The sequence below is a fragment of the Pinus tabuliformis genome, chromosome 5_2, assembly GCF_031772625.1.
Source record: "Pinus tabuliformis cultivar Carrire ecotype Pingquan chromosome 5_2, CPIR1, whole genome shotgun sequence".
Taxonomy (NCBI): Eukaryota; Viridiplantae; Streptophyta; class Pinopsida; order Pinales; family Pinaceae; genus Pinus; species Pinus tabuliformis.
Genome location: NC_142306.1, coordinates 885,945,195 through 886,017,283, shown reverse-complemented (window position 1 = coordinate 886,017,283; position 72,089 = coordinate 885,945,195).

The following is a 72,089-nucleotide window of genomic DNA, read 5'->3' as shown; positions in this document are numbered from 1 at the left end:
CCCTCAATCTGTGAAAAGCCTCGGGCAACAAATCTTGCCTTGTACTTCTCCACACTCCCGTCAGCTGCCTGCTTAACTTTGTAGATCCATCTCGAACCCACCACTGATTTCCCTTCCGGTCTAGGAACAATCTCCCATGCACTGTTTCTGACAATAGAATCATACTCTTCCACCATGGCGTCTACCCATGCGGGATCCTCCACAGCTTCCTCGAAAGAGGATGGCTCAGTCACAACACACTTGCTCATAAGAGCCATGTATCCAGTGTACCGATCAGGTGACTGTCTCTGCCTGCGTTGCTCTGTAGGTCGTCCTACAACTTTCTCTGCATCTTGAGCCAGTCGCTCAGCTTCTGTCAAGCGCTTTCGCCCTCTGATGGTTGGCGCTGCATGAGTGGTCTCTTCCACTCCATGAACCTCGTCATGTGGCTGATCCACGTCCTGAAGCTCATCCTTAGGAACTAATAGCTCCTCATCTGCATGCAAGTGTAGCTCCCTCTCAAGCGAACACTTCATGGCTTTCTCCTCCTGAAATTTTATATCCCGTCGCACAACAGTTTTACCACTGTCTGGCAAATACACACGATAGTTGTGGGGCGTATCAGTGTACCCCACAAATATCCCAACCTCTGCAGTCGGCTCCAACTTCTTTCTGGCATCCTTCGTCACATGCATGTAAACGTTAGCACCAAAAATCCTCAAATGAGAAAGATCAGGCTTCTTACCAGAATAAGCCTCCTCGGGTGTACTCATGCCAAGTATCCTATGAGGACAACGGTTCTGCACATAAACTGTTGTATTGCATGCTTCCGCCCACAAGTGAAGGGGTAGGCCCTGATCATGCAACATTGCCCGTGCAGCACCCACAATCGTTCTGTTCTTCCGCTCAGCTACCCCGTTCTGTTGTGGGTTATGGGGAGCTATGAGCTCTCTACGAATCCCTTCTGCCTTGCAGAAATCCTTGAACTCGTCCAAGATGTATTCACCACCATTATCACTCCTAAGAGCCTTCACCTTCTTCCCCGACTCCTTCTCGACCAGTGCTTTGAATTCACAGAACTTTGAATATGTCAAACTGAGAAGCTAAAGCCTCTCCCCCTGCAGATCCAGCAGCTTGCTTGTTCTTCTTCTTCTGCGGACAATTTGTGGCATAGTGTCCATGCTGGTGACAGTGAAAACACTTCACTTTGGACATATCCTGCTTCTTGCCTTTCACACCAGACTGAGAAGCTTTCTTGCTCTTCCCTTTCTTTGCTTTGGCAGCCAAAGCACAATTCTCTTCATCAGATACCTTTGATGAAGATCCATTCTCACCTTTATTGTTATTGAGTTTATCCTTGAGCGCCAGGTCGCTCTTGCTTTGGAATAACATTCACAATCTGTTGAAAGACATTTCAACAACACTGCTACAAATTCGATTTTCCACCAGCTCCAAACTCAACTGCTTCCGATCTAGAATTCGTGAGAACAAAATATTTCTCGTACAGAGATTGACTGTATGGGCTTTTACCGGATATTTCACCTTCCAAAGGAAGGATGAATCCAGAGGCTACCTGGCCCGATTACAGACTCTGCCTGAAGAAATAGAATGTAAACACTTCCTGAATAGTAGATCTGATGATCAATCCTCGCTTGATATCCTGTAAAAATCTCTTCTACAAATCAAGCTGCTCCGATCAACCCTCGCTTGATATCCTGTAAAAATCTCTTCTACAAATCAAGCTGCTCCGATACCATGTAGAAACTTTTTCTACAATTATCTAGCTCTGATACCATGTAGAAATTTTGAATAATTTAACACATATTCAACAGAGATTATCCTGATCATACAATTATAAGCGGAACATGTATAATACATAATCTCCTCTACGTTGATCAAGAATATAGCAGCATCAATAACAATAAAACATCAAGAGCATTCACACATTAACACAGTATGTATCACGGGGAAAGCATCGCGCTAAAAACCCCACACTATCTGTATATTAATGATTGAGTCATGTAACATTACACAGCATAATACTTCTCACAAGTATCTCCACCTCTGTTACACACAATACAGCTCAGATCTGATCTCCAAATCTCTTCCACTGCTTGCCTGCCTCCACTGCTCAATACCTGCTCAAGAACTGATGAGAATAGCTTCCCAAACTCGATTTTCACCTGCAAAAATAGTCACTCACTCTTTGTTGGACGTGAGAAAAGGCTAAAATGCGGGCCAAATACGTGAGAAAACTCATTGGCATACTCAATCCCTTGATTGTGCAAGATCTGGTGCACAACTATAGTCACAACTGATAGCAATCTGATTCTCTACCACCTGTCCCTGTTGAACTGAACATGCACTGACATGCAACTGAGTTAACTGATGTATTCTTTAGTTGTATTATGAGTTAATAATTAGTTTAACAACTCATCATTAGTCTATCTGCAGTTACACTAACTACAACCAGTTTAACTAAGTTAAACTGAACACAACTCCATCAACTGTACCTCCAGTCCACTAAACTCAACTCACTTGAGTTCTAACTGAAGTCATGCATGCAACAACTCAACTGACTCATAAGAAAAACGAATTTCCTTCTGACAGCTGCATGTGCCACTTCCGTAGCTCAAACTGAAGTGCTCCAAGAGAATAAGATTAAGTTTATAGTCCAAATATTATTGTGAGATAATAATATTTGACTTTTCTATTTTTGACAGCCAGTCTAAAAATAGACTTGATCACTCACACTGTGATCACTCACACTTTCATCAAAAATAGAAGTCCATCTATTTTTCCCAACTTGATCAATCATCCATAAACATAGACATGATCCATATGTCTAAAAATAGACATAGTCTAAAAATAGACTTGCGCCAAAAATAGCCTGCGGGCCCACTTAGTGAAGGCGACTCTTTTCACTAAGCTCCATCATCTTGTTGCAATCTCAACAGTATGTGCCTCTCTTATGATGTTGAGTCTTTCTCCCTGTGGAATACAAAGCTTTCCAAGATGGTACAGCAAGTTATCATGCAAATGATAATCCAATTCCTCTACTTGGTTACCTTGACTTAAGCTTTCATAAACATCTTGAAAGTCATTCTCTAATGCATATTGCTCAATATAAATTTCATGCAAAACAGAATTGCGCTTGAGTAAAGTAGTTTCACTAACAATAGGCCTAGAAAGTCTATCAGCAACTTTATTGTAGATACCTTTCTTATACCTGATTACCAAATGGAATTGTTGAAGAAAATTAAGATTTCATCTAAGTAGACTATAACAAAATCATCAAGAAATGGCCTCAACACATCATTCATCACATGCATGAATGTAGCAGGTGAATTACATAAACCAAAAGGAATAACTAGCCATTCAAACAAACCTTATTTTGTTTTGAATGTTGTCTTACAAATGTCTACATCAGCTATTCTAATTTGATGCTAGCCACTCCTTAAGTCCAACTTAGTAAAATACTTTGAATCTTTCCATTAATCAAGTAAATCATCTATTCTAGGCAGTGTGTAACGGTTCTTTACCATAATTTTGTTCAATGCACGGAAGTCTGTTGGCATTATCATGCATGTGTTGTACTTGATGGCAACCCACTTGTAGCAGAACAAGTATATGGAAACTAGATGAATCTACAAGACAAATCAGAGGTGACAAAATGATGGAACAGAGATGAATCTACAAGTCAGAGGTGACAGAATCATGGAAGAGAATAATAGTCAAAGGTTTGATACAGGGAGATTGTTAGTGTGTGTTGTCCTTGATAATTGATGAATGAACTAATTGATAAAAGTATAAACACAATGTGATAGAATGCATGGCAGTTGTGTTTACAGATGTGACAAAAATGCATGGAAGTTCAGAGAAATCAGTTTAGAAGTGATGTATGATGGAAAATCACATTATAACAGGTCAATTCAATGGTAACATGGAAATGGTACAAAAGAACAGGATGTTGGAACAAAGGACTACATATTAGAATCAAGAAGTTGAAGAAAAAGGATGTTTTCAGGTATGTTATGTTGTATAAGTGGGTTCACTGTACAAAAGGAGCGTATACACGGGGGTTCAATGTAAAAAAGAGTGTATACATATACACGAACTTTCACAAGAGGAAAAGTGCGTATGTGATGAAAATTTAAGGAAATTAAGGTGAAAGAATACCAAGGGTCAATACCATGGTATTAGCCCACAATATTGAGTGGAGTAATGATTATTTGATCCCATCTAAGAATACCACAGGTTCTAAGTGTTGTTTTGGTCTGAGGTATTGAGAAAGGCTAAAACTATATAAGGAGGAGAATATCAAAGGACTAAGTGCACAAGTAATGAATATCTTATGAAGTGTTAGATCAAAAGAAATTATGCATGTTATGGGTTTCTGATACTTTGCTTAATTTGGACTAAGTATGCACCTAAGTGTTTGATGATGGATGAGATCTAATGATAGATCAGGATCATACTGACTTATCATTATGTGATCTGATAATGGATAGGCTCGATCTAATTGTTGACACACATTTTATTCTTTAAATGTCATGATCTGGGTATGTCTGAAATCTAGAATAGCAGTGAAGTTGTAAGTTAGTATTTGTAGATCTATACGCTGGTTCACCTTGGTGAAGACGTGTATACACGCTGGTTCAAAGCTTCCAAGTAGCGTATACAATGGAAAATCCTGTTATTCAGAAATGAATGATCTATCTGATCAGTGATGCTGGTTTACTATTGTCTGTCAATGATGTCTTCTTAGATCTGAAAGTAGAATTGAATGGATAAGGAGATTGAGTTTGATTGATTGATTGATTAAGTGAGAAATGTGATATTTGTTGCTATCTATTTAGATATCTATAATTTCACAGTAGATCTTTAGATTATTACTAGTTAATACAGTTTTGATTTAGAGGTTTTTTATGATTCACTAATTTTGGAAGTATACGTAGGTTTTGTTAAATGAAGTAGCATATACACGTAGGTTGGCTTCATTGAAGTAGCGTATAGATTCTGACATATGATTTTTGAGGTTACAGTTGGTTTTCGTTGATGATGCAGTGTTATTGGTTAAGATTAAGGTTTGAATGAATGGTTGATTCAGTTGTGTCAGAGGCTCAATGATTGTTTGATTCAATGTGTCAAAAGTTTCAGTGATTAATTGATTTAGTTATGGTTGATTCAGAGATTGATGGCTAGACTTTAGGTATATCAGATATTGATTATTGGGTTTCAATAATCGATTGATGTAGATTTATTTGTTGGATGTATTGCATTGGTGACTTATTTTGAGATTCAATGTTACTAATGGGTCCAATTTGAAAATTTGATGAAACATGGCCTTGATATTGTGTTTTTGTGTACCAGGAGTATCCAATCTAAAAATTTATGAAACGTGGTCCCTGGAGGAAGAGAGAATGTCGTAGCCTTCTGTAGGCTAGTACCTACGTACTAGTAAACATATCTGCTAGTACAAGAGCTAGGGGGTTGTAGCTACCTTCCAATAGAAGCTGGAGAATGAGAGAAGGTTGTATCCTTCTACAAGGTGGGTGCCTGCGTACTGGTATGATTTTGGACCAGTACAAGACTGTAAATAGATTATTATTTATATTAGAAGAAGACAGAGACAACAACAGTAGGTGGTTTTTCTCCTGCATTGGGTTTCCACCTTAAATATTGGTATTTGTTATAGACATTTTTGTGCCTTACAGCATTGAGCATGAAATGTCCATAATCCAAGGGATCCAAAGTCCCTAAACATGTTGTTCCTACCCCTAGAGGAACAAGGCTAACAAACCACAGCAATTCACAGAAGTTCTCCACCAGAAAATGCTCAAAAACAAGTCAATTCAGGATCAATTCAGAGGCTCCACTAACTGTCTGCGCTGAAATGCAGAAGTTACACTGGCTAGGTGCACTGCAACGTAGGTAGAAGCACTACCAGGGTGCGCTGAGCGGGAAGTGACAAATGGCAAGTTCATTCAACAAGGTGGAGAGACCCTGGAAGCTTCCAGAATCTTCTCCAATGACACTTGCCTCAAGGAATTCCACTAGTGATGAGTAAGAGGCTCTTAGTCTCCAAGTGGAAGCAAGAACTGACAGAGGGAGAGGACACTAGTCAGATCTCAAGCTGACTCATCCTCTCTCCAAACATCTATATATGGATCTCTCCTCCATGAGATCTAGAGGCTGGAATTCTGTTATTGCAAAGAATTGTTGTTGGTTTGAGACTGGAATCATTGGGTGCTTAATGCTTTGAAGGAAGGTGAAGATAGGAATTTCATTTGCTGGGAAGGAGGTGTTGGATTGGAGCCCTCTTGGTTGTATCTCCTCCTGAACCTTGTTATTCATCAATAAAGCTATCTTGGTTTCTCCTATATACTGATGTATCTTTGATGTATGATTGCATTAGTATGTTTAGTTTATTTCTAATCCTGAACTAGTTATGAATATGAATCTATGTCTTTGTGTAGTGTTCTCTTCTTGTGATCTTGCAGGAACCTGTTGAAGCTGGGCGAGTGAGAAGGAAAGTAGCTGGGAACTCTCAAAGAGAAGAGAAACCGGATCGAGGGAAAAACGGAAGACACCAGTTAGTCCATCCATCTCTCTTCATTCTTAATTCATAAAGGAAGAATACTAGAATAGTTGTTTCTGTTTGTTGCTAAGGCACTGTCACACCTTAGGTGGATAGGATCGTCCTGCATAGGCATTTTTCCCCACAACAAATTGGCGACTCCGCTGGGGATCGAACAGATCTCCCCAGTGGAGTCGCCAATTTGTGTCTCTATCATTGTTTGTTTCATAGACTCAACAGCAACAATCGAACTGCATCTGCTATTCTCAGATGCAAAGTAGACAGCTGCTGCTTTGATCCAATCACTGGATTTGTCTATGATCTGAACAATGGACTCACAAATGATTTGATGATCCTTTGTGATAGATCTTAGTCCTCCCTCAAAGCATCCCTTTGATTGTACCTTGCTTGTTGCTTTGATTTGGCCTGAAACTGTAGATTAAATAGCAAACTGTGACCCAGAACCCAGTGAGGAACTCTCGTTTCTCTTTCAGCGCAGACTCTGTGAAGAGGTTCTGCATTTCAACGCAGGTCCCGTGAAGGATACCTGCGCTGAATGTCAAAACCTCTGTGTTAGGGGTGCGTTGATCCAGTTAGGCCTTGTGCAGCTGGGGTTCTCTGCTCTGTTTTGCCTTGTTTTGATCTCTGATTTTTGCAGCCTGTAACCAGCATAGGTACCTGTCTGATAACTCCTTTTCTCTGCTTAAATTCTGCCTCCTTTTGTACAAAAAGACTGTGAGTGTTTTTATGTGTTTGTGGCGTCATTTATAGTTTTCCTTTGCAAGAGTGAAATAGTCATCCTGTAGCCTTTGATTCAGATCTGTTGATTGTGATCTTAGGAGAGAGTTCATTGGTTGTTGACAGATTGATTATACGTTTACTTTTGCTTTTGGTTTGAGTTTGTCTCTTTTGAGTGTCAAAACAAGTATTCATTTCGAAAGTCGTAAAGTGTTGTAATCTCTTCTACCCTTTCTGATTTCGAAAAAGTAAACTTGTTTGTATTTGTCATTTAAAAGCAAATTCAAAGTTGTACAAAAAGCTTTCTTTTTAGGCATCAATATTAAGAGAGCGGAAAACAAACACCTGCATTGTGCATTTGCATTTTGACAATTTGCATGCTTGATTTAGGAAAAGTGCATTAGAGTGTGCTGATTGCTCTTTGAGAAAAGATGGTGTCTTTCTTTTCCCTTTGTAGCTATTATTTTCATTGTTGAAAAAGAGATAAAGCTTTCTTATCATCTTTAGACTGCATTTAGGAATTGTACCATACATCTCGTGGTGAACCTCAAAAGGCAAACTTCTAAAAAGATCAACCTAAAATAAATTGAATGAACTTAACAACACTTTGTAACTTAACGCACAACATAGAGGTCTAGGCTAGAGACGTGTTCCAGCGTTGTAAAGCCTGGTGACTGTCGATCTCGCTGATGGTGGGTGATTCCTCCTGAGGGATGATAGCGCTAGTACATATTGTGCTCCCACGTACCGTCGAGTATATATTGGGAGACCCCTATAGGCATAAAACCTTTATCCTTAGGAAGTCGTGTCGGCCGCCCTACTGATCGCAATGCACTGAACACAGCATTCAGGAAGATTGACCGCCCGTACCTTAAAAAGTATTCTGCGGTTTTGCGAAAAGTTTGGCACACCCTCTACCTAGAACTCCTGAGCAGTTCCTTTTGGCCTTTTTCAGACTCTATAACGGAAAAATTCCATCCGAGCATTTGTCACTTCGGGCTCATTAAAACATCGAAGGAGACTAGAGTCATCTTTAGCTTTTTCTCGACTCTTTAAAATTGAAAAATCAAGTTGTGTCCAAGCGTCGTTAAAATTTATTTTAAACGGAATAATCATCACCATTCCCTCATTGATCTTCGAAGTTAGTCTCTTTTCATCGTAAGTTCTTGTAGAATCGCCAAAAAATCTTTTGGATAGACTAAATATGTCTGAACAACCGTCTACATCCAGGACTGTGTCATCCAACGCAGTAGCGGCAGAGCCTCCTGTTGCTACTCCAATGATGTTCGCTGGTATACCATCTGTCCCGGCAAATTGTCAACAACAAGCTGGAGTCCAATCAGAGACTGTTTCGACGACATGGTTAGTTCCTATTTCTTCAGCCGGATTATCATCTGGTATTTCTTATGTTGAAACTCAACAAATTTATCCAATGTGTCTTCAAAGGCCAATCTACCCTTTAAGTACTGGATTGCCACCATATGGAGGGCAGTATGCCTTTTCATTGTTCCCTCCCGGAGAACAACCATATGGGAGTTTACAACAAAGTTCAGGTCAAACTGGAATTACATCCAGCAGTTGGGTACCAATACTGCCTCAGCAACCAAGGGTTGTATATTCAATGCAACCAGTCCACCCTGTGTCGAATATTCCCACTATACCTGCTATGGTGATACCTGCTATGGTGACTGCGTCGCAAGTACAAGCGCTACATGTTGTATGTCAACCCCAACAGCCTCAGGTTGCAATACAACAGCCTCTTGTCTCAACGACTCAATCACAACCTCAGGTCAGTGCCTCCTTATCTGGAGCGACTCATGATCAAACAAGTATTGTGACTCCTCATCTTGGTCAATCATCCAGTATTGGTCAACAGCAAATGGTTCAACAACCAGAGCGGGTTCAAACTCAACAACCCCCATTCCAGCAGTCATATCAAGGACCTGAGCAACAAGTCTTTGTAAGTAATGGGCAATCGCATTTCCAAAGCAGTTATCAACAACCATATTATAATGGTTATGCCCATCAACCTTGTCAAAGTTGCCAGCATAAAATACATTATGCTGGTATGCAAAGACCCACTGCTCAGGCGATTCCATCTTATCATGGGTATGCTTCGCCTAACCTGAATCAATAGTTGCCCTTTGTAGCAACTCTAGAATTACCAGATCTAAACCGGCTGACGAATGATCCAATTTCTTATGCCCCTTGGTGGCCAGCGATTCCACATAAACTTCTGTCAGATATTCCTAAATTTAATGGAAATCCAGGTGAAGATCCGTCGAATCATGTGATGACATTTCATCTGTGGTGTTCATCAAACACCCTGAATGATGATTCAATAAGACTTCGCCTTTTTTAGAGGACGTTAACTGGTCCGGCGGCAAAATGGTACATCAAATTGCCTAGAGCTTCATTCGACAACTTCAGTACCTTAGCCACGACTTTCTTAACCCATTTTCAATTACCGATAAGGTATGAAATGGGAACGGAACTCCTAACCAACTTCAAACAAACAACGGCCACTCACATATTTGATCATATACATGAGTGGCGACGTCGTCGTAGGATGGTAAAAACGTACGTTCCCGATCAGCTATTAGCTGAATGGTTTATCAAGTCCTTACTTCCTACAATCACGGAAGATGTGGCAAAGGGGGGAGTCATAACGGAAGAGCAAGTCATCGCTCGTGCGCAATATCTGGACTTGGTCTATACTCAGTCTGGCACGCTCTACGACAAAATACCTGACGCCCCTAGACCAGAATTCTCAATTCCTCCTCCTCCTAAATCAAACAATGACTCTCACGCCGGTGATGGCGTGATTGGCACGAAAAACGCGAAATCGACAAAGGCTACGTCCCAGAAAGCCCGTAAGATTTCAGATCAAAATGCAAAATAAGAACTTCTCGCCTCAGAAGTAAATGCCGACAAGGGCAAACAACTGAAACAACTAGGGGGCAAGAAGAGAAAGAAAGGGAGAAAAAAGAAGCACGATAAAGCTTCTACAAACCCTTCTGGGAAAAGGAAACCCCCTGCGGGGTGTCATATATGCGATGAGGATCATCAGACGAGAGATTGTCCACATAACGCTGAAGTTAAGAAACTCTTTAAGAGTTCAAAAACCTCAGCAGTATTAACTGATCCGTTTCCAAACCCGGGAAGAAAACTGGTTTCTAATCAAAATGCTTCTCGATCCCAAGTTCTTATGTTGTCTATCTCAGAGCAGCAAAATGATGCTTTGACAAGGAATAAAGATTACGGGAATCCACAGCTGTCGAATAATAAGGCTAATGAACAACCTGGTAGTTCAACAACAACTTTGACTGAAGTTGTGCCACCCATCATTCCTGAACCAATGATAAAGTCGCCAAAGGGAGTAGTACACAAATCGACATTTAATCCTAGTGCAAAAGTAGCACAGAATTATAATATAGTAGAGGACTTGGCCCAATCGCCATCCGCTATGTCGACACTTGAGGTACCGAAAAATTGCCCCTCCCAGAAGCAAGCTTTATTATCAGCAATAGGTGGGATTGGCCCAATGGATTCCAATCTTGTGGTCTTTGATCATAAAGGATATGACCCTCAATTACCAGCTCAACTAGCTTTCCTTATTCAAGTGAAAGCCCTCAACAAAACTGTTCATCGAACAATTATTGATGAGGGGGCATCCACATGTATTATGTCGATGAGTTGCAGGAAAAATTTAGGCTCACCACCCTTGTCGCAATCTTCAACAATGATAAAAGCATTTGATGGACGATCATATACCCCATATGGTATCCTAAGTAACTTGAAAGTTGAACTAGGGGGCAAAACAATAGAAGTTGACGTTGAAGTAACCGACGGAAACCTCGATTACAACATCCTACTGGGAAGGCCCTAGATATATGCCATGGCCACAGTTGTGTCGACCTACTTCAGGAAGATTGCATTTCCCTTTCAAGGAAGAATTACAATCATAGACCAACAAACATTTCTCCCCAACAGTTCACAAGTTACGGGAAGCATTCCAATGATCCATGGAAGCAATCATCCGCTTCAAAATATTGGAATAGGCCTCCTAAAAGACCCTGCCTTAATGGGTACTTTTGCCCTACCCCCTCCAAGTAATCTGGCAAAAGTGGCCACAGTGGAAACCTACAATATGAAATCTTCTATATCTAATGGATTCGGAAGGTTCCTAAACATTTTGTCAGCATGGATCATCGCCCTAGTAGAAATATTGTAGCAATCAATTTTCTTAGCTTGGGGGGAAAACCCAAATCAACGCTCATCGAGTGTTTGGGTAGATAGGTCTAAGGAATATGGCACCTCTGCAAATCCTTGGTCGCATGTACATTCTACAGACAAAGGGATCATAGGAGAGGCACCATGGGGAGATTACCACCATCGCTCCCATCTCCTGGATTACCATGAGGATTATTCCAGCGACCTTAATCATCCATCAGTTTTTGATTTTCTATCAAATACTGTAAATACAGTGGATTCCAAGGATGGTTCTTATCCTGTGTCGACCTCGTTAAAAAATGAAACAAGGAGTCATGAGGATAGTTCTTTTATTGTGTCAACCTCATTAAAAAATGAAACAATCCCCTTTCCAAATCTCAAAGATAAACCTTCATTCCAACCACCAAGTTGAATGCAATGAAGCTTGGGGGGCATGCACCTTGATTTGCGTTATTATGCTGGGGGCATGCAAACTTATCACGAGCAGTGTTACTGTAGGGTTCAAGCTCGTTAAAAAATAAACCCGCCATGAGCAGTGTTACCGCAGGGTTCAAGCTCGTTAAAAAATAAACCCACATCGAGCAGTTTTAGCACACAGTTCATGCTCGTTAAAAATAAACGCAAGATCCGAGCAGTTTTAGCACATAGTTCATGCTCGTTAAAAAATAAACATAAGACTGAGCAGTGTTTTTCCGCGTTTAAGCTCGTTAAAAAATGAACTATCTTCCGGTAAATAGCCACTGTGAATGTAACATTATCAGCCATTAAAGCCTTGGTCGTGTTTGCACCGTCACCTCCACTTTTCCATTGGCCGATCGTTCACCTCCATATGATTGTTTACCCATTTTGAGGAACAGCTGCGAAGAGTGATTTCACTAGCCATCCTTGTGACACTGCCGTGATTGGAAAATTCCAACTCGTACCTGGAATCAGCTGCTAACCCGTTTTATCACTCGTTCCTCAAAAGACGAGTCTTCTTTAAGCTCTTTTCATCTGACTCGTAAAATATGAAAAGATTGCCGAGTTTCGGCCTTCCAGCTCGTTAAATCGACCGGAAGTGCTATCCCTCCTCTAGATTTTAATCTTTTTGGACCTGAGGGATTATTGCACAAAAAGATCGAGCGCTTGTTTTGTTCGACTCGTTAAAACTATCGAAAACTCATCCCTTATGTATTTTTTTATACTTTTACAGACTTAAGGGATTAGATGACGAAAAAGGACTTTCGGAGTTGACTTTACGTACCTTTTCAGACTCTCTAAAAATGAAAAGGACTGAGTTATCTTTGTCGTTAGACTCGTTAAAAGCATTAAATAGCGACAAACTTGTCTTTAGACGAGAACGAGTTTCACTATCGCTAGGCTCATTAAAACATAGCGATGGGCTTGCCCGAAGGGCAAGTTATAGAACAAGCATATGTTATCCTCCTCAAGATTGACAAAAAAAAAGAGGTACTGGTCAGCAATGACTGGGGAAAAATTGGGAGAAACTCAAGAAAACTTTGATGGTAGCAAGTCGCTCTTGAACATGACACTTTTCCTCCGTACCACAGTCGGGTTGGGTTGTTTCATTCACCGGTCACATCACCATGGTCTCGCCATACCATCCATATTTGGGGTAATGCTACCGATCCATCGCATAAGTGTCGCCATATGTTCAAGAGAATTCGTTCAGAGAAGTCAACCGTGTCCCATCCACTGCCATACATTATCCTTCATCCTTTCATGACCGCCACCCTGAATCATATATCATCAGATCGTTTTCACCTCCATAAAAATCATTTGCTCCATTCCGTGTCACTGATGTGGGATACATCAAGGCCCTCCTTTGACGATCGCTTCTTGTCGACATCAGCTCATTATCCAAGAAGTTGATCTAGGAACAACCCCTCTAGTACTTTGAAGCTTGCATGCCTCAATCGCAAGTTTCTCACTTCCGGTGACAGGTATACATCAATGACCTTCGACCGAAATATTTTGCGTGGTGTTCGACGCCAAGTCCTTTATTCACACCACGTGAATTGTACTGCAGTACCTTGAGGTTCATTATCATTATCAGTGATTCCTCTTGCGCTTGTTAACGGTTTACCTCATTGACCGGTAATCAAGCGATGTCTTTCCATGTTCGACTTCAGAACATTTCTCACATGGATCGACTTGTACTTAGAGTGAAGATCGAACGAGTTTGAAGACCCCGGATCTAGTTTCATCCATCCGGGCTGCGATATATATTCAGGAAAGATAAATACATTGACATGTACATCATTGCAGCAGATAATCATCCTACACAAAGGATGATAATTTCATCAAAATTATCAGTCTACCATCAGACGATTGTCTGTTCTATGTACAGAAAAATGAATTTATAAAGCTGAGCATGGGAATGCCCACCTCAGCTAGATCATGAAAGCAGTATGAAAAATAATGTATTGTATTGTATTGTATTACAGGTCTCCTCCCAGCAATGAAAGAACTTCGGATCCTCCTAATAAAGCATTTCACCCGATAAACGGCCTCATACTTTAGGGGGCAACTGCTATAGACATTTTTGTGCCTTACAGCATTGAGCATGAAATGTCCATAATCCAAGGGATCCAAAGTCCCTAAACATGTTGTTCCTACCCCTAGAGGAACAAGGCTAACAAACCACAGCAATTCACAGAAGTTCTCCACCAGAAACTGCTCAAAAACAAGTCAATTCAGGATCAATTCAGAGGCTCCACTAGCTGTCTGCGCTGAAATGCATAAGTTACACTGGCTAGGTGCACTGCAACGCAGGTAGAAGCACTACCAGGGTGCGCTGAGCAGGAAGTGACAAATGGCAAGTTCATTCAACGAGGTGGAGAGACCCTGGAAGCTTCCAGAATCTTCTCCAATGACACTTGCCTCAAGGAATTCGACTAGTGATGAGTAAGAGGCTCTTAGTCTCCAAGTGGAAGCAAGAACTGACAGAGGGAGAGGACACTAGTCAGATCTCAAGCTGACTCATCCTCTCTCCAAACATCTATATATGGATCTCTCCTCCATGAGATCTAGAGGCTGGAATTCTGTTATTGCAAAGAATTTTTGTTGGTTTGAGACTGGAATCATTGGGTGCTTAATGCTTTGAAGGAAGGTGAAGATAGGAATTTCATTTGCTGGGAAGGAGGTGTTGGATTGGAGCCCCCTTGGTTGTATCTCCTCCTGAACCTTGTTATTCATCAATAAAGCTATCTTGGTTTCTCCTATATACTGATGTATCTTTGATGTATGATTGCATTAGTATGTTTAGTTTATTTCTAATCCTGAACTAGTTATGAATATGAATCTATGTCTTTGTGTAGTGTTCTCTTCTTGTGATCTTGCAGGAACCTGTTGAAGCTGGGCGAGCGAGAAGGCAAGTAGCTGGGAACTCTCAAAGAGAAGAGAAACCGGATCGAGGGACAAACGGAAGACACCGGTTAGTCCATCCATCTCTCTTCATTCTTAATTCATAAAGGAAGAATACTAGAATAGTTGTTTCTGTTTGTTGCTAAGGCACTGTCACACCTTAGGTGGATAGGATCGTCCTACATAGGCATTTTTCCCCACAACAGTATTCATGCATGTTTCTTATGTGTGATGGTTTATTTTGTTATTACTGCACATGGCTACTATTTAATGTTTAATAAAGTGATGCTCTGATTAAAGATCAACATATGTTGAATTAACTAAATTATAAGTTCACTTGATATACGTTGGTTGCCTTAAGAATAGCTGCGTGCGCACGTGATTTCCCTTCACTGAAGTAGAGTATATAAATCTGATTATGAAATGTAAAAAGTTATTGATTTGTAAATACTAATTCACCCCCCCCCTCAGTATTATTCCCAACATATTGTATCAAAGCAGGTCCCTTGGTAGAAGCTTCATTGCTTGAAGGAGATCCATAGAAACAATGGGAAAGAAGCTAAAGAAGAAAGTGCCTCAGAAGAAGAATAAGACATCTCAAAGGAACAATAACAGTAGGAGAGACAATTGGTTGTTAGATGGAAGTAAGTATTTAGATTCAGAGTCACCTCAGATTGAAGATGATCATGGAAAAGAATTATCAGGTACAAATTTTTGGTCTTCTAGCGATACACTTCTCTGTTCATGCAATATTGATGATAATGAAAGTGACAGTGAATCAACTGAATTTTCTCTTATGGGTGAAAGTGAAAGAAATATAGAGGCAGAAGTTAAAAGTCTCATAGACAAAATTAGAGATCAACAAGATCTATTGGACAAAAGGGAGTGTACCTACAAAGAATATATTACAATGTTAAAAGCTTAGTTAGAGGAAGCAAACAAAGTAAGGAAGCAGTACAAGCAAAAGGAAGATCAATGTCAAAGGGTTCAAGATGAAGTGACATCATTGAGAAATGAAGTAAATGAAAAGGATACAATAATAAAGAAACTTAAAGATAGATCTAGTTACTGTGAAAGTCTTGAAGTTGAGATCGTCTCTCTAAAAGAAGATCTTGAAAATTCAAATAAGCAGAATGAATAACTACCTCAAGTAGCTGAAGAACAAGAAGATGAGATTCTCAAATTAAGAAAACAAGTGGAAGAAGGAAGAAAGGTTGAAGAAATCATGAAGAAGCAATATCTAGAAAAGGAAGAGCAATATCAGGTTGAGGTAAATATCTTAAAAGGTAAATTAGAATAAAAGGATAAATTGTTACAATTTCAAGATAGTACTAAGATTTTGGATAATATTCTTAGTAGTCAAAGGTCTCCTATCATGAAATCTGGTCTCAGTTTTCGTGAAACTATTGAAGGTGGATCTAGCTCACAAGATGGGGCAAGGAACTCTAATGAAAAATATGAAATGCTAAACAAAGAGATAAGAGGTCAACCCCATCAAAAACCAAGGAAAGAAAGACTTCAAAGAAAACTATTTACTCCTAACTATGGAAGTGATAATCAGTTCTTTCCTCTGATGAATAATGTTGAATGTTTTGTATGTCATAATTTTGGACATGTTGCAGCAAGATGCAGAAGTAGAATGGTTCAAGCTAATAACTATCACATAGAAAGGTCATCAGCTTCTAGGTAGTTTAAGGGATATTGTTTTTCTTGCAATATGTTTGGTCATAAAGCCATTGATTGCTTTAGAAGGAATATGAAACATATAATATGTTTTGCTTGTAACAAGTTTGGGAATATAACAAAATAGTGCAGGAGCAAATTTCGGCCAACATATCAAAAGGGGAAAAAATCATCACACTCCAAGGTATGGAAGAAGAAGGAATTACTATCAGAAAAATGTGGCATAACTCAATATTGTCTTTGGGAAAACTAGTGTCTTGTCGAACGACTAGCCCTCTGGGTTTGGCAGCTACCCTACAAACAATAGTTTAAAGCAATTCAACGATTTCTTCTATGTGTAACAGATAAGAGAAAGATAATGGAACCAACTTGGAACTTCCGCTTAATCCCTTGCTTGATCTCTCTCCCCTTTGACAGAGCTTGCAACTCCTCCCCGTACTTAATATTCTTTGAGAGTACCTGCACAAGTACAGCAACAAAGAACCATCAAAGCATCGTGATCTATTACAACATAAACATTACAGATCAGATATATAATGAAAAAATGATAGCATTCACAAACGATAACATTCACAATTGCACAATAATATGGAAGAAAACTTGAAGAACTTTATTAATAGAAGGGAGAATTACAACCCAGTTGTCTGATCCAGTATCATCCTCCCAGCTTCAATCCCTCTTCACCTCATGAAATAGCAAGATCACACCAACAATACAATGCTCTTTTCTCAATTACAAACTATCAACACTTCCTTGCAATTCACAACATTCCAGCCTCCAGATTTCTTAGATGAGGGATCCATTTATAGATGTGTTCAAGGGAGTGAGTCATCCATGGGGTTTGATTAATTTCATTCCACTTGTTATAGTTGATTCCATCAGAGAAGGGATAACTGATGGTTTTAGATACCTTATTCATCCTTGGGTAAATTCAAAGAGGCAGGTGGCACAGGAGAAGTTTCTAGAAGATTCCATGAGAAACCACCTAGCAAACTATCTTGGACATTTGTCCATCCTCACCCATCGCACCCTATAGAAGGCCTAAACAGTATGCATCACACTTTGCCAGTGGAGCAGTCAGTATGGTTCAATTTAGGCAATTTCAAGATGGTTTCTCAAATGGAAATTTTGGGGAATGATGTAATCAGATGACTAAGATCTTTTAGGGTCTGAAACAACTCTTTTAGGGGATGATGAGCCCTAGTTTATCAACATATAAGTTTGGGGTTGATGTGCCCAAATATGTCTATAACATTTGTCCCCTAAAGCATGAAGTCGTAGATATTGATGTCAGGTGAAATGCTTTATCATGAGGATCCGAAGTTTTGAATTAAAAGGTGACCCGCATAAGTTACAATACAATACATCATCATACTATAAATTTCATGATCTAGCTAAGGTAGGCATTCCCATACTCAACTTTATAAATTCATTTCATGTACATAGATCAGATAGTCATCTGCAGATGCAGACTGGTGAATCTTCAGATATAGAGTCATCATCCATGGTTCGGATGACCATCTATGTAGCGCCTTTGTACATTTGATGTTTTTATATCCTTGAATATATCGCAGCCCAAATGGATGAAACTAGATCCGAGGTCTTCAAACTCGTTCAATCTTTGCTCGATGTGCAAGTCATTGCATGTAAAGAGATGTTCTGAAGTCGAACATGGAAAGACATCACCTGATTACCAGCGAATAATGTAAGCTGTTAACAGACACGAGAGGAATCACCAATAATGATAATGACCCTCAAGGTACTACAGTACAATTTACGTGGTGTGAATATATGATCCGATGTCAAACACCACGCAAAATATTTCGATCGAAGGCCATTGATGTCAACCTGTCGCCGGAAGTGAGAAACTTGCCATTGATGTATGCAAGCTTCAAAGCACTGAAAGGGTTGTTTCTAAGTCAACTTCTTGGATAATGAGCTGATGTCGACAAGAAGCGACTCGTCGTAGGAGGGCCTTAATGTATCCCACATCTACGACACGAAATGAAGCAAATGATTTCTGGAGGTGAAAATGGACTGACGACACAAGGTTCAGGAATGGCGGTCATGAAAAATGAAGGTTGGAGGTATTGCAGTGGATGAGACATTAACTGGATTGTGGTTTCTCAACTGAATGACTTCTCTTGAACATGTTGGTGACACTGAGATGAATTGGTAGCGTTAACCCCAAAAGATGGATGGTATGAAAGACCAATGGTGAGATGACCGGTGAACGGAATAACCCAACCCAACTCAATAATGGTGATGAAGTGAAAGTGTCATGTTCAAGAGCGACTTGCTACCATAAGTTCTTCAAGATTTTTCCCTTTTTCCCCAGTCATTGCTGACCAGTACCTCTTTATTTTTTGTCAAGCTTGAGGAGGATAACATATGCTTGTTCTATAATTTTCCCTTTGGGCAAACCTGTCGTTATTTGATGTTTTAACGAGTCTAGTGACAGTGAAACTCAGTCTCGTCTAGAATGGACAAGTTTGTTGCTATTGTTTTAACGAGTTTAACGACAAGGATAACTTGTTCCTTTTCATGTTTAGAGAGTTTGAAAATGGAAAAAAAGAAAACTCCATAAGTTCTTTTTCGTAAAATAATCCCTTAGGTCCGTATAAGGATGATCCATGAGATTGCATAATTGCAGTCAGAAGTTGCCATGCTTGTCAGATTTTTGATCGCAAAACTAGATTACCACCTGCACCACTACATCTAGTCATTTCTATTGGGCCATTCGCTAAATGGGGCATTGACTTCATGACATGTAACCCCACCTCGACCGGGGGGCATGGGTATATTATAGTCGTTGTCGACTATTTTACAAAATGGGCCGAGGCGATGCCTACATTAAACAACAGCGGAAAAAAAGCTGCTCTTTTCTTTTTCAATCATGTAGTTTCTATATTTGGTGTACCACCAGCTATAATCACAGATCATGGGTCGCATTTTCGCAATCACATGATGATCAAATTGACTACCAAATTAGGATTGTCCCATGATAGTTATACTCCATATTATCCACAATCTAACAGACAAGTTGAGGCAATCAACAAAATCCTTAAGCGCATGCCGCAGAGAATGATTGGAGTCCACAAACGGAATTGGCATTTAATCTTGTACTTAGATTTGTGGGCATATAGGTCTTCGGTGAGAAATGTGACCGGATTTACGTCCTTTCATTCGATGTATGGTCTGGAAGCAGTCTTACCAATTCAATGCAAAATCTCATCCCTCAAGCTTGCAATTGATCTACTTCCCGAAACTTCTGAAGAAGAGGCTCATTTCTTGGAACTAATCCATCTGGATGAAACCCATCGTGATGCCGCATTGGCTAACAAAGCACATAAGAAACATGTCAAGGCGTAATATGACAAAAATGTCAAGCCTCGTGTCTTCTCAGAAGGTGACCTGGTATTGCTTTATGATCAAGACTCTGACAAATTAGGAGCAGGTAAATTCGAACCATTATGGATGGGCCCTTACATTGTTAAACGAGTATTGACAAAAGGAGCCTACGAGCTGGTCGATTATGATGGGATTCCACTGTCGTAGCCCCAAAACGGGTTGTATCTTAAACATTACTATGCTTGATTAAGTGTAGTAAGCTCATTGTACATATGCTTTTATTGCATTTTTGAGTGTTTTCTTTTAGATTTGTCATTTTTGTTAGGTAAACCACTTCGCGTTTGTTGTAGATGTCAGACTTTTTGGAACCATTCATTGGGTACGTTGATGGAGCTAGTCGTAGTACGCAGAACCTATCTTCTGTGGCCTGGGCCATTTTCGCTCCAAGCAACGATTTAGTGAGTTTCAGGGGGATATGTATTGGTCGATCGATGAACAACATCGCTGAGTATATTGCATTGATTGAACTTCTCTCTTATGAAATTTCACATGGTATACGCCAACTCATTGTCAGGCTAGATTCACAACTCGTCATTCTACAGCTTGCTAGTGTTTATTCCATTCGGAACCCAGCTATTTATCGCATGTTCCTAAGAGTTAGGATTTTGGAAAGACATTTTGATTCCATTCAATGTCAACACATTTCCAGAGACTTAAACACATTAACTGATTCATTAGCAAACTATGTGTTAAATAGACATTTGTAACAATTGTAAAGAAACCATTTCACATCAACATTTGCATCAGGATTTCATCACTTAGCCAAAATAAAACTCCAAAAATCAAAAGTAGATAGTTGTTTATAGTGTTTACAAAATGTTTTGTGTCCAAGGCAAAATCGTTCATCTGAACAAGAAACTCAAAATGAATGCAGAAACAACATCCTAGACTAGTGATGTTGGTGATAACATGTCACCACATGTGCTATCATGCGCAGGAGACTAGTCCAACGACTCGGTATGCCAGTAGTGTGGCGTTGTAACCTCAAAGGTAACTCATCGGTCCTGACATCCTGAATACTGAGAGTGAGGCCGTCGATTTGATCCTGCAACACTGCCAGGGTCTCCGATATGTCCAGATCCCAAATGACGTCCCTCCCTACAGCCTCTCCTACTGGAGCATCATCTGCCGCCCGTGGCCGTGCCATTGGTCGCACTGGTCCAATATTTGCATACACAAATAAGTTTGATTAGTCTTGGTAACATCAAAAACAGAAAACGTTTCCAAAAAATTGGGATAACCGATTTTTTGTGCGCGCTCTGCTCCTCTGCGAGCTCCCGTCTAGGTCAGATCACAGCCAGGACTGCCCGCCGCCATGGGTGCACCAGGGGGTGCGGAGCCCTCTCCCACCCCTCCATTATCAACAGCAGAGGCCTTCCGCAGCCTGCTATCGCAGAAGGGGAAAAAACGACCACAGCCCGACGTCCCGAAGTTCATTAAAAAGCTTGATGAAATTCCAGAAATTGCTTTGCCGGAAGATCAAACGATCAAAATCGCCCTTGCCTTGGCTGACAGAGGTTTAGTGGGGCAATTTATGGGTCGTTGGCCAACAGCAAAATCGACGGATGAATGGGTTCAACGAAACTGGAGGCCCCTGCTACCCAATAACATGATCTGTTATCCGGTCGGAAGAGGTTTTTTCATCTTCGAATTCACTACCAAGGAAGACCGAGATCTGGTGTTCAGAAATGGTCCATATTTCATGGGAAACCAAGGTCTCTTTCTGAACAAATGGACTCCCAATTTCGACCCTTCAGTCGATGTCCCAAAGGAGGTCCCTGTTTGGGTCCAGCTACCCAACCTACCAATTCACTGCTGGAGCTTCCAATCTCTGCAAAAGATAGGAAACGGACTGGGAAGATTCATCGACAAAGCTGATAATAAGGGCCAAAACACCTGCGCCAGAATCTGCGTGGAAGTTGACTTGGAAGCTGGTCTGCCGGAAGCCATTAAACTTACAGTTGGAGATTGGCATCACTTTCAGAAGCTGGACTACGAGCAACTACCTTTTAAATGCAGAATCTTCCATGTACACGGTCACTTTCAACGAAACTGCCCCAAAGCACCATCACGGGACAAAGTGGAAGAAGAAGGATGGAAATAAATAAAAAAGGGTAAGGTAGTCTCAAAGCCAAATGAGCAGAAGAAATCAAGACCAAGGGGGAATCTCCAGTCAAAATACAAGACCAAACCAGTTCCAAATGAAGGCCCCTCCTTAGGGGAAAAGGTGGATGACTCAGAGAACCATGAAGAAACTGAAGATCAATCGAAGAAAGGGAAAGAAATCGAAGAAGAAACAAATGTACCCCTAACAGAGGCAGATCAAGGGGGAAATGCAGGCAACAACGAGCACATTAGTCCTGCATCTAGCTCAGGGGAAGAATCAAAAGAAAGAGACTCCGAATCAGACAGCTCACAAATAACTCCTATCAAATCAACCAGGGGCCATAAATCCAAGAAGAAACAAAGAGAGGAGAAAAATTATCTGGATGTTCTTCAAGGCTCCCAGAAAAATCTCAAAGGAATGATGAACACCAGATCCGAGCGTAAGCACAACAGGGCTCCAAAAGGAGCCACTCCTTCCCAACCTAGTAAATAATGAAATATGTCTCCTGCAATTGCAGAGGATTAGGTAGCAAGTTGAAAGAAGATGCCTTGAAAGACATTGTGAGGTTGCATTCGCCTGAAATCCTTCTCATCTAGGAGACAAAGCTGGAGGACACTCTCCTTATCCACTCCAACAAAACATTCTGGCGCAAAGGCCCTGGTAGAGTTGTCAGTGCTAGAGGTGCCTCTGGTGTGATTGCCTCCTTCTGGGACAGCGCCAAATATGACTTGATTCAAGAAGAAAGTTGCCAACACTGGATCTTCACTCAGCTCCTCCACAAAGACTCTGGTCAACAAGTAAGTATGTTCAACCTTTATGCTCCAATCTCTCCAACGGAGAAAAAAATTTGCTGGGACTCGCTTCAGTCTTTTCTATTATTTCACAATCTAGAAAACATCATTATTGCAGGGGATCTGAACGTTACTCTAGCCGCTGAAGAGAAAAAAGGTGGTTCTCCTGTAAGGGACCCAACTAGAGAATGGGTAGAAGATATAATGATTGGCTGGGATCTGAAGGATATCAAACCTTCAAATGGGAAATACACTTGGTCTAACAAAAGATTAGGTCCCAGCCATATAGCTGCTCATTTGGACAGATTCCTCGTCCAATCCTCCTTCCTTATCAGTGGTCTAATGGCCTCATCCAAAATTATTCCTAACTACACCTCCGATCATAAACCCATCACTCTCGAGCTTTCCATGGATGGTTTTCTTGGCCCCATTCCATTTAGATTTAGCCCTTTGTGGATTCAGCAAGAGGGTTTCCATGAGGTGGTTTCTGAAGTTTGGAACCGGAAAATCCAGGAATCCCCTTTCTTTGTGTGGGAAGAAAAATTGCGGGCTCTTAAGAGAAGGCTCAAGGAGTGGGCTAGAACTCTGAAAACTCCAGCTGCCAAGAGAAAAGAGTCTTTAGAAAACCTTGTTGTCCTCCAATCATCAATGGAGGATTCTGTTGTCACCCAAAGTCTGCTCCAAAAAGAAGTTGAGTTGCAAAAAGCCCTCCATAAAGCTAGTAGGGATGAAGAGGAGTATTGGAGACAAAAATCCAGAAACTTATGGTTACAGGCCGGCGACAAAAACACTAGTTTTTTCCACAAGCAAGCCGAAGCTCACAAGCAATTCAAAAATATATCAGAAATCCGCTCCCAAGATGAAGTAGTTAAAGATTTTGAAGGCATCAAGAGAGCAGCCTTCACTTTTTTCAAAGAGCTCTATTCAGCGCCTGCTGACCCTCCTATAGATCCTCATGCCTATCCGTATAATCTAATCCCCTCCTGTGTTCAAGACTCTGTCAATACTATGCTGACTGCACCGATCTGCATGGATGAGCTCAAGAAAGCCTTGGATAGCATGGAACCGGATAAGGCGCCAGGGCCTGATGGGTTCACTGCTAGGTTCCTTCAGTCTTGCTGGTCAACTATCAATAAAGACCTTCTGAGAATGGTTAGGAAGTCCCAATCTTGCTCAAAGATAGGAGGCAGTACCAATTCAGCCTTCCTTGCATTGCTACCAAAAGAGAAAGGAGCTTCAGATTTTAGTAGATTCCGTCCCATTTCGCTGTGTAATACTAGCTACAAACTGATTACCAAAATAATATCCATTCGACTCAAGAATATTCTGCCGGACATCATACCGGAGAATCAAGGAGGCTTCATCAAAGGGAGAAAGATACTGGATAATATTGTGCTGGTTCAAGAGGCGGTTCATTCAAGTGGCCAAAGAAAAGAAAAAGGAATGGTAATAAAACTCGATTTGGCAAATGCCTTTGACAGGGTGAGGCATGACTTTCTGTTCACTGTTATGACGAAAATGGGATTCTCAATAACCTTCATAAATTGGGTGAAAGCCTGCATTGCCTCTCCTTGGATTGCACCGCTGGTAAATGGTCGTTCTACTAAATTTTTTAATGCATCTAGGGGATTAAGACAAGGTTGTCCATTGTCCTCTCTCCTCTATGCTATCCAAGCCTCAGTGCTTAGTTTCCAGCTAGAATTCTATCAACAAGTCCAAACTCTGCCAGGCCTCAGAATGGTGCACAATGTTAAAGACATAAACCATGCCCAATTTTCCGATGATACTCTGCTTCTTGGAGGAGCGAGCATTAATTCGGCCAGATCTTTTAAGAAGGAATTGGACACTTATAAGGAGGCCTCCGGCAGCAAGATAAACTATTCAAAAAGCACAATCTATGGTTGGAACTGCTCGGTCAAAGATCTGGCTGACATTGCCAGGCTCCTGGAGATGAAAGTCTGTCAAACCTGGGAGTCCTTTAAATATCTTGGGATACCAATATTCAAGTCCACTCCTAAAGTTGCCCACTGGATGCCCCTCTTAGACAAACTTAAGCACATAATTCAAGCCTGGGGAGCCTCCTGGCTGAACACTGCTGGGAAAATAATTCTTATAAAATCTGTTCTAATAAGCATGCCTCTGTTTCAGCACTCCATTCTTCTTGCTCCCAAAACCTTTCTCAGTAAAATGGATGGTATGCTGAGGAGATTCCTATGGGAAGGGGGGGGAAATAATGAAAGAAGACTTCATTTAGTTAATTGGGATACCATTAAGAGGCCAATCCTGGAAGGAGGTCTTCAAATGAGAGATTTGGCTGCACAAAATCTAGCTCTAGGCTCTAAAATCCTTTGGAATATAGTGGCTGGGAAAATAAGCTGGAGCAAGAAAGTCCTGTGGAAGAAATATTTTCAAGGTCAGCGGTTGAGATGTTTGGATCATCCGCCAAAAACCACCAAAGGGTCCCCAATTTTCAAGCTATGTATAGCTGCTCTGGAGCATTTCAGTCCCAATCTATACTGGATCCCAGGAAATGGGAAAAAAATCAGAATTTGGGAAGACCAGATTCTAGGAGATCATCCATTGAACCATATAGAAGGCCTGGCAAATATTAAAAGTTGGCTTCAGTCCAACAATATGGAAACCCTTTGGGACATATCCACCTGGACGGAGGACTCTGGTAGACGGTGGGACAGCTGGAATCTGGGAGAGGTTCCACATCGATTGCAAACTGAAGCTTCAGTACTGTTAGACAATCTTCAAGGAAAATCTCCCATCTCAGCAACAGCCAAGGACAAAAGAGGATGGGGCTCCCATTCTGGTTCTTTCTCGGTAGCTGAAGGTTACAAAAGTTTGATTGTTGTTCCTAATGTCCCTCCTGATCCAACGCAATGGAAGTTTATTTGGGCCTTCCCTTCGCTCCCAAAAGTAGACTTCTTCTGCTGGACGTTAGCCCACAACAGTATCCTCACAGGAGATAACCTGAGAAAACGTGGAATGGAAGGGCCAACCAGATGCCCTTTGTGTATGTCAGAGGAAGAAACAGCTGATCACCTGTTACTGTTGTGCCCTTTTGCCAAAGCAGTTTGGAAGGGGGTCCTGAGATCAAGGGCTGACAAGGTGGAGCTGCCAAGAAATATGCCAAATCTGATTCACGAGTGGGACAAGCTATCTTCGTTCTGCCTCAATAAAAAAAACCTGCTTAAGACTGCTTGGATGTGGATCCCTAAATTCACCTGCTGGAAGTTATGGTTGGAAAGGAACAACAGATTGTTCAGGGGTGAAACCTGCACTTCAAACAACGTTATCTCCAAAATTAAAGCTCTATTGGGAGAGACCTTGGATGCTAATCCGGCTTTAAGGAATGAAGTGATTCTGGACAGTGAGGAGGAACTTTGGCTGAAAGATATTGTTCCAAATAATCAAACCAATGCTATTTCTCCGGCCTCATGCCATGCTATGTGGGAAATTCGCCTGGAAGAACAGGAGTTTAAAAAGTGGCGTTCTGCTCTGGATGACCACTGTCTCTTCTTCGACGGGGCCTCTAAAGGCAACCCTGGGGCCGCGGGTGGGGGTGGAGTTCTTCTGAATCCCGATGGCTCTACTCTGCTCAGGTTTCATTGGGGTCTGGGAATCGAATCAAATAACAGAGCTGAGGCTCTGGCTTTGTGGCAGGGGCTTTCTCTGGCTCTTAATCGGAACATTCATTCTCTAACGGTCTTCGGAGACTCCAGGCTTATCATTCAAGCGCTGAACTCACTGTCGAATCCGTCGCAGATCCATTTAGTCCACATTCTCAGGAAAATTAGATCCATTCTGGCCAAGTTTCGGAAAATATCCATCGATCATATTCTGAGGCATCTGAATTCACAAGCGGATCTGGAAGCCAATCTTGGCTTTGTGTTATAGACATTTTTGTTCCTTACAGCATAGAGCATGAAATGTCAATAATCTAAGGGATCCAAAGTCCCTAAACAAGTTGTTCTTACCCTTAGAAGAACAAGGTCAGCAAACCACAGCACTACAGTTCAGTTCTCCACTGAAAAACACTCAAAAACAGGTCAGTTTTGGATCATTGCAGCTGCTCCACTAGGCATCTGCGCTGCATAGCAGGTACAACAAAGGCTACCTGTGTTGCATAGCAGGTAGAACAAAGGCTACCTGCGTTGGGCATACTTGGACATGTGGAGGAATCTTTTTCTCAAAGTGCCAGTGTCCAGGAAGCTTCCAAAAAGACACTTGATCATAAGATTCGCCTAATGATGAGTTAAGAGCTTCTAAAACTCCAAGTGGAAGGCAGAAACTCTGAGTGAAGGACTGAAGAACAACTGGAGTTGAAGAGGACAACAAGTCACACATCAAGCTGGCTTATCTTCATTCCAAAACTCTATATAAGGATCTCATCCCATGGGATCTGTAGGGCGGAATTCAGTGCAAAGAATCGTTGTTAGTTTGCAGTTGAGAGTATTGGGTGATTGCTTGAGGGAGGTGAAGAAGGGATTTCTCTCCGTCGGGAAGGTGATGCTGGATTGGACCTCGCATGGTTGTATCACCACCTGAACCTTACTTCCATATATTAATAAAGCATTTGAGGTTCTTCTATTCGCATGTGTTTCAATGATGAATTGTCTTACTTGCGTCTTTGATTTATGCTAATCCTTGAATCATTTATGCGTGCATGCTTCTTGTAGTTTCCTTTTCTTGTCTTATTTGCAGGATCTTGTGTAGCTGGGCCCGTGAAAAGACTTGGAGCTGGGAGCATGCAGCAAACAAAGGAGATAGGATCGACCATTTGCGTAAGACATCGGTAAGTGGATCTATCCCTTTTATCTCTTGCATGTCATAAAGAAGAAACTTTAAATAGCTTTTCTTTCAGCTGTTGCTAAGGAACTGTCACCCTTAGAGTGGGTTAGGTTCATTCCGAGTTGGATACTTTCCCCCACAACAGACTGGCGACTCCGCTGGGGATCGTGTCTTGTTGGTAGCTTGTGTTTCTTGCTATTCATTTCTTAAACAAAAGAGTACCGAATCGAACTGCATGCGAGTCCTTCGAATGCAAAGTAGAGGGAAGCTACTCTAGCCCAGTGCTGGGCATGTTTATGATTTGAAGAGCTGATCCACAAGGACTCTTTTTAGCTCTTTGTGATAGTGTTCATCTTCCTTTAATCATCCTCTAGAGTATACTTGACTGATAGCAACTGATTTGGCCAAAAACCGTTCATTTTTTAGCAAACTGTGAGCCGGAATCTGAGAGAGACGAGAGTTGTCTCATCAGTGCAGCTGCAACAAAGGCTACCTGCACTGACAACGCAGGTCCCGAAGGGGCTACCTGCGTTGCATCTCAAATTGACAGTGCAGCACCTGCGCTGATCCAGTTTTGCCTTGTGCAACTTGGATTCTCCACTGTCTGTTGCCCAGTTTTCAGTATTGTTTTTGCAGCCTTTTGTCAACCTGTATACCCAGCTGAAACCACTTCTCTTTGCCTTCATTCCCCCCTCAGTTGTATGAAGAAACCGTGATTGTTCTTATTGTATTTCTTGCTGTCATTCACAGTTTCCCGTAGCGAAAGCGAACTAGTCTTGTTATGACCTCTTGGATCTAGACCTGTGAGAAAGTGTCGTTGTGATTCTAAGAGCTATTTTATTGCTGTTCATAGCTACTTGAGCATTTGCTTTCGTTATATGGTTCGAATTTCAGTATTTCTTGTGTTGAAACGAGTGAATCTTAAGGTGTTCTTTTGATTATTGGACAAAACTTGTTTGCTTACGCTCAAAATCGAATTCGAAATTATACAACAGCTTTCTTTTTGTAATCATCAAGATTAAGAAAGAAGAAAAGAAATACTTGCATTGTGCATGTGCATTTTGACAGTTTGCATGTCGATTTAGGAAAAGTGCATCAGTGTGTGCTCTATGATCTGTTTGAAAAGATGATGTCTTTCTTTTCCTTCAGTAGTTAAGGTTTTCATAAGTTGAAAGAATTGAAAAAGCTTGCTTATCATTCTTAGACTGCATTTAGGAGTTGTCTCATACATCACGTGGTGATCCATAAAGGCAAACTGCTAACCAAGATCAACCTAAAAAGAACTGAATTTATCTAACAACGCTTTGAAACATAACGAAACACAGTAGAGGTCTAGGTAGAGACGTGAACCGGCGTCGTTAAACATAGTGACTGTCGATCTCTACGAAGGTGGGTGATTCCTCCTAAGGGACGATAGCACTAATACGGACTTGTGCCCCCGCGTACCGTCGCGTATATTGGGGGACCCCTATAGGAATAAAGCCTTTATCCATAGGAAGCCGTGTCGGTCGCCCTACTGATCGCGATGCAGTGAACACAACATTCACGAAGATCGACCACTCATACTGTAAAACGTATTCTGTGGTTTCGCGAAAGGTTTGGCACACCCTTGCCTAGAACTCCAGAGTAGTTTCTTTTGGCCTTTTTCAAACTCTATAACTGAAAAAGTCCATCCGAGCATTTGTCACTTCGGGCTCGTTAATACATCGAAGGAGACTAGAGTCATCTTTAGCTTTTTCTCGACTCTTAAAACATGAAAAAGAAAGTTGTGTCTTAAAAGCGTCTAAAATTAATTCAATTCGAAAACACATTTTACCCTGTGCATAGTTGGTTGATCAAGTAATCCGCAATCATGGAAGAAAGTCAATCGATGAACCGTCGTTCGCGGAGGAATACGAGACAAACGTCTTTGTCCCCGGAATCGAAAACAACCCGGGCAAAGCGACCTCGTTCAACTGGTTCCAAATCACCTGTCAAAGTTAGAACAAGTGTTCCAACGACATCTGAGGTTCCAGTTACTCCAAACATTTCTGGAAACCCTGCCCCTATTGAAGAAGTTCAACAGCCCCAGAAGGACAGTAACACTGATCCTAGTCTGAGAGCAAATACTTGTGTTACTGAATCAGTTCCATCAGTGATCGGTTCAGAGAGTCTTGCTCCTCAAACAGTTGTCGCTGTCGAAACAACCCCTTCTTCGGCACCAGAAATCTTCTACGGACCTGACGGTCTTCCTCTTCCACCCGGTCTGATCGCAATAGAAGAGATTGTAGAAGATCCGCAAGCAACTACTCCAACACATCTTGGAGCAGGGATCACTCTACTTCCTACTGCATCAGAAGCTAGCCTATCACCCATAGAAGTTCCTAAAGAATCACTAGGCAATCTACTGGATAGACTAAAAATTTCTTAACAACCGTCGACATCTAGGACTGTGCCAAATGACACAGCGACAGCAGAACTCCCTGCAGTCATTCCGACAATGTTCGTCGGCATACCATCTGTCCCTAACTCTCAACAGATGGAGGGGGTCCCTTCGGGGGCCATGACGACAGTATGGTCTGTTCCTGTTTGTTCTCCCGGGATAATACCCGGTAACTCCTATGTTGGAACTCAACAAATCGATCCTTTCGGGAATCCATTTGGGCAATCCGGTCCTCGAGGTGTAATAAATCCTCTCGGTTCCGGACCACCACCGTATGGGGGGCAATATGCTTTCTCATTACCCCCTCCGGGAGGTTACCCATACGGGAGTTCACAACCATACCCAAGTTATACTGGAATAACTACCAGCGGTTGGATACCTATGCTACCCCAGCAACCAAGAGTTGTGTATTCTATGCAACAACAGATGCCTGTGACGAACATCCCGACGACACCAGCAATTGTGACTGTGTCGCAAGTTCAAACGATACCTGTTGCATGTCAACCTCAGTTTTCTCAGGTTGTAATGCAACAACCCGTTGACCCTGCGACTCAACCACAATCGCCGGATGGCGGGGCGACACAAGCACAAACGGGTACCCTTGCCCCTCATCTTGGCCCAGTGGTAAGCATCGCACAACAACCAATGGTATCACAACCATGGTTGGTGCAGTATCAACAACCGCAATTCCAGCAAGTGTACCAAGGTACCGAGCAGCAAATTTTTGCGAATAATGGACAACCGTACCTACAATACGGTCAAAACCAACCACTCTATGGTGGAGTAGTCCATCAACCGTATCAGTCATATCAGCATCAATTACATTATGCTGGTATGCAAAGACCAACTGCTCAGGCGATTCCGTCGTATCCTGGGTACGCTTCACCTAACTTGAGTCAACAGCTGCCATTCGTGGCAACTCTGGAGTTACCCGATCTACATCTGTTGTGGGGAAAAGTATCCGATGCGGATGACCCTATCCCTACTCTAAAGGTGACAGTCTTTAGCAACAACTGAAAGTAAAGCTTTGATGATTTCCTTTATGAAAGTACAGAGAGAAGGAAAAGAAGGTCAACTAACCTGGTGTCCTTCGCTTAGTCGATCCTTGTTCTCTTTCTTTGTCTCTTGTTCCCAGCTCCTTGCTCTCTTTGCCGGTCCAGCTACACACAGATCCTGCACAAAACAAGAGAGGAAACTACAAGATACATGTACTCATAACTGAAGCATGGATTAGGGTGAATCAAATATACATGTAAATACAATACATCAATGCAATACAAGTATATAGGAGAACATGCAAAACTTTATTGATAGAAGTAACAGGGTTCTGAGAAGGTTACAACCAATGATGGCTCCAATCCAGCAGCACCTCCCTAGCAGCAAGAACTCTCCTCTTCACCTCTAGTAAAACAATCACCCAATAGCTCTAACTGTAATCCAACAGCACCTCCTTGCTTAACACAAAATTCCAGCCTCCTTAGACCTCATAGAAGAGCTCTATATATAGGAGAGAAGAAGAGAGGATGAGTCAGCTTGAGGCTGGCATAGAGCTGACTAGTGTCCTCTCCCTCTTCAGTTAATCTTCAGTTCTTGAGTCCACTTGGAGATCCTTGCTTACACATGGTGATCAAGTACCTCTTACTCATCACAGGGCGAATCTCATGAACCAAGTGTCAGTTTGGAAGCTTCCTGGGCAGTTGACACCTTGCAGGATGACTGTGCCACTTGGCCAATCTCACCCAGCGCAGGTAGCCTTCATTAATCTTGACTTCCAGCGCAGGTACAAGGAGGGACAGTTGCATTCCAGCGCAGAAGCTCAGTGGAGCAGCTGACATGATCCAAAATAAGCCTGTTTTGAAGTGTTTTCAGGTGGAGAACTGATTGGAAGTGTTGTTGTTTGATGACCTTGTTCTTTTAGGGGTAAGAACAACATGTTTAGGGACTGAGGATCCCTGTAATTATCGACATCTCATGCTCCATGACGCGAGGCACAAAAATGTCTATAACAGTTGCCTAGTTGGTTGGCCTTCTTTTCACTTCTTTGATGACCTTGTTCTTTTACTAGAGGTGAAGAGGAGAGTTCTTGCTGCTGGGGAGGTGCTGCTGGATTGGAGCCATCATTGGTTGTAACCTTCTCAGAACCATGTTACTTCTATCAATAATGTTTTGCATGTTCTCCTATATACTTGTATTGCATTGATGTATTGTATTTACATGTATATTTGATTCACCCTAATCCATGCTTCAGTTATGAGTACATGTATCTTGTAGTTTCCTCTCTTCTTTTGTGCAGGATCTGTGTGTAGCTGGACCGGCAAAGAGAGCAAGGAGCTGGGAACAAGAGACAAAGAAAGAGAAAAAGGATCGACTAAGCGAAGGACACCAGGTTAGTTGACCTTCTTTTCCTTCTCTCTGTACTTTCATAAAGGAAATCATCAAAGCTTTTACTTTCAGTTGTTGCTAAAGACTGTCACCTTTAGAGTAGGGATAGGGTCATCCGCATCAGATACTTTTCCCCACAACAAACTGGCGACTCCGCTGGGAGAAAAGTGGAAAAAATGAACCGGTAAATAACCTTTTGAGATCGTAAATTCATCAGCCATAAGAGCCTTGGTCGTGTTTTCATCCATCACCTCCACCATCATTTGGCCGATCATTCACTTCCATTTGTGTGTTTACCTCTTTTGAGAAACAGCTGCGAAGAGTGATTTCACCTAGCCATCCTTGTGACACTGCCGTGATTGGAAAATTCCAACCTGTACCTGGAATCTGTAGCTATCCCTGTTTATCACTCGTTCCTCAAAAGACGAGTCTTCTTTCAGCTCTTTTCACTGACTCGTAAAATATGAAAAGTTTGCCGAGTTTTGGCCTTCCAGCTCGTTAAATGACCGGAACGCTATCCCTCCTCTAAATTTTAATCTTTTTGGACCTGAGGGATTATTGCACAAAAGGATCGAGCGCTTGTCTTGTTCGGCTCGTTAAAAGTACCGAACAGCCATCCCTTCTGTATTGTTTTATACTTTTTCGGACTTAAGGGATTAGCTGACGAAAAAGGAATTGTGGAGTTAACTTTCTGTACCTTTTCAGACTCTCTAAAAATGAAAAGGACCGAGTTTTCCTTGTCGTTAGACTCGTTAAAATGATTAAATAGCGACAAACTTGTCTTTAGACGAGAACGAGTTTCCCTATCGCTAGGCTCGTTAAATCATAGCGATGGGCTTGCCCGAAGGGCAGGTTATAGAACAAGCATATGTTATCCTCCTCAAGCTTGACAAAAATAAAGAGGTACTGGTCAGAAATGACTGGGGAAAAATTGGGAGAACATTCAAAGTTTAAAGGTAGCAAGTCACTCTTGAACATGACACTTTTCCTCCGTACCACACCGGGTTGGGTTGTTTCATTCACCGGTCTCATCACCATGGTCCTCGCCACACCATCCACATTTGGGGTAATGCTACCGATCCATCGCATCAGTGTCGTTATATGTTCAAGAGGGGTCATTCTGAAAGTGTCAACCGTGTCCCATCCACTACCATACATTATCCTTCATCCATTCATGATCGCCACCCTGAATCATATTTCACAGTTTGTTTTCGCCTCCACTAAAATCATTAGCTCCGTTCCGTGTCATTGATGTGGGATTCATTAAGGCCCTCCTTTGACGGATCGCTTCTTGTCGACTTCAGCTCATTATCCAAGAAGTTGATCTAGGAACACCCCCATCAGTACTTTGAAGCTTGCATGCCTCAATGGCAAGTTTCTCACTTCCGGCGACAGGTATACATCAATGACAATCGACCAGAAGATTTTGCGTGGCGTTCGACGCCAAGTCCTTTATTCACGCCACGTGAATTGTACTGCAGTACCTTGAGGGTCATCGTCATTATTGGTGATTCCTCTCGCGCTTGTTAACGGTTTTCATTATTGACCGGTAATCAAGTGATGTCTTTCCATGTTCGACTTCAGCGCAATTCTCACATGGATCGACCTGTACTTAGAGTGAAGATCGAACGAGTTTGAAGACCCCGGATCTAGTTTCATCCATCTGGGCTGCGATATATATTCAGGGAATATAAAAGCATTTGCCAAGTACATCATTGCAGCAGATGATCATCCTATTCAAAGGATGATAATTTCAGCAGAAAATTATCAGTCTACCTTCAGACGATCGTCTGTCATATGTACCAAAATGTATTTATAAAAGCTGAGCATGGGAATGCCCGCCTCAGCTAGATCATGAAAATTGAATGAAAAATAATGTATTGTATTGTATTGTATTACAGGGCACTCTCCTCAGCACTGGAACGAACTTCGGACCCTCTAGCTAAAGCATTTCACCCGATAAACGGCCTCATACTTTAGGGGGCAACTGTTATAGACATTTTTGTGCCTCGCGTCAAGGAGCATGGAATGTCAATAATTACAGGGATCCTCAGTCCCTAAACATGTTGTTCTTATCCCTAAAAGAACAAGGTCATCAAACAACAGCACTTCCAATCAGTTCTCCACCTGAAAACACTTCAAAACAGGCTTATTTTGGATCATGTCAGCTGCTCCACTGAGCTTCTGCGCTGGAATGCAACTGTCCCTCCTTGTACCTGCGCTGGAAGTCAAGATTAATGAAGGCTACCTGCGCTGGGCGAGATTGGCCAAGTGGCACAGTCATCCTGCAAGGTGTCAACTGCCCAGGAAGCTTCCAAACTGACACTTGGTTCATGAGATTCGCCCTGTGATGAGTAAGAGGTACTTGATCACCATGTGTAAGCAAGGATCTCCAAGTGGACTCAAGAACTGAAGATTAACTGAAGAGGGAGAGGACACTAGTCAGCTCTATGCCAGCCTCAAGCTGACTCATCCTCTCTTCTTCTCTCCTATATATAGAACTCTTCTATGAGGTCTAAGGAGGCTGGAATTTTGTGTTAAGCAAGGAGGTGATGTTGGATTACAGTTAGAGCTATTGGGTGATTGTTTTACTAGAGGTGAAGAGGAGAGTTCTTGCTGCTGGGGAGGTGCTGCTGGATTGGAGCCATCATTGGTTGTAACCTTCTCAGAACCCTGTTACTTCACTAGCTAGGTATCAACCTTATCAACTGAAAGACGGTTCGATTTGCTGCCGCAGATCAATCTCTTTCTTCGGCGGTGTCTATCATTGGGTTGTCCAAAGATGGTTACCCTCTGTCACAACAATATGGTCTCCTTCTTCGTAGACTGCCCCTGCTTATCCTTCAAAACATATGTTTCGATGGGCGAGGCTTGAATTCAAAGATGGTTACTACTTGTTGCAATAAGGGAATTCTTACTTGGGCATTGCCCACTTTTTAGACAAAGGTGAATGACTCTTTGGTCAAACACATAACTTTAACAAAAGATCATTATTCCAGAACAACCCCACTTCCTACGGACGGGGTACGGACTAGTCATGTTCTTCTGCGAAAATTCTTTCTTATACCTGGAGTTTCTTCTGCCCGAAGCAGACCAGGGTGCATGCCCCCTGGGTCCTAGTCTTTCTTTCCGAATCACTCGCGCTCATCAGGAAGGAGGACCGGGGGCGGAGGCGAGTCTTGAGTGAACAGACCATTTAGGATTGGTATTTGACTATTTGCGATGCGAGATCCCGGAAATGAAAGTTGGTCTACGAGCTTGACCACCCTTCCTTCGTGTGGAAAACACATTACTCTAAAGAGTGAGGAGACTATCGCTCCCATGCAATAAATATAGTCGCGTCCAAGGAGTTGGTTATAATCCAAGGGTCCTTGAACTACCAACACGTTCATCCTGACGGTCTTCCCTTTCAATGTAACAGGTACATCGGGGAGGATCCCTAATGGTCGACTGGTTCCTTTATCAAAACCTGAGAGATTTCTCAACTCAGGTAAAAGCGTTGGGGAACCCAGTGCTTTCCAAGCAACAGAGGAAAGGATACTCACAGACGCCCCTTCATCAATGATAGTACCAGCCATAATCATTCTATAGATCTGGACAATGATTCTGAATGGTGTACTGGCTGGTAACCGGGGTCTGCGTAGAAATTCTATCCTATACCTGGGGGCATGCAAACCTTCTGGAGTGCAAGCTAGGGGCGGTTATTTATCTGGTTTTAAGATTAGCCGTTTCCAAACTTGCATGAAAGAAGCCTGTGGGGCAAAAGTAAAATTTGCCAAAAGTGAGCACAGCTGTGGTAAGGCATAAGCTCTATAAAAATTGGTCCTTACGGGAGGCGTTCTTTTTATGACTGGTATATCGAGCAGTTTTAGCATATAGTTCATGCTCGTTAAAAAATAAACGCAAATCCGAGCAGTTTTAGGACTGAATTTATGCTCGTTAAAAAATAGAAAAGTGTGAGCAAAAGTTTCCCCCAGAGTTCAAGCTCATGGAAAAAATGAACCGGTAAATAACCTTTTGAGATCGTAAATTCATCAGCCATAAGAACCTTGATCGTGTTTTCATCCATCACCTCCACTGTTCATTTGGCCGATCATTCACTTCCATTTGTGTGTTTACCTCTTTTGAGAAACTGCTGCGAAGAGTGATTTCACCTAGCCATCCTTGGACTAGATGATTCTTCGGCGACGGTGTCATTTGAAGATGGGTCTTCAATGACGGAGTCATTGGACGATAGAACCTCTGAAGGAAGAACCGGGCCAACTGCCGTATCGACCTTTAGACTTTCGTCTGGTCTGGATTCAGTAGGTTCATTCTCAATGACCGACACTTCAGCTGACCACTTGAGCGGGTCAACTGGATTTTCAACTATCGAGGGATTAGGCGCGAGTTTTTGATATCCAGGAGGAAGCCGCATCGGTGAAACCGGGCGATCTTCCAAAACTCTCTTTGCCTCATCTAAGAATGGACATTTGTGGAGGGCATGACTGCCTTCACACAATAGACAGGGTGATCTTGGACCCCTTCTTCGTCCTTCACTCTCGCTAGTTGACGGAATGCAATCAACATGACAACCAGAGGTTGATGCTACCAGATTGTGCAACCTTGGGGACCAATCCCTTAGTATCCGGGGAATACAAGGACAATCACGATGGAAATGGATCCCTTTGCAAATGACACATGGCGATTTAGGCCCGGTCGGTGCAGTGTGTGGGTTTTTGTCAGCTTTCTTCTGCTTGCCCCCAGTCGCCTTCGCCAGAGGCTCCTTCTACTTCTTTTCTCTCTTCTTCTTTTCCTTCTTCTCCTTGGGAGGCTGACTTTTGCCGGCTCTACCTTGCGAAGATGAAGGATAAGAGGAAGTATCATAAGAAGTGGAAGGCTGGTGGGTAGTTCTAGATTGTTCTGACTGTTGATTCGACTGCTCAGGATTAGTGGCGATTTGGACTACATTAGTTGAAAAGAGCCATACAGGGAGGCCGATTGTCAATCCTGGAAGCGACAATGTAGCCATATGAGGCGCACCAACATCTCCCCAAGAGGAGAAGGGATTTGGACTTCCGCCAAGGTTACTTCCTTGGTTGGTGGGCTCCATACTTTTCAACTGAAAGATCAACGTGGGAATAACAGGTGATTATGTTCCGCTTAAAATAAATTTTATTAACGACGCTTTTAGACACAAACTTGCTTTTTCATGTTTTAAGAGTCGAGAAAAAGCTAAAGATGACTCTAGTCGCCTTCGATGTATTAACGAGCCCGAAGTGACAAATGCTCGGTTGGACTTTTTCAATTATAGAGTTTGAAAAAGGCCAAAAGAAACTGCTCTGGAGATCTAGGCAGAGGGTGTGCCAAACCTTTCGCGAAACCACAGAATACGTTTTACGGTACGGGTGGTCGATCTTCGTGAATGCTGTGTTCACTGCATCGCGATTAGTAGGGCGGCCGACACGGTTTCCTAAGGATAAAGGATAAAAGCCTATAGGGGTCTCCCAATATACGCGACGGTACGCGGGAGCTCAAGTCCGTGTTAGTGCCACCGACTCTCAGGAGGAATCACCCACCTTCGTAGAGATCGACAGTCACTATGTTTAACGACGCCGGAACACGTCTCTACCTAGACCTCTAGATGTTTGCGTTAAATTCCAAAGCATTGTTATGTAAATTGAGTTTATTTTAATGTTGATCTTTCTTAACAGTTTGCCTTTCAGGTTCGCCACGAGATGTATATATACAACTTCCTATATGCAATCTAAGAATGAGAAGCAAATCTTTTCAATCTTTCAACTTTGAAAACCTTAATCTACTGAGGGAAAAGGAAGACACAACTTTTCTCACAGATCATAGAACACACACTAAAATGCACATTTTCCTAAATCGTCAAGCATACAGTCAAATTCAAAATGCACAATGCATGTATTTCTTTTCGTTATCCTTAGTGTTGATGCTAGACAAAAAGGAAACTGTTGTATAATTTTGAATCTAATTTCAAGTAGAAATAAACAAGCTTGTCCACAATCAAAAAGACACCTTATGATAGACTTGTTTAGCCACAGGAAATGTATAGATTCAAACCATAAAATGAAAAACAAACAAACTCAAACAGCCATGAACAGTAACAAAACTAACTCTTCAGATCACAAAGACACTTTTACAGTTCAGGATCTAAGAGGTCACAGCTATACTGGTTCGCTTTTCACAATGGGAAACTGTAACTGAAACAAGAAATACTGAAAGAACATTCACAGTTTCATCACACAACTGAGGCGGAATAATGTCAAGGAGAAGGGTTTACAGCAAGTACAATGACCAGCAAGCAATCAGCAAAAAACAAGTGAAAACAGGGCTAAGACACAAAGGGAAAGCTGAGCAAGACAATGGCTAACTGGACCAGTGCAGGTTCTAGTCTGCCAGTTTGACTCTCAGTGCAGTTCCCGAAGGGAGCACCTGCGCTGTAATGCAGACTGCCTGTGGACAGCCTGCACTGACTCACGAGAGTTTCGTCTATAAAGAATTCCGGGTCATAAAAAGCTCAAAAATGCACTGTTTTTGCTGAAATAAAAAGCTATAGGTCAAGTACAGGCTAAGGGATGATCAAGAGGATGAAGATCTATCACAAAGAGTAAAGAGTCTTTTGTAGATAAGCTCTTCAAATCTTGAATTTGCTCAGCAAATGAGCAAGAGTAACAGTCCCTCTACTTCGCTTTTGATATAGTCAAAAGCTTTTCGATTTGGTACTCTTTTCTTCAAGAAATGAATAGCAAAATACTACAAACACCAACAAGATACTAGGCTCCACAGTGAATAACCCCAGTTGACCTTCTTTTCCTTCTCTCTGTACTTTCATAAAGGAAATCATCAAAGCTTTACTTTCAGTTGTTGCTAAAGACTGTCACCTTTAGAGTAGGGATAGGGTCATCCGCATCGGATACTGTTATAGACATTTTTGTGCCTCGCGTCATGGAGCATGAGATGTCGATAATTACAGGGATCCTCAGTCCCTAAACATGTTGTTCTTACCCCTAAAAGAACAAGGTCATCAAACAACAGCACTTCCAATCAGTTCTCCACCTGAAAACACTTCAAAACAGGCTTATTTTGGATCATGTCAGCTGCTCCACTGAGCTTCTGCGCTGGAATGCAACTGTCCCTCCTTGTACCTGCGCTGGAAGTCAAGATTAATGAAGGCTACCTGCGCTGGGCGAGATTGGCCAAGTGGCACAGTCATCCTGCAAGGTGTCAACTGCCCAGGAAGCTTCCAAACTGACACTTGGTTCATGAGATTCGCCCTGTGATGAGTAAGAGGTACTTGATCACCATGTGTAAGCAAGGATCTCCAAGTGGACTCAAGAACTGAAGATTAACTGAAGAGGGAGAGGACACTAGTCAGCTCTATGCCAGCCTCAAGCTGACTCATCCTCTCTTCTTCTCTCCTATATATAGAGCTCTTCTATGAGGTCTAAGGAGGCTGGAATTTTGTGTTAAGCAAGGAGGTGCTGTTGGATTACAGTTAGAGCTATTGGGTGATTGTTTTACTAGAGGTGAAGAGGAGATTTCTTGCTGCTGGGGAGGTGCTGCTGGATTGGAGCCATCATTGGTTGTAACCTTCTCAGAACCCTGTTACTTCTATCAATAAAGTTTTGCATGTTCTCCTATATACTTGTATTGCATTGATGTATTGTATTTACATGTATATTTGATTCACCCTAATCCATGCTTCAGTTATGAGTACATGTATCTTGTAGTTTCCTCTCTTGTTTTGTGCAGGATCTGTGTGTAGTTGGACCGGCAAAGAGAGCAAGGAGCTGGGAACAAGAGACGAAGAAAGAAAACAAGGATCGACTAAGCGAAGGACACCAGGTTAGTTGACCTTCTTTTCCTTCTCTCTGTACTTTCATAAAGGAAATCATCAAAGCTTTACTTTCAGTTGTTGCTAAAGACTGTCACCTTTAGAGTATGGATAGGGTCATCCGCATCGGATACTTTTCCCCACAACAAACTGGCGACTCCGCTGGGGAACCCAGTATCTTGTTGGTGTTTGTAGTATTGCTATTCATTTCTTGAAGAAAAGAGTACCAAATCGAAAAGCTTTTGACTATATCAAAAGCGAAGTAGAGGGACTGCTACTCTTGCTCATTTGCTGAGAAAATTCAAGATTTCAAGAGCTTATCTACAAAAGACTCTTTACTCTTTGTGATAGATCTTCATCCTCTTGATCATCCCTTAGCCTGTACTTGACCTATAGCTTTTTATTTCAGCAAAAACAGTGCATTTTTGAGCTTTTTATGACCCGGAATTCTTTGTAGACGAAACTCTCGTGAGTCAGTGCAGGCTGTCCACAGGCAGTCTGCATTACAGCGCAGGTGCTCCCTTCGGAAACTGCGCTGAGAGTCAAACTGGCAGACTAGAACCTGCGCTGCTCCAGTTAGCCATTGTCTTGCTCAGCTTTCCCTTTGTGTCTTAGCCCTGTTTTCACTTGTTTTTGCTGATTGCTTGCTGGTCATTGTACTTGCTGTAAACCATTCTCCTTGACATTATTCCGCCTCAGTTGTGTGATGAAACTGTGAATGTTCTTTCAGTATTTCTTGTTTCACTTACGGTTTCCCATTGTGAAAAGCGAACCAGTATAGCTGTGACCTCTTAGATCCTGAACTGTAAAAGTGTCTTTGTGATCTGAAGAGTTAGTTTTGTTACTGTTCATGGCTGTTTGAGTTTGTTTGTTTTTCATTTTATGGTTTGAATCTATACATTTCCTGTGGCTAAACAAGTCTATCATAAGGTGTCTTTTTGATTGTGGACAAGCTTGTTTATTTCTACTTGAAATTAGATTCAAAATTATACAACAGTTTCCTTTTTGTCTAGCATCAACACTAAGGATAACGAAAAGAAATACATGCATTGTGCATTTTGCATTTGACTGTATGCTTGACGATTTAGGAAAATGTGCATTTTAGTGTGTGTTCTATGATCTGTGAGAAAAGTTGTGTCTTCCTTTTCCCTCAGTAGATTAAGGTTTTCAAAGTTGAAAGATTGAAAAGATTTGCTTCTCATTCTTAGATTGCATATAGGAAGTTGTATATATACATCTCGTGGCGAACCTGAAAGGCAAACTGTTAAGAAAGATCAACATTAAAATAAACTCAATTTACATAACAACGCTTTGGAATTTAACGCAAACATCTAGAGGTCTAGGTAGAGACGTGTTCCGGCGTCGTTAAACATAGTGACTGTCGATCTCTACGAAGGTGAGTGATTCCTCCTGAGAGTCGGTGGCACTAACACAGACTTGAGCTCCCGCGTACCGTCGCGTATATTGGGAGACCCCTATAGGCTTTTATCCTTTATCCTTAGGAAACCGTGTCGGCCGCCCTACTGATCGCGATGCAGTGAACACAACATTCACGAAGATCGACCACCCGTACCGTAAAACGTATTCTGTGGTTTCGCGAAAGGTTTGGCACACCCTCTGCCTAGATCTCTAGAGCAGTTTCTTTTGGCCTTTTTCAAACTCTATAACTGAAAAAGTCCAACCGAGCATTTGTCACTTCGGGCTCGTTAATACATCGAAGGCGACTAGAGTCATCTTTAGCTTTTTCTCGACTCTTAAAACATGAAAAAGCAAGTTTGTGTCTAAAAGTGTCGTTAATAAAATTTATTTTAAGCGGAACATAATCACCTGTTATTCCCACGTTGATCTTTCAGTTGAAAAGTATGGAGCCCACCAACCAAGGAAGTAACGTTGGTGGAAGTCCAAATCCCTTCTCCTCTTGGGGAGATGTTGGTGCGCCTCATATGGCTACATTGTCGCTTCCAGGATTGACAATCGGCCTCCCTGTATGGCTCTTTTCAACTAATGTAGTCCAAATCGCCACTAATCCTGAGCAGTCGAATCAACAGTCAGAACAATCTAGAACTACCCACCAGCCTTCCACTTCTTATGATACTTCCTCTGATCCTTCATCTTCGCAAGGTAGAGCTGGCAAAAGTCAGCCTCCCAAGGAGAAGAAGGAAAAGAAGAAGAGAGAAAAGAAGCAGAAGGAGCCTCTGGCGAAGGCGACTGGGGGCAAGCAGAAGAAAGCTGACAAAAACCCACACACTGCACCGACCGGGCCTAAATCGCCATGTGTCATTTGCAAAGGGATCCATTTCCATCGTGATTGTCCTTGTATTCCCCGGATACTAAGGGACTGGTCCCCAAGGTTGCACAATCCGGTAGCATCAACCTCTGGTTGTCATGTTGATTGCATTCCGTCAACTAGCGAGAGTGAAGGACGAAGAAGGGGTCCAAGATCACCCTGTCTATTGTGTGAAGGCAGTCATGCCCTCCACAAATGTCCATTCTTAGATGAGGCAAAGAGAGTTTTGGAAGATCACCCGGTTTCACCGATGCGGCTTCCTCCTGGATATCAAAAACTCGCGCCTAATCCCTCGATAGTTGAAAATCCAGTTGACCCGCTCAAGTGGTCAGCTGAAGTGTCGGTCATTGAGAATGAACCTACTGAATCCAGACCAGACAAAAGTCTAAAGGTCGATACAGCAGTTGGCTCGGTTCTTCCTTCAGAGGTTCTATCGTCCAATGACTCCGTCATTGAAGACCCCTCTTCAAATGACACCGTCGCCGAAGAGTCATCTTCATGCGACACCCTCACTGAAGAGAATAAGGATGACACCATCCAGGTTATTTTCATCAGCACCGACTCCGATGAGCATCAGGGCAATGTGCCCATTCCTTTATCGCAGGAAGGAACATCATCAGAGTCATATCCGGCCATATATTCGGTCCCACCACCAAGCAACCTGGTTGTATCCTTTGATTGGAATCAACTAGGCAGACCCCGGTTACCAGCCAATACACCATTCAGAATCATTGTCCAGATCTATAGAATGATTATGGCTGGTACTATCATTGATGAAGGGGTGTCTGTGAGTATCCTTTCCTCTGTTGCTTGGAAAGCACTGGGTTCCCCAGCGCTTTTACCTGAGTTGAGAAATCTCTCAGGTTTTGATAAAGGAACCAGTCGACCATTAGGGATCCTCCCTGATGTACCTGTTACATTGAAAGGGAAGACCGTCAGGATGAACGTGTTGGTAGTTCAAGGACCCTTGGATTATAACCTACTCCTTGGACGCGACTATATTTATTGCATGGGAGCGATAGTCTCCTCACTCTTTAGAGTAATTTGTTTTCCACACGAAGGAAGGGTGGTCAAGCTCGTAGACCAACTTTCATTTCCAGGATCTCGCATCGCAAATAGTCAAATACCATTCCTAAATGGTCTGTTCACTCAAGATTCGCCTCCACCCCCGGTCCTCCTTCCCGATGAGCGCGAGTAATTCGGAAAGAAAGACTAGGACCCAGGGGGCATGCACCCTGGTCTGCTTCAGGCAGAAGAAACTCTGGGTATAAGAAAGAATTTCCGCAGAAGAACATGACTAGTCCGTACCCCGTCCGTAGGAAGTGGGGTTGTTCTGGAATAATGATCTTTTGTTAAAGTTATGTGTTTGACCAAAGAGTCATTCACCTTTGTCTAAAAAGTGGGCAATGCCCAAGTAGGAATTCCCTTATTGCAACAAGTAGTCACCATCTTTGAACTCAAGCCTTGCCCATCGAAACATATGTTTTGAAGGATAATCAGGGGCAGTCTACGAAGAAGGAGACCGTATTGTTGTGACAGAGGGTAACCATCTTTGGACAACCCAATGATAGACACCGCCGAAGAAAGAGATTGATTTGCGGCAGCAAATCGAACCTTCTTTGGAATAATAAGAAAGAGGCAAGCCTCCCTCAATAATGCCAATATTTTATCTTTGAGTGATGTTCTTCTATTGTCACAAATAGCTGTTTGTTAAAAGTGGGCCGACGGGAAGCCTGAGTACTACGTAAGACCCCTTAAAATAACGAGAAGACAAGTATCGTTAGCATTAGATTGGCAAGATGACAAATAAATGTGAACACCCAAAGAAAAGCAGAAGTAGGGGAGAGGAGGGGCAGCCTCGAAATTCTGTCCTATACCTGGGGGCATGCAAACCTTCTGGAGTGCAAGCTAGGGGCGGTTATTTATCTGGTTTTAAGATTAGCCGTTTCCAAACTTGCATGAAAGAAGCCTGTGGGGCAAAAGTAAAATTTGCCAAAATTGGAGCATAGCTGTGGTAAGGCATAAGCTCTATAAAAATTGGTCCTTACGGAGGGCGTTCTTTTTTATGACTGGTATATCGAGCAGTTTTAGCATATAGTTCATGCTCGTTAAAAAATAAACGCAAAATTCGAGCAGTTTTATGACTGAATCTATGCTCGTTAAAAAATAGAAAAGTGTGAGCAAAAAGTTTCCCCCAGAGTTCAAGCTCATGGAAAAAATGAACCGGTAAATAACCTTTTGAGATCGTAAATTCATCAGCCATAAGAGCCTTGGTCGTGTTTTCATCCATCACCTCCACCATCATTTGGCCGATCATTCACTTCCATTTGTGTGTTTACCTCTTTTGAGAAACAGCTGCGAAGAGTGATTTCACCTAGCCATCCTTGTGACACTGCCGTGATTGGAAAATTCCAACCTGTACCTGGAATCTGTAGCTATCCCTGTTTATCACTCGTTCCTCAAAAGACGAGTCTTCTTTCAGCTCTTTTCACTGACTCGTAAAATATGAAAAGTTTGCCGAGTTTTGGCCTTCCAGCTCGTTAAATAACCGGAACGCTATCCCTCCTCTGAATTTTAATCTTTTTGGGCCTGAGGGATTATTGCACAAAAGGATCGAGCGCTTGTCTTGTTCGACTCGTTAAAAGTACCGAACAGCCATCCCTTCTGTATTGTTTTATACTTTTTCGGACTTAAGGGATTAGCTGACGAAAAAGGAATTATGGAGTTGACTTTCTGTACCTTTTCAGACTCTCTAAAAATGAAAAGGACCAAGTTTTCTTTGTCGTTAGACTCGTTAAAATGATTAAATAGCGACAAACTTGTCTTTAGACGAGAACGAGTTTCCCTATCGCTAGACTCGTTAAATCATAGCGATAGGCTTGCCCGAAGGGCAGGTTATAGAACAAGCATATGTTATCCTCCTCAAGCTTGACAAAAATAAAGAGGTACTGGTCAGAAATGACTGGGGAAAAATTGGGAGAACATCAAAGTTTAATGGTAGCAAGTCACTCTTGAACATGACACTTTTCCTCTGTACCACATCGGGTTGGGTTGTTTCATTCACCGGTCTCATCGCCATGGTCCTCGCCAAACCATCCACATTTGGAGTAATGCTACCGATCCATCGCATCAGTGTCGTTATATGTTCAAGAGGGGTCATTCTGAAAGTGTCAACTGTGTCCCATCCACTACCATACACTATCCTTCATCCATTCATGATCGCCACCCTGAATCATATGTCACAGTTTGTTTTCACCTCCACTAAAATCATTAGCTCCGTTCCGTGTCATTGATGTGGGATTCATCAAGGCCCTCCTTTGACGGATCGCTTCTTGTCGACTTCAACTCATTATCCAAGAAGTTGATCTAGGAACACCCCCCCCCAGTACTTTGAAGCTTGCATGCCTCAATGGCAAGTTTCTCACTTTCGGCGACAGGTATACATCAATGACCTTCGACCAGAAGATTTTACGTGGCGTTCGACGCCAAGTCCTTTATTCACGCCACGTGAATTGTACTGCAGTACCTTGAGGGTCATCGTCATTATTGGTGATTCCTCTCGCGCTTGTTAACGGTTTTCATTATTGACCGGTAATCAAGCGATGTCTTTCCATGTTCGACTTCAGCGCAATTCTCACATGGATCGACTTGTACTTAGAGTGAAGATCGAACGAGTTTTGAAGACCCCGGATCTAGTTTCATCCATCCGGGCTGCGATATATATTCAGGAAATATAAAAGCATTTGCCACGTACATCATTGCAGCAGATGATCATCCTATTCAAAGGATGATAATTTCAGCAGAAAATTATCAGTCTACCTTCAGACGATCATCTGTCATATGTACCAAAATGTATTTATAAAAGCTGAGCATGGGAATGCCCGCCTCGGCTAGATCATGAAAATAGAATAAAAAATAATGTATTGTATTGTATTGTATTACAGGGCACTCTCCTCAGCACTGGAACGAACTTCGGATCCTCTAGATAAATCATTTCACCCGATAAACGGCCTCATACTTTAGGGGGCAACTGTTATAGACATTTTTGTGCCTCGCGTCATGGAGCATGAGATGTCGATAATTACAGGGATCCTCAGTCCCTAAACATGTTGTTCTTACCCCTAAAAGAACAAGGTCATCAAACAACAGCACTTCCAATCAGTTCTCCACCTGAAAACACTTCAAAACAGGCTTATTTTGGATCATGTCAGCTGCTCCACTGAGCTTCTGCGCTGGAATGCAACTGTCCCTCCAGGAAGTCCAAATCCCTTCTCCTCTTGGGGAGATGTTGGTGTGCCTCATATGGCTACATTGTCGCTTCCAGGATTGACAATCGGCCTCCCTGTATGGCTCTTTTCAACTAATGTAGTCCAAATCGCCACTAATCCTGAGCAGTCGAATCAACAGTCAGAACAATCTAGAACTACCCACCAGCCTTCCACTTCTTATGATACTTCCTCTGATCCTTCATCTTCGCAAGGTAGAGCCGGCAAAATTCAGCCTCCCAAGGAGAAGAAGGAAAAGAAGAAGAGAGAAAAGAAGCAGAAGGAGCCTCTGGCGAAGGCGACTGGGGGCAAGCAGAAGAAAGCTGACAAAAACCCACACACTGCACCGACCGGGCCTAAATCACCATGTGTCATTTGCAAAGGGATCCATTTCCATCGTGATTGTCCTTGTATTCCCCGGATACTAAGGGACTGGTCCCCAAGGTTGCACAATCTGGTAGCATCAACCTCTGGTTGTCATGTTGATTGCATTCCGTCAACTAGCGAGAGTGAAGGACGAAGAAGGGGTCCAAGATCACCCTGTCTATTGTGTGAAGGCAGTCATGCCCTCCACAAATGTCCATTCTTAGATGAGGCAAAGAGAGTTTTGGAAGATCGCCTGGTTTCACCGATGCGGCTTCCTCCTGGATATCAAAAACTCGCGCCTAATCCCTCGATAGTTGAAAATCCAGTTGACCCGCTCAAGTGGTCAGCTGAAGTGTCGGTCATTGAGAATGAACCTACTGAATCCAGACCAGACGAAAGTCTAAAGGTCGATACGGAAACCTCTGGAAGACAATGGCTAACTGGACCAGCGTAGGTTCTAGTCTGCCAGTTTGACTCTCAGCGCAGTTCCCGAAGAGGTGAAGAACTGATTGGAAGGATGAATGACACGGAACGGAGCTAATGATTTTAGTGGAGGTGAAAACAAACTGTGACATATGATTCAGGGTGGTGATCATGAATGGATGAAGGATAATGTATGGCAGTGGATGGGACATGGTTGACACTTTCAGAATGACCCCTCTTGAACATATAACGACACTGATGCGATGGATCGGTAGCATTACCCCAAATGTGGATGGTTTGGCGAGGACCATGGCGGTGAGACCGGTAAATGAAACAACCCAACCTGATGTGGTACGGAGGAAAAGTGTCATGTTCAAGAGTGACTTGCTACCTTTAAACTTTGATGTTCTCCCAATTTTTCCCCAGTCATTTCTGACCAGTACCTCTTTATTTTTGTCAAGCTTGAGGAGGATAACATATGCTTGTTCTATAACCTGCCCTTCGGGCAAGCCTATCGCTATGATTTAACGAGCCTAGCGATAGGGAAACTCGTTCTCGTCTAAAGACAAGTTTGTCGCTATTTAATCATTTTAACGAGTCTAACGACAAGGAAAACTCGGTCCTTTTCATTTTTAGAGAGTCTAAAAAGGTACATAAAGTTAACTCCAAAATTCCTTTTTCGTCATCCAATCCCTTAAGTCCGAAAAAGTATAAAATAATACAGAAGGGATGGCTATTCGGTACTTTTACGAGCCGAACAAGACAAGCGCTCGATCTTTTTGTGCAATAATCCCTCAGGTCCAAAAAGATTAAAATCTAGAGGAGGGATAGCGTTCCGGTCGTTTAACGAGCTGGAAGGCCAAAACTCGGCAAACTTTTCATATTTTACGAGTCAGTGAAAAGAGCTCAAAGAAGACTCGTTTTTCGAGGAACGAGTGATAAACAGGGATAGCAACTGATTCCAGGTACAAATTGGAATTTTCCAATCACGGTAGTGTCACAAGGATGGCTAGGTGGAATCACTCTTCGCAGATGTTCCTCAAAATGGGTAAACACACAAATGGAAGTGAATGATCGGCCAAATGAAAAGTGGAGGTGACGGTGCACAAACACGACCAAGGCTTTTATGGCTGATGAATTTACGATCTCAAAAGGTTATTTACCGGTACTGGGTTCATTTTTTAAAGAGCTTGAATGCGCCAAAACACTGCTCAAAAGCTTATGTTTATTTTTTAACGAGCATGAACTATGACGCTAAAACTGCTCGGATCGTTTGCATGCCCCCAGCATCATAATAACGCATGTCAAAGGAGGGTGCCCCCCAAGCTTCATTGCATTCAACTTGGTGATTGGAATGAAGGTTTACCTTTGAATTTTGAAAAGGGGATTTGTTTCATTTTTTAATGAGGTTGACATAATAGAAGAACTATCCTCACGACTCCTTGTTTCATTTTTTAACGAGGTTGACACGAGATAAGAACCGTCCTCGGATCTTCATTTTTTAACGAGGTTGACCTGAGATAGGAACTATCCTCGGAGCCGAGAAAATATCTAGGAATCTTCTGAATCCAACCAGAAGATTGGATTAGATTTCATTTTGTAGGTTTCCACCGTGGCCACTCCTGCCAGATTACATGGAGGATGTAAGGCGAAAGTACCCATTAAGGCAGGGTCTTTTAGGAGACCTACTCCGATATTTTGAAGTAAATGATTCCTTCCAGGGATCATTGGAATGCTTCCTGTAACTTGTGAACTGTTGGGGAGAAAAGTTTGTTGGTCGACGATTGTAATTCCTTCTTGGAAGGGAAATGCAATCTTCCTGAAATAGGTCGACACAACCGCGGCCATGGCATAGATCCAGGGTCTTCCTAGTAGGATGTTGTAATCGAGGTACCCAGTAAAAAATGAACCGGTAAATAACCTTTTCCCAGAGGTACACATGGTGATCAAGTACCTCTTACTCATCACAGGGCGAATCTCATGAACCAAGTGTCAGTTTGGAAGCTTCCTGGGCAGTTGACACCTTGCAGGATGACTGTGCCACTTGGCCAATCTCGCCCAGCGCAGGTAGCCTTCATTAATCTTGACTTCCAGCGCAGGTACAAGGAGGGACAGTTGCATTCCAGCGCAGAAGCTCAGTGGAGCAGCTGACATGATCCAAAATAAGCCTGTTTTGAAGTGTTTTCAGGTGGAGAACTGATTGGAAGTGCTGTTGTTTGATGACCTTGTTATTTTAGGGGTAAGAACAACATGTTTAGGGACTGAGGATCCCTGTAATTATCGACATCTCATGCTCCATGACGCGAGGCACAAAAATGTCTATAACAGTTGCCCCCTAAAGTATGATGCCGTTTATCGGGTGAAATGCTTTATCTAGAGGATCCGAAGTTCGTTCCAGTTCTGAGGAGAGTGCCCTGTAATACAATACAATACAATACATTATTTTTTATTCTATTTTCATGATCTAGCCGAGGCGGGCATTCCCATGCTCAGCTTTTATAAATACATTTTGGTACATATGACAGACGATCGTCTGAAGGTAGACTGATAATTTTCTGCTGAAATTATCATCCTTTGAATAGGATGATCATCTGCTGCAATGATGTACGTGGCAAATGCTTTTATATTTCCTGAATATATATCGCAGCCAGGATGGATGAAACTAGATCCGGGGTCTTCAAAACTCGTTCGATCTTCACTCTAAGTACAAGTCGATCCATGTGAGAATTGCGCTGAAGTCGAACATGGAAAGACATCGCTTGATTATCGGTCAATAATGAAAACCGTTAACAAGCGCGAGAGGAATCACCAATAATGACGATGACCCTCAAGGTACTGCAGTACAATTCACGTGGCGTGAATAAAGGACTTGGCGTCGAACGCCACGCAAAATCTTCTGGTCGAAGGTCATTGATGTATACCTGTCGCCGGAAGTGAGAAACTTGCCATTGAGGCATGCAAGCTTCAAAGTACTGGGGGGGGTGTTCCTAGATCAACTTCTTGGATAATGAGTTGAAGTCGACAAGAAGCGATCCGTCAAAGGAGGGCCTTGATGAATCCCACATCAATGACACGGAATGGAGCTAATGATTTTAGTGGAGGTGAAAACAAACTGTGACATATGATTCAGGGTGGCGATCATGAATGGATGAAGGATAGTGTATGGTAGTGGATGGGACACGGTTGACACTTTCAGAATGACCCCTCTTGAACATATAACGACACTGATGCGATGGATCGGTAGCATTACCCCAAATGTGGATGGTTTGGCGAGGACCATGGCGATGAGACCGGTGAATGAAACAACCCAACCTGATGTGGTACGGAGGAAAAGTGTCATGTTCAAGAGTGACTTGCTACCATTAAACTTTGATGTTCTCCCAATTTTTCCCCAGTCATTTCTGACCAGTACCTCTTTATTTTTGTCAAGCTTGAGGAGGATAACATATGCTTGTTCTATAACCTGCCCTTCGGGCAAGCCTATCGCTATGATTTAACGAGCCTAGCGATAGGGAAACTCGTTCTCGTCTAAAGACAAGTTTGTCGCTATTTAATCATTTTAACGAGTCTAACGACAAAGAAAACTCGGTCCTTTTCATTTTTAGAGAGTCTGAAAAGGTACAGAAAGTCAACTCCATAATTCCTTTTTCGTCAGCTAATCCCTTAAGTCCGAAAAAGTATAAAACAATACAGAAGGGATGGCTGTTCGGTACTTTTAACGAGCCGAACAAGACAAGCGCTCGATCCTTTTGTGCAATAATCCCTCAGGCCCAAAAAGATTAAAATTTAGAGGAGGGATAGCGTTCCGGTTATTTAACGAGTTGGAAGGCCAAAACTCGGCAAACTTTTCATATTTTACGAGTCAGTGAAAAGAGCTGAAAGAAGACTCGTCTTTTGAGGAACGAGTGATAAACAGGGATAGCTACAGATTCCAGGTACAGGTTGGAATTTTCCAATCACGGCAGTGTCACAAGGATGGCTAGGTGAAATCACTCTTCGCAGCTGTTTCTCAAAAGAGGTAAACACACAAATGGAAGTGAATGATCGGCCAAATGATGGTGGAGGTGATGGATGAAAACACGACCAAGGCTCTTATGGCTGATGAATTTACGATCTCAAAAGGTTATTTACCGGTTCATTTTTTCCATGAGCTTGAACTCTAGGGGAAACTTTTTGCTCACACTTTTCTATTTTTTAACGAGCATAGATTCAGTCATAAAACTGCTCGAATTTTGCGTTTATTTTTTAACGAGCATGAACTATATGCTAAAACTGCTCGATATACCAGTCATAAAAAAGAACGCCCTCCGTAAGGACCAATTTTTATAGAGCTTATGCCTTACCACAGCTATGCTCCAATTTTGGCAAATTTTACTTTTGCCCCACAGGCTTCTTTCATGCAAGTTTGGAAACGGCTAATCTTAAAACCAGATAAATAACCGCCCCTAGTTTGCACTCCAGAAGGTTTGCATGCCCCCAGGTATAGGACAGAATTTCGAGGCTGCCCCTCCTCTCCCCTACTTCTGCTTTTCTTTGGGTGTTCACATTTATTTGTCATCTTGCCAATCTAATGCTAACGATACTTGTCTTCTCGTTATTTTAAGGGGTCTTACGCAGTACTCAGGCTTCCCGTCGGCCCACTTTTAACAAACAGCTATTTGTGACAATAGAAGAACATCACTCAAAGATAAAACATTGGCATTATTGAGGGAGGCTTGCCTCTTTCTTATTATTCCAAAGAAGGTTCGATTTGCTGCCGCAAATCAATCTCTTTCTTCGGCGGTGTCTATCATTGGGTTGTCCAAAGATGGTTACCCTCTGTCACAACAATACGGTCTCCTTCTTCGTAGACTGCCCCTGCTTATCCTTCAAAACATATGTTTCGATGGGCGAGGCTTGAATTCAAAGATGGTGACTACTTGTTGCAATAAGGGAATTCCTACTTGGGCATTGCCCACTTTTTAGACAAAGGTGAATGACTCTTTGGTCAAACACATAACTTTAACAAAAGATCATTATTCCAGAACAACCCCACTTCCTACGGACGGGGTACGGACTAGTCATGTTCTTCTGCGGAAATTCTTTCTTATACCCAGAGTTTCTTCTGCCCGAAGCAGACCAGGGTGCATGCCCCCTGGGTCCTAGTCTTTCTTTCCGAATTACTCGCGCTCATCGGGAAGGAGGACCGGGGGTGGAGGCGAATCTTGAGTGAACAGACCATTTAGGAATGGTATTTGACTATTTGCGATGCGAGATCCCGGAAATGAAAGTTGGTCTACGAGCTTGACCACCCTTCCTTCGTGTGGAAAACACATTACTCTAAAGAGTGAGGAGACTATCGCTCCCATGCAATAAATATAGTCGCGTCCAAGGAGTAGGTTATAATCCAAGGGTCCTTGAACTACCAACACGTTCATCCTGACGGTCTTCCCTTTCAATGTAACAGGTACATCAGGGAGGATCCCTAATGGTCGACTGGTTCCTTTATCAAAACCTGAGAGATTTCTCAACTCAGGTAAAAGCGCTGGGGAACCCAGTGCTTTCCAAGCAACAGAGGAAAGGATACTCACAGACGCCCCTTCATCAATGATAGTACCAGCCATAATCATTCTATAGATCTGGACAATGATTCTGAATGGTGTATTGGCTGGTAACCGGGGTCTGCCTAGTTGATTCCAATCAAAGGATACAACCAGGTTGCTTGGTGGTGGGACCGAATATACGGCCGGATATGACTCTGATGATGTTCCTTCCTGTGATAAAGGAATGGGCGCATTGCCCTGATGCTCATCGGAGTTGGTGCTGATGAAAAGAACCTGGATGGTGTCATCCTTATTCTCTTCAGTGAGGGTGTCGCATGAAGATGACTCTTCGGCGACGGTGTCATTTGAAGACGGGTCTTCAATGACGGAGTCATTGGACGATAGAACCTCTGAAGGAAGAACCGGGCCAACTGCCGTATCGACCTTTAGACTTTCGTCTGGTTTGGATTCAGTAGGTTCATTCTCAATGACCGACACTTCAGCTGACCACTTGAGCGGGTCAACTGGATTTTCAACTATCGAGGGATTAGGCGCGAGTTTTTGATATCCAGGAGGAAGCCGCATCGGTGAAACCGGGCGATCTTCCAAAACTCTCTTTGCCTCATCTAAGAATGGACATTTGTGGAGGGCATGACTGCCTTCACACAATAGACAGGATGATCTTGGACCCCTTCTTCGTCCTTCACTCTCGCTAGTTGACGGAATGCAATCAACATGACAACCAGAGGTTGATGCTACCGGATTGTGCAACCTTGGGGACCAGTCCCTTAGTATCCGGGGAATACAAGGACAATCACGATGGAAATGGATCCCTTTGCAAATGACACATGGCGGTTTAGGCCCGGTCGGTGCAGTGTGTGGGTTTTTGTCAGCTTTCTTCTGCTTGCCCCCAGTCGCCTTCGCCAGAGGCTCCTTCTACTTCTTTTCTCTCTTCTTCTTTTCCTTCTTCTCCTTGGGAGGCTGAATTTTGCCGGCTCTACCTTGCGAAGATGAAGGATCAGAGGAAGTATCATAAGAAGTGGAAGGCTGGTGGGTAGTTCTAGATTGTTCTGACTATTGATTCGACTGCTCAGGATTAGTGGCGATTTGGACTACATTAGTTGAAAAGAGCCATACAGGGAGGCCGATTGTCAATCCTGGAAGCGACAATGTAGCCATATGAGGCGCACCAACATCTCCCCAAGAGGAGAAGGGATTTGGACTTCCGCCAAGGTTACTTCCTTGGTTGGTGGGCTCCATACTTTTCAACTGAAAGATCAACGTGGGAATAACAGGTGATTATGTTCCGCTTAAAATAAATTTTATTAACGACGCTTTTAGACACAAACTTGCTTTTTCATGTTTTAAGAGTCGAGAAAAAGCTAAAGATGACTCTAGTCGCCTTCGATGTATTAACGAGCCCGAAGTGACAAATGCTCGGTTGGACTTTTTCAATTATAGAGTTTGAAAAAGGCCAAAAGAAACTGCTCTGGAGATCTAGGCAGAGGGTGTGCCAAACCTTTCGCGAAACCACATAATACGTTTTACGGTACGGGTGGTCGATCTTCGTGAATGCTGTGTTCACTGCATCGCGATCAGTAGGGCGGCCGACACGGTTTCCTAAGGATAAAGGATAAAAGCCTATAGGGGTCTCCCAATATACGCGACGGTACGCGGGAGCTCAAGTTCGTGTTAGTGCCACCGACTCTCAGGAGGAATCACCCACCTTCGTAGAGATCGACAGTCACTATGTTTAACGACGCCGGAACACGTCTCTACCTAGACCTCTAGATGTTTGCGTTAAATTCCAAAGCGTTGTTATGTAAATTGAGTTTATTTTAATGTTGATCTTTCTTAACAGTTTGCCTTTCAGGTTCGCCACGAGATGTATATATACAACTTCCTATATGCAATCTAAGAATGAGAAGCAAATCTTTTCAATCTTTCAACTTTGAAAACCTTAATCTACTGAGGGAAAAGGAAGACACAACTTTTCTCACAGATCATAGAACACACACTAAAATGCACATTTTCCTAAATCGTCAAGCATACAGTCAAATGCAAAATGCACAATGCATGTATTTCTTTTCGTTATCCTTAGTGTTGATGCTAGACAAAAAGGAAACTGTTGTATAATTTTGAATCTAATTTCAAGTAGAAATAAACAAGCTTGTCCACAATCAAAAAGACACCTTATGATAGACTTGTTTAGCCACAGGAAATGTATAGATTCAAACCATAAAATGAAAAACAAACAAACTCAAACAGCCATGAACAGTAACAAAACTAACTCTTCAGATCACAAAGACACTTTTACAGTTCAGGATCTAAGAGGTCACAGCTATACTGGTTCGCTTTTCACAATGGGAAACTGTAACTGAAACAAGAAATACTGAAAGAACATTCACAGTTTCATCACACAACCGAGGCGGAATAATGTCAAGGAGAAGGGTTTACAGCAAGTACAATGACCAGCAAGCAATCAGCAAAAAACAAGTGAAAACAGGGCTAAGACACAAAGGGAAAGCTGAGCAAGACAATGGCTAACTGGACCAGCGCAGGTTCTAGTCTGCCAGTTTGACTCTCAGCGCAGTTCCTGAAGGGAGCACCTGCGCTGTAATGCAGACTGCCTGTGGACAGCCTGCACTGACTCACGAGAGTTTCGTCTACAAAGAATTTCGGGTCATAAAAAGCTCAAAAATGCACTGTTTTTGCTGAAATAAAAAGCTATAGGTCAAGTACAGGCTAAGGGATGATCAAGAGGATGAAGATCTATCACAAAGAGTAAAGAGTCTTTTGTAGATAAGCTCTTCAAATCTTGAATTTGCTCAGCAAATTAGCAAGAGTAACAGTCCCTCTACTTCGCTTTTGATATAGTCAAAAGCTTTTCGATTTGGTACTCTTTTCTTCAAGAAATGAATAGCAAAATACTACAAACACCAACAAGATACTAGGCTCCCCAGTGGAGTCGCCAGTTTGTTGTGGGGAAAAGTATCCGATGCGGATGACCCTATCCCTACTCTAAAGGTGACAGTCTTTAGCAACAGCTGAAAGTAAAGCTTTGATGATTTCCTTTATGAAAGTACAGAGAGAAGGAAAAGAAGGTCAACTAACCTGGTGTCCTTCGCTTAGTCGATCCTTGTTCTCTTTCTTTGTCTCTTGTTCCCAGCTCCTTGCTCTCTTTGCCAGTCCAGCTACACACAGATCCTGCACAAAACAAGAGAGGAAACTACAAGATACATGTACTCATAACTGAAGCATGGATTAGGGTGAATCAAATATACATGTAAATACAATACATCAATGCAATACAAGTATATAGGAGAACATGCAAAACTTTATTGATAGGAGTAACAGGGTTCTGAGAACGTTACAACCAATGATGGCTCCAATCCAGCAGCACCTCCCCAGCAGCAAGAACTCTCCTCTTCACCTCTAGTAAAACAATCACCCAATAGCTCTAACTGTAATCCAACAGCACCTCCTTTCTTAACACAAAATTCCAGCCTCCTTAGACCTCATAGAAGAGCTCTATATATAGGAGAGAAGAAGAGAGGATGAGTCAGCTTGAGGCTGGCATAGAGCTGACTAGTGTCCTCTCCCTCTTTAGTTAATCTTCAGTTCTTGAGTCCACTTGGAGATCCTTGCTTACACATGGTGATCAAGTACCTCTTACTCATCACAGGGCGAATCTCATGAACCAAGTGTCAGTTTGGAAGCTTCCTGGGCAGTTGACACCTTGCAGGATGACTGTGCCACTTGGCCAATCTCGCCCAGCGCAGGTAGCCTTCATTAATCTTGACTTCCAGTGCAGGTACAAGGAGGGACAGTTGCATTCCAGCGCAGAAGCTCAGTGGAGCAGCTAACATGATCCAAAATAAGCCTGTTTTGAAGTGTTTTCAGGTGGAGAACTGATTGGAAGTGCTGTTGTTTGATGACCTTGTTCTTTTAGGGGTAAGAACAACATGTTTAGGGACTGAGGATCCCTGTAATTATCGACATCTCATGCTCCATGACGCGAGGCACAAAAATGTCTATAACAACATCGGTTGACAAACGATCCTATCGCCTACGCCCCTTGGTGGCCCATGATTCCTCACAAACTTCCATCGGACATTCCTAAATTCAATGGAAATCCAGGCGAAGACCCGTCGAATCACGTCATGACCTTTCATCTGTGGTGTTCATCGAACACTCTGAACGATGATTCGATAAGACTTCACCTCTTCCAGAGGACATTGACCGGTCCGGCGGCCAAATGGTATATAGAATTGCCAAGAGCCTCTTTCGACAATTTCAGTTCCTTAGCCACGACTTTCTTAACCCACTTTCAATTACCTATCAGGTATGAAACAGGAACCGAGATACTGACCAACTTCAAACAGACGACAGCTACTCACATATCTGATCATATACATGAGTGGCGTCGTCGACGTAGGATGGTCAAAACATACGTTCCTGATCAGCTACTAGCTGAATGGTTTATAAATTCGCTACTTCCGGCTATAACGGAAGATGTGGCCAAGGGGGGAGTCGTAACAGAGGAGCAAGTCATTGCTCGTGCTCAATATTTAGACTTGGTATATACTCAGTCGGGCACGCTCTATGACAAAATACCCGATGCCCCCAGACCTGAATTTTTAATTCCTCCCCCTCCTAAATCGAATATTGACTCTCATGCCGGAGATAGCGTGATTGGCACTGCAAGCGCGAAGTCGAGAAAGGCTTCACCTCAGAAAGCCCGTAAGACTTCAGATCGAAATGCCCATGAAGAGATTCTTGCTTCGGAAGTAAATGCCATATCAGCAGATAAAGGCAAAGAAACCAATCAACCAGGAAGCAAGAAGAAGTAAAACAAAGGGAAGAAGAAGCAACAGGACGGTCCGTCACCTGAAAAAACTTCTTCTAACTCTCCTGAGAAAGGGAAAAAGAAATGGCCATGTATGATATGTGACGAAGATCACAAGACACCAGATTGTCCATACAAAGCTGAGCTCAAGAGATTCTTTAAAAGTCCAAAGAACCCAGCTGTGTTGACGGATCCATTTCCCAATCCAGGTCAAAATATGGTTGATGGTGGAAATGCTTCCCCGTCGCAAGTGCTGATGTTGTCAATCTCTAAGCAAAATGATGCTTTGATTTCGACAAGGAGCAAAGATTATGGGAATCCGCAACTGTCAAACAAAAAAGGTAAAGATCAACCTAGTAGTTCGACAACAACTTCGACAGAAGTTGTCCCACCCATAACGCCAGAATTAACGATAAAACCACCTAAGGGTGTAGTACACAAGTCGACTTTTAATCCTTGTGCCAGAGCGGCGCAGCATTATAACATAGTGGAAGATTTGGCTCAATCGCCATCCGCTATGTTGACTCTAGAAGTACTACAAAATTGTCCATCCCAAAGGCAGGCATTGTTATCGGCAATAGGGGGGTTGATCCTAAGGATTCCAATCTTGTGTCCTTTGATCACAAAGGGTATGACCCTCAGCTACCAGCTCAACTCGCTTTCCTTATCCAGGTAAAGGCCCTCAACAAAACTGTTCACAGAACAATTATTGACGAGGGGGCATCGACATGTATTATGTCGATGAGCTGCTGGAAAACGCTAGGGTCACCAACCTTGTCGAGATCTTCAACAACACTAAAGGCTTTCGACGGTAGGACATATACCCCTTACGGTATCCTAAGTAACTTGAAAGTTGAACTAGGAGGAAAAACAGTAGAGATTGATGTTGAAGTCATAGATGGAAATCTGGATTACAACATCCTACTGGGAAGACCATGGATTTATGCCATGGCAGCTGTAGTGTCGACTTATTTTAGGAAGATCGCATTCCCGTTTGAAGGAGGGATTACGGTCGTCGACCAACAGAACTTCCTCCTAAATGGTTCACAAGTTACGGGAAGCATTCCCATGATCCATGAAAGTGACCATTCGATTCAAGATATAGGAGTAGGCCTGTTGAAAGATCCCACAATGATGGGGACTTTCTCGCTACCAAATCATACGTACATAGGAAATGTACCATTGGTGGCTACCTGCAACATGATATCTTCCACGAAGGTCGCAAAAGACAAAGTCATCATGGATCGGGCAATGGTTTTACACCCGAGCCCAATCGAAATATTGTAGCAATCAATATTTCAGGCATGGGAGGCGAGCCCAAATCAACGCTCGTCAAGCATTTGGGTAGATAGGTCAGGAGAATGTGGAACCCCTCTGGATCCCTAGTCACAAGTGCATGCAAGTGACGAAGGAATCCTGCAATCAATGATGATTGAGGGCGCACCATGGGATGATAACCACCATCGTTCCCTTCCAAAGGAAGATACTCAAGGCGACCTGTATCACCCTTCAGTATTTGAATTCCTAACAAATACTGTAAATACGGTGGATTCCGAGAGAAACCTATCCAATATAGAAGAGACTATAGCCATACATATCTCGACAAAAACAGACATTGTAGAGAATATTTATGTCGGCAAAGGTTGTTCCCCTTCAGAACAAGAAATATATAAAGCTCTTTTCCGCGAATTTAGAGATGTCTTTGCTTGGTCATATGATGAAATGCCAGGCATCGACTCGAGTATCGTTGAACATGAAATTAAGATGTATCCTGATGTCAAACCAGTGAGACAACGGCTTCGACAGGTGCACCCCAAGAAAGCCGCTGCCATTAAGGCGGAAGTTGAAAAGCTCCTCCATGCTGGTTTCATCTACCCGGTTCCTCTAACCGATTGGGTATCGAATATTATCCCTGTTATGAAAAAACAAGGAACAATACGAGTGTGCGTCGATTATAGGGATGTAAATCAAGCCTGTCCAAAGGACAACTACCCTACACCCTTCGTCGACCAGATAATTGACGAATGCGTCGGATGTGAAATCTATTCGTTTATGGACGGATTTTCCGGGTATAATCAAATTAATATCCGCCCACAGGACCAGTCAAAGACTGCATTTATCTGTCCGTGGGGCACATTCGCTTATCGAAAATTACCCTTTGGTTTAAAGAACGCAGGGGCGACGTTTCAGAGAGCAATGAATTATGCTTTCCATGACATCAAGAACATCGTTCAACCTTATCTCGACGATCTTCCGGCTCATTCGCAAAAGCGGACTGATCATCCGCATCATTTAAGAGCAATATTTCTACGTTGCCGACACTACAAAATAAGACTCAATCCACACAAATGTGTGTTTTGCATCGGTTCTGGTCGTCTACTTGGCTTTATAGTCTCCAAGGATGGGATTCGTCTCGACCCTTGCAAGGTGCAGGCAATCCTTAATTTGCCTCCACCTTCAAACTTGCTTCAAATTCAGAAACTCCAAGGGAAAGCAAACTTTCTGAGGAGGTTCATTCCAAATTACGCAGAACTTGCTAAAGGTTATACCCGTCTCCTGAAAAAGGATGTACCTTTCATCTGGGACCAGGTTGCACAAGCTTCCTTTGATGCTTTGAAAGAAGCGCTAATCAAGGCATCATTAATGTACGCCCCGGACTATCTAAGGGATTTTAACCTGTATCTGGCTGCAGCAGATACGACCATTGCGATGGTTTTAGTTCAAGAATTCGATGGAATAGAACACCCTATATATTATTTAAGTAAAAACTTAAATGATACAGAAAGCAAATATTCTCATGTTGAAAAGCTGGCATATGTAGCTGTTCAAGCGATTCAAAGATTTCGGCATTATGTCCTCTTTAGGAAGACCACTGTATTGTCAGATTGCAACCCCATGACTTATATGCTGTCGCGACAGTTGCTTGGGGGCAAATATTCAAAGTGGATAGCTATCCTTCAAGAGTTTGATCTGGAATTTGTGAAATCCAAATCAAAGAAAGCTTTAGTTTTCGCAGAATTATTATGCGATCTCCCGTCATCGTACAATGATGAAACGTCCAAAGAATCGATCGTGGACGAAAGTTTGTTTCTGATATCAGCAAGTGATGAGTGGTATGGAGATATAATAGTTTATCTCCAAACCCAAAAGTTTCAGCCAGACACCTCTCACCCAGAACAAAAACGCATTCGATACCAAGCAAAAGACTACATGATCGTCGGTGATACGCTTTACCATCGTGGTGTCGATACGGTCCTGAGAAGGTGTCTAACCCATTAGGAAGCCGAAAAAGCCCTGAATGAATGTCATTCAGGCACCTGTGGGGGGCATCAATCTGGATATGCTACAGCACAAAGAATCTTACGAGCAGGATACTTCTGGCCAACCATGTTCAAAGATTGCATAACCGCAGTTAGAAGTTGCTATGCATGTCAGATTTTTGATAGCAAAACCAGAAGACCCCCCGCTCCTTTACAGCCAATAATAGTTGTGGGGCCTTTCGCCAAGTGGGGCATCGATTTCATGCAATGTAACCCCACCTCGACCGGGGGGTATGGGTATATTATAGTCGCAGTTGACTATTTTCCCAAATGGGCCGAGGCGATGCCTACATTGGATAACACTGGTGAAACAGCAGCCCTATTCTTTTTTAATCATGTAGTCGCCAGATTCGGCGTACCGCAGGCCATAGTAACAGATCATGGATCGCATTTTCGCAATCACATTATGGTTGAATTAACTGCCAAACTAGGATTGTCTCACGACAGCTCTACTCCGTACTATCCGCAAGCTAACGGACAAGTTGAAGCGATCAACAAAGTCCTGAAGCGCATGCTGCAAAGGATGGTGGGGGTTCACAAAAGAAGATGGCATTTGATCCTGTACTCGGCTTTGTGGGCCTACCGAACATCGGTAAGGAACGCCACTGGGTTCACACTGTTTCAACTGGTGTATGGCCTGGAAGCGATCCTACCAATCCAGTGTGAAATTTCGTCCCTTAAACTCGCAATTGATCTCCTCCCCGGAACCTCAGAAGAAGAAGCTCGTTTCTTGGAGTTAATCCAGTTGGATGAAACTCGTCGTGATGCCGCCTTGGCCAACGAAGCCCATAAGAAACGAGTCAAAGCGCAGTTCGACAAAAATGTCAAACCCCGTGTCTTCTCGGAAGGTGATTTGGTCTTGCTTTATGACCAAGAATCCGATAAATTGGGAGCTGGGAAATTCAAGTCCTTATGGATGGGCCCTTATATTGTTAAAAGTGTGTTAGCAAAAGGTGCCTACGAGTTGGTAGATTATGACGGAATTCCACTGGCGCAACCCCGCAACGGGTTGTACCTTAAGCGTTACTATGCCTAATAGTAACCTATATGCTTTTGTTACATTTTTGTTTTCGCTAAAGCGTTTGTTCTGGTTTAAGTAATCTGCTTTTCACATTTATTGCAGATGTCAAATCCATTGGAACCGTGGGTTGGATATGCTGACGGAGCGAGTCGTAGTTCGAGGAACCTATCCTCAGCAGCATGGGCCATTTTTAACCCAAGCGGCGAGTTAGTGAGTTTCAGGGGGGTGTGTATTGGTCAATCAACAAATAATATCGCTGAGTATAGCGCGTTGATAGAGCTCCTCTCTGATGCCATCACCCATGGCATATGCCGGCTAGTCGTCAGGCTAGACTCACAGCTCGTGGTACTACAGCTCAAAGGTACCTACTCTGTCCGAAATCCAGCTATTTATCGCAAGTTCCTAAGAGTTAAAATCTTGGAAAGACAGTTTGATTTTATCCAATATCAACACATTTCCAGAAACTTAAACACATTAACCGACTCATTAGCAAATTATGTGTTAGATAGACATTTGAAAATTTGATAAAAAGAGAAGCATCGTCGATGTTTCATACATGGATCACATAAAAATGGAATAAACCCCGAAAATCAAAAATATATATGACTGTTTACGGTTTACATATAATGTTCTGTAACCAAGACAAAATCGGTCATATGACCCCAAAACTCAAAAATGGCTGGGGGGCACCCCTAGCCTAGTGCTGCTCATGAAAACATGCCACGGCCTGTGCGATCATGCGCAGAAGACAAGACCATCGTCTAGGAACACCAGCAGTATGTCGCTGCAGTCGCAGAGGCAACTCGTCAATCCGTACATCCGAAATCTCGAAGGTAAGACCCTCGACCTATTCCTGCACAGCTGCAAGAGTCTCGGCCAAGTCAAGGTCACGGAGAATAGCTCTCCCTGGAGCCTCCCCTGCTGGGGCAGCAGCCGAAACTCCCGGACGAACTGCTGGACGGATGGGGCCCACATCTGCATGCACACATGAGTTTGATTAGAGTCTTGATAGAATAAAGCACAAGGACATTATAAAGGAAAAACAGTAAACAGTGATAAGGTCAAAATATTTACCGAGATCACCCCACTGTTCGCCATCCGGTAATACCAAATCCGGATCACCTCGGAAATCCATGCCAATATATGGATACTCGGAAGAAGCCATATCCTGCCGCTCAAACCACCTAAAGAAGGCATCAGTGAAAGTAATCTTGGATTGACCTGCATGTCTGGCCATGTGGTCAACCCACCTCTGCATGCGTGGCTCATTGGGAGATGGTAAGTCGAGGATAATGTACTGAGGTTGCATCAGGGGTATCTTCTCCAAAGCGAAGGCAGTCAAAACTGAACCGAAGCCAAAGTTCTTCAGTCTCCTGTCCTTTACTTTGGTCAGCTGGTTTTTCATCTGAACCAGTACTGCATCACACCAGTTAAAAACTTTCGGCTCAAGACATTCCAGGGCGTGCTGCACATATGACCTGTTGGCAACATGAGGGGATGCACTACCGGCCATCCTACAAATCGTGTACAGAATAGACCTGAGGGACCTTTCGGTAATATCACAGATGGAAATCTTGCCGTCTCTGCTCGGCTGAGATCCCTCCCTGCAATACTGACGGATATAATCTTTCACGGAATCCCTCCCTCGGGCCGAACCGGAAAGGGAGATGGGGGCACCCTGCCTTGACAACCCAGTCAAGAAGTAAATGTCCACTATGGTCAAAGGGATGGACTTGCCCCTAATCTGGAACACTTGGTTAACAGGATCCCAAGCATCAAGCAGGTACTGCAGTAAACGTATCTGTGCCCTCATGCTAGATATGCGGAAGAATTTTAGCAAGCCACAGTTCCGCAACGCGCTCACAGTAACAGGATCATGGAGGGCAATCATGTCCTCCTCTTCATGCTCTCGTTCTCGCCACGTAAGAGTCATTCTGCTCCAATAAACTCTGCAAAAAAAACAAGAGGAGGAGTAAGATCCCTAACTCAGTGAAGAAAATGGCAAAATCTCATGAAAAATTGTGCAACCAAGAAGTTTTTCTGCACCCAACGCAGGTAGAGAAGGGTATACCTGCGTTGGGGAACAAACTGCCTTTGAAAAAGAAGGCCCCAACGCAGGTTTCGATATAGGGCACCTGCGCTGATGGCAGAGCGCCCTAGAGAAACCCCAGGGGCTCATGGGGGCAGGAAAACAAGCATGAAACTAAGAAATAAGACCATGAAAAGAGAGAGCTAGGGTTTAGCTCCTACCTGGTGAAAACGGCGCTGAAAATCGTCCACAGAATCTCCCGAAATCAGCTGGTGAAAAATCAAGAGGAAGAGGCACCTCCAAAGCTCCAACAAACCAAATGCACATGAAATGGTAAAATGAGAGGTAAAAACATCTTTTAATTGCTTTTTACGTAGTTCGAAGTAAAATATTAGTATTTTTACTTCATGTTATCCGTTTCTAACAAAGTTTGTTGCAGCAAATTGATGAAAACAGTACTATCTCTGAAAAAGAAAAACTAGTCATGGTAAAATATGAATTTGACCTTATCAAACGAGCAGTTTTGGCAAAGTTCATGCTCGTTAAAAAATAAACGCAAGATCCGAGCAGTTTTAATGCGGAAATTCATGCTCGTTAAAAAATAAACGTAAGCTTGTGAGCATGCTTCCCCCAGTGTTCAAGCTCATTCAGAAAAAATGAACCGGTAAATAACCATTTGAGACCGTAAATTCATCAGCCATAAAAGCCTTGGTCGTGTTTGTGCACCGTCACCTCCACTTGTCATTTGGCCGATCATTCACATCCACTTGATTGTTTACCCATTTTGAGGAACAGCTGCGAAGAGTGATTTCACCTAGCCATCCTTGTAATACTGCCGTGATTGGAAAATTCCAACCTGTACCTGGAATCTGCTACTATCCCTGTTTATCACTCGTTCCTCAAAAGACGAGTCTTCTTTGAGCTCTTTTCACTGACTCATAAAATATGAAAAGTTTGCCGAGTTTTGGCCTTCCAGCTCATTAAAAGGACCGGAAGAGCTATCCCTCCTCTAGATTTTAATCTTTTTGGACCTGAGGGATTATTGCACAAAAAGATCGAGCGCTTGTCTAGTTCGGCTCGATAAAGATATCGAACATTCATCCCTTCTGTATTGTTTTATACTTTTTCGGACTTAAGGGATTAGATGACGAAAAAGGACCCCTGGAGTCTACTTTATGTACACTTTTTAGACTCTCTAAAAATGAAAAGGACCGAGTTGTCTTTGTCGCTGGACTCGTTAAAAATATTAGATAGCGACAAACTTGTCTTTAGACAAGAACGAGTTTCCCTATCGCTAGGCTCATTAAAAACATAGCGATGGGCTTGCCTGAAGGGCAGGTTATAGATCAAGCATATGTTATCCTCCTCAAGCTTGTCAAAAAATAAAGAGGTACTGGTCAGAAATGACTGGGGAAAAATTGGGAAGAACCTCAAAGCTTAATGGTAGCAAGTCGCTCTTGAACATGACACTTTTGCCTTCGTAAATATCGGGTTGGGTTATTATCATTCACCGGTCCCTTCACCATGGTCTCGCCATACCATCCATACATGGGGTAATGCTACCGATCCATCTCATCAGTGTCGTTATATGTTCAAGAGATGTCATTCAGAAAGTGTCAACCGGGTCCCATCCACTACCGTACATCATCTTTCATCCTTCCATGACCGCCACCCTGAATCATATTTCACAGATCGTTTTCACCAATCATCACTAGCTCCGTTCCGTGTCACTGATGTGGGATTCATTAAGGCCCTCCTTTGACGGATCACTTCTTGTCGACATCAGCTCACTATCCAAGAAGTTGATCTAGGAACACCCCCTCAGTACTTTGAAGCTTGCATGCCTCAATGGCAAGTTTCTCACTCCCGGCGATAGGTATACATTAATGACCTTCGACCAAGAGACTTTGCGTGGTGTTCGACGTCAGATCCTATATTCACACCACGTGAATTGTGCTGCAGTACCTTGAGGGTCATCATCATTATCGGTGATTCCTCTCGCGCTTGGTAACAGTTTACATTATTGACTGGTAATCAAGCGATGTCTTTCCATGTTCGACTTCAAGAAATTCTCACATGGATCGACTTGTACTAATGTGAAGATCGGACAAGTTTGAAGACCCCGGATCTAGTTTCATCCATCCGGGCTGCGATATATATTCAGGGGATAAAGACATAGACATGTGCAGAAGATGATCATCTTACTAAAAGGATGATAATTAAAAGCAGAGAATTATCCATCTATTATCAGACGATCGTCTGTTTATGTACAGCAAATGTATTTACGAAGCTGAGCATGGGAAATGCCCGCCTCAGCTAGATCATGAAAAGAAAGTATGAAAAGATAATGTATTGTATTGTATTTTGTTACAGGTCACCTCCCGACGATTGAATGAACTTTGGATCCTCCTAATAAAGCATTTCACCCGATAAACGACCTCATACTTTAGGGGGCAACTGTTATAGACATTTTTGTGCCTTACAGCATAGAGCATGAAATGTCAATAATCTAAGGGATCCAAAGTCCCTAAACAAGTTGTTCTTACCCTTAGAAGAACAAGGTCAGCAAACCACAGCACTACACTTCAGTTCTCCACTGAAAAACACTCAAAAACAGGTCAGTTTTGGATCATTGCAGCTGCTCCACTAGGCATCTGCGCTGCATAGCAGGTACAACAAAGGCTACCTGCGTTGCATAGCAAGTAGAACAAAGGCTACCTGCGTTGGGCGTACTTGGACATGTGGAGGAATCTTTTTCTCAAAGTGACAGTGTCCAGGAAGCTTCCAAAAAGACACTTGATCATAAGATTCGCCTAATGATGAGTTAAGAGCTTCTAAAACTCCAAGTGGAAGGCAGAAACTCTGAGTGAAGGACTGAAGAACAACTGGAGTTGAAGAGGACAACAAGTCACACATCAAGCTGGCTTATCTTCACTCCAAAACTCTATATAAGGATCTCATCCCATGGGATCTGCAGGGCGGAATTCAGTGCAAAGAATCGCTGTTGGTTTGCAGTTGAGAGTATTGGGTGATTGCTTGAGGGAGGTGAAGAAGAGATTTCTCTCCGTCGGGAAGGTGATGCTGGATTGGACCTCGCATGGTTGTATCACCGCCTGAACCTTACTTCCATTTATTAATAAAGCATTTGAGGTTCTTCTATTCGCATGTGTTTCAATGATGAATTGTCTTACTTGCGTCTTTGATTTATGCTAATCCTTGAATCATTTATGCGTGCATGCTTCTTGTAGTTTCCTTTTCTTGTCTTATTTGCAGGATCTCGTGTAGCTGGGCCCGTGAAAAGACTTGGAGCAAGGAGCAAGCAGCAAACAAAGGAGATAGGATCGACCATTTGCGCAAGACATCGGTAAGTGGATCTATCCCTTTTATCTCTTGCATGTCATAAAGAAGAAACTTTAAATAGCTTTGCTTTCAGCTGTTGCTAAGGAACTGTCACCCTTAGAGTGGGTTAGGGTCATTCCGAGTTGGATACTTTCCCCCACAACACTTTGCCTGTAACCAAAGAATTCTCTCAGTCAATGACGAAGAATCTCTCTGTATCATCCCTTAATCTTCTTAAGGCCTTCATGCTCAGAAAACCGGTTCACTCTGCTGCACTAGGGAACTGAATCTGTACTAATATCAATGGGCTCAGCATCAGGCTATTCCCAGGCATCCTCCATTCCCTGATCAACTGTTTCTGAATCAGTATGCCTTCATTCGCACCAGGATCCGTTGGCAGGCAATCAATACAGAAAATATTGATGCTCTGGATGCTCAGTTGCACGGGAGTCCTCAATAGTTGCATATGCCAGAGTGTGAATATCTGAAGACAAGTAGACATCAAGTCCAGGTTCTAGGCACAGTGGGCTTTGCTGAAGTATTAGCTCTAAATCGCATCCCCAAACAGAGGCGCAGAAACATTTATGCTTACATTTAGATCAACCAGAAGGCGGTTGGTATGTCATATGGCCATGGATTAGTGGAAGGAAGAGGAGCAGGCATAGGTCCTAAACGTTTGAACAGAGCAGCACAATGAACAGAGTAAATTCTATTCCGGCATTCTGGTTATATCTCCGACATCAAAAGGCGGTCCAATCAAAGTCTGCAGTTTCAAAGCACCTCCAATCATGGATTCAGAGATACAAATCCTTCAATGGGCGGTTCAGTCATTTCCGCACCTGCAAAGCATCTCCAAGGACCAGCTGTTTCAAAGAGCGAAACCCTTTCTGTGTAATAAGAAAGACTGTGTGACAAGAAATAGTGTGTAATATCTGAATTCTGTGTAACAAGTACGGGGCAGCTGTTTTTCCGCCTTTCAAAACAAATAACCATTAAAGTCAAAAAAAAAACATCAAAAATAGAAAAACATTATAAAACTAAAAAACAAGGATGTGCTCGAATCATTTTACCTATAGCACTCCACTGCTCGCCAGCTGGAAAAGCCAAATCCGAATCACCTTGGAAATCCATCCCAACATATGGATACTCTGCAAATACCATCTCCTAGCGGTTGAACCACTCGAAAAAGGCATCAGAGAAGGAGATCTGTGACTGGCCGACATGTCTGGCCATAAGATCTACCCATCTCTGCATCTGTGGTTCCCTTGGTGCAGGTAATCCCAGTGAAATGTTTTGAGGTTGCATCAGTGGAATTCTCTCCAAAGCAAAAGCAGTCAATATGGATCCATAACCAAAGTTCTTAGTTCTTCCATTCTTTACTTTGGACAGTTGTTCTTTTATGATAGGAATTATCGCCTCACACCAATTAAACACCTTCGGTTCCAGACATTCCAGGGCATACTGCATGTAGGATCTATTTGCCAAATGTAAGGCCGCGCTGCCAGCCAATCTAGCAGAGGTAAATAAAATGGTCATCAAAGGTTGATCAATGACATCTCAGATATTAATCTTACCATCTCTACTGGGCTGAGATCCATCCCTGCAAAATTGATGAATGTAATCTTTCACAGATTCCCCCCATGAGCAAATCCTCATAGTGAAAGAGAGGCACCACGCCTTGACAATCCCGTCAGAAAATAAATATCCTTGACCATCAAAGGAATAGATTTACCTCTGATCTAGAATACCTGGTCAATAGGATCCCAAGAATTGAGGAGATACTACAACAAATTGATCTGTTGTCTCATGTTGGATATGTGGAAGAACTTCAACAAACCACAGTTTCTTAATGCATCCACTATGCCCTGGTCATGTAAAGAAATCATATCCTCCTCTTCATGTTCTCGTTCACGCCATGTGACAGCCATCTTGATCCAACAAAGATCTGAAATGCAAACAAAATATGAGTTAGCATCCAAATTTGAGCAAAAACAGGCAAAAATTTGATGAAAAAACATTGTGTAAAGTTGCATTTCTGCACCCATCGCACCCTACCTTTGAGCAAGGTGAGATGCATATTGACTAGCCTGTTGGTAGCTCAGTATGAATCACACCTTTCGATATAAGCAAGGTGCGATGATTGGGGAACGAAATCTTTAAACCCCATAGGCCCATAAAAGTAGAAAATCTTGCTCATAATCAAGAAAAGATGGAATGAAAATGAAAAGCTTAAGGATAGCTCCTACCTGGTCCTGACGGTGAGGAGAATGGTCCACAGGATCTCCTGAAATTGACTAGTGAAATTTGAGGGGGAAAACTGCTCTAGAGCTACAAAATCCCAAATTTGAAATGAAATGATGAAAAACTGCTTTTTATGTTTACTATTCATGTACTTCAAAATGAAATGTTAGTTTTAGTTCATTTTTCATCCATATATATGTATTTCTAATCAACTTGATGGAGTTTTTAGCAGACTAAATGACTGGTGAAAGAATCTGATGTGATAAATAGTGAATTGAATATCTTTGACCACCATGCAAGCCATTTTTCAAGCATAGTTCCCCATGGTTCAAGCTTGTCTAAAAATAAACCCATTTTCAAGCATAGTTTTTGTTTCAAACTTGTGTAAAAATGAAACTGAATCCAAGCATAGTTCCCCCATGGTTCAAGCTTGTGAAAAAAGGAACCCACGTTCACCTAAATAACCTTTGTGATTGCCATTCTATCAGCCTTTTGAGCCTTAGTTGTGTACCTCCCATCACCACCATCCTTTTGGCCGATCATATGCTCTCACTTGGTTGTTTTACCCTTTTTGAGGAACAGTTGCAATGAGTGGTCTTATTAGCCAGCCTCTTCATAGAATTCACCATGTTTTGAGAAGTTCCAAATTCATCGGAACCAGTTGCTACCCTAGACACCACTCGTTCCTCAAAACCAAGTCTCCTTTAAACCCTTTTCAGACTCGTTAAATATGAAAAGATTGTCGAGCGCTGGCCTTTCCAGCTCATTAAAGTGATTGGAAATGTCATCCCTCCTGTATGATTTTATACTTTTTCAAACCCGAGGGATTATCTTACGAAAAAGGCGAGTGCTTGTCTTTTTCAGCTCGTTAAAGTGATTGGAAAAGTCATCCCTTTGGTATTATTTTATCCTTTTTTCTTTCCCCCTGGTTGCTTTGGATTTTTGCCTTTGTCAGATGACACGGCATTAATCTCTGAGGCAAGAGGTTTCTCATTTGCATTTTGACTAGAAATAGCAAGGGATTTACCAGATGGACCCCTTGTTGTTTGCATGCTTGAGGCATCGATCACACCGTCACCAGCATGAGAGTCCCTATTCGATTTAGGAGGTGGAACAGAAAATTCTAGTCTAGGAGCGTTAGGAATTTTGTCGTAGAGTGTGCCAGACTGAGGATAGATCAAGTCTAAATATTGGGCACGAGAAATGACTTGCTCTTCAGTGACAACTCCTCCTTTCGCCACGTCCTCAGTGATAGATGGCAATAAGGACTTGATAAACCACTCAGCTAACAGCTGATCGGGAACATACGTCTTTACCATTCGATGACGACGCTACCACTCATGAATATGATCAGATATGTGAGTACCCATGGTCTGTTTAAAGTTGGTAGGAATTTTATTCCTGTTTCGTACCTAATGGGTAACTGAAAGTGGGTTAAAAAAGTAGTGGCAAGGATGCTGAAGTTATCAAACGAAGCTCTAGGCAATTCAATATACCATTTCATTGTTGGACCAGTGAGCATTCTCTGAAAAAGGTGAAGTCTAATCAAATCATCATTCAGGGTGTTAGATGAGCACCACAAATGAAAAGTCATTACGTGATTCGATGGATCTTCTCTTGGATTTCCATTGAATTTAGGAATATCGGAGGGAAGTTTATGAGGAATGGTTGGCCACCAAGGGACATATGCAATTGGAGCATTAGTCAGTCGGTTCAAATATGGTAATTCTAGAGTTGCTACAAAAGGCAACTGTTGATTCAGGTTAGGTGAAGCATACCCAGGATAAGATGGAATCGCATGAGCAGTAGGTCTTTACATACCAGCTTAATGTATCTGATGCTAGTAACTTTGATAAGTTGTTGGAAATAACCAGTATAGGGTGGTTTTGATAACCGTTTTGAAAATGTGACTATCCATTACCTACAAAGACTTGTTGCTCGGATCCCGATAGGCTTGATATTGACCAAATCCAGTTTGAGCTTGTAAACCAAGCCCAAACTGAGGTTGGGTTTGCTGGAATTGTGGTTGTTGGTATTGTACCAGCCATGGTTGTTGGACCATTTTCTATTGCCCAATACTGGAAGATTGACC